Below are 63025 nucleotides of genomic sequence, written 5' to 3' on the forward strand. Positions count from 1 at the left end.
CAATAATGTAAAACAATTCTTCTCAATAAAGGAGGAGAAGTATGAACTTAGGGCAAAAACTAAAGAAGAAGAACCAGTACAATTATATGGTGTTTGCAACGTACAAGGAAGAGGAATAAGGAAGCACAGTGTCTGAGATCATAACCCTGAGCCTTATTGTTAAAGCATAATATGTTATACATATATAATATATGATATGTGTGATATTATATTATATAAATATAATATAGTATGGACTCTACTTGTAAACATCTTCATAATTGTTGTTTTTTTCATCATTACGAAAAGTCTTAAAGTTAACGTTAAATACAACAAGTGCCTAAAAGCATTACTGATTGCTGTGAAACAGAGCAGGAGTAGAATTGAATAAGCTCTGCTTCTTCCTAGTCCTTTTCGGACATGTTGAACTGAATTGAATCCAGTCAAAAGTCTGGACACACTTCTTCATGCTATTGAAAGAGAAGGTGTGTCCAAACGTTTGACTGGTAGTGTATAAATGAAAGTCTTTTTACAAAATAAAAATATATATTTAAAAAATTAAAAGTGGCCCCTCTCATTCTTTCTTTTCCCCGTATGTGACGGTCAGTAGAAAAATTAACCCAAAATTTGTGTCCAAAGTGTGGCCCGGGGGCCATTTTCTGCCCACAGCTCATTTTTTATTGTCACTCTGCATAAAAATGTTGTCATTTGACCATAGATCACGAAAGCACCCATCGTTTATATCTTGCTGTGAGGCAGAGAAGCACATGGGAGAACGTGTATTTTTTTTACATACACACAAAAAAAATGTTTGCTTGTCAAAGTACATTTTCTGTATATCAGGTAAAATGACTTGCTTATTTGAAAGCAAAAGTATCCACATCTAAAATTCTATATTATACATGTTGGTGATATGCTAACATATAAAATCGTGTGAATCACTTCACTAAAGATTAGCCAGAATTTCCAAGCTAGTCCATGTTTTCCAAAATAGTGGCTATGGAGCAAAGTGAGCAAAAGGCTTTTTGTGCCAATGATTTATCTTACCAGCCTACCACCAACCTGGAGCAGCAGCCTACAGCTACAACTGATGCACCCACGGTTTTACCCTTTCTGCTGAGCTACCTTCACCGGGGCCCTACACATGCATGTGCTTCACCAAGTGACACAGATTCCACCCCAACCATGCTGGATCTTTTGTGTGTCCTACTGAGATTTTAGCCTTACCCAAAAGTCAGCAGCCCAAGAAACAAACCAAAAGCGTGTGAAGACAAAAATCCTGACTGATACACCTAAAAAGCAGGCAATCAAATGTGCCCATGAAGAGAGGAAAAATACACACAAAATACACGCAAAACAGAAAGAAACATCAAACAACAGGCAAAGCTGAAAAGGAAAGAAACCCAGATGAAAATGGCAGTGGAAAACAGTTCTGATGAGAATGATTTTGCCATCCCATTTGCCATCCCATTTGATGACACAGCTCCAGCGATGAAAGAAGAGAACTACAAGTAAATGTGTTCGTTAGTGACTTTGTCATTGCAACATTTGCATCCAAATGCAGGAGCCAGTATTACATTGGCTTGGTTGACAGCCTTGCGGGCACTCACGTGAGTGTCAGATTTCTCCGAAGAATCTGAGGGATCACTGGCAGTAAGAAACCCACCTTTGCATTTAAGGAAAAGAATGATGGATCTTTCCCATGAGTGATGTGCTGAAAAAGCTACATCAACCTCAAAAGGCTGGAGGAACTGCAAGGAGGGAGCAACAGTTCATGTTGTGTTGCAACCTTGACAGTTGGAATATTTAATAGCTCCTTTGATTAAATTGTTAAATGGTTTTGAAACTAACTGGTGGTTTGTTTTGAAACTCATCGGTGGTTTGTACTCAGAAGTTCAAAACTCTTTGTTAGCATAATATGCTCAGGTTTACATTTTAAAACTCAGTTTGCCCCGTGATAGCTCAACTTACGCACCACTGACTTGATTCAGCCTACCCCTATCTCGGGGCAAGATGAGCCACAGGATGACTTTTTTTGGAGAAGTCATTATTTTGGGCAGCTTTCTCAGAGATGCATTCTGATAACTTCATTTGATAGGAACACTGAAATAAATATCCTGAAATAAAGGTATATTCTTTCTTTCTACTTCTGTGTCATTTTTCCTTACCTCTAGGACAACATACGTAAGCAATAAGTGGCTCTTCTTACCCCACTCTGTTGTTTTACTCTGATGTTTTACTAATTTGGCTATAGCACAAAGCTAAGATGTGGATGTTTTGTTCAGATAGCTTAGCATATACATTCCTGATCAGAATTTTAAGACTACTTGAAAAATTGCAAGAATTTACATTAGCTGTCAGCCTAATTTACTGAAAAAAAAATCAGTAAATGCTACTATTGTGTTGTTGTTGTGAATATGTCACTTTCTTGGCTTTGGTGTGAGTTCATGGCTGCATTTGTATGAATCTTGTTCCCGGAATGTGTTCTTGTTGCGACATCACGGCCAAGGTGGCATTGGTTCAGACAACTCACTGGGGGCGTGTCAAAATCTCCACTTCATTTCACTCGTATTTCATAGTTGTTTATTTATCTATGACAGCAGTATGACACAAATGTTTTATTAAGTGAGTACTTTCATTTTGTTATTGTTTTTTTCTAACTTTTTTTGGCTTTAAAGGGCTGTTGGCCCTTTAAGATCCAACAGTGCAAAATGTAAATTCTTGCAATTTTTCAACTGGTTTTCCAATTTTGATCAGGAGTGTATTGGATTGGACTACATTGGCTTGGTGTTAACATTTTTAATGTAAAAAATGTGTCAAAGTGGCCCGCGCATCCTTCAGTTTAATGTACGCAGCCCTCACTGGAAAAAGTTTGGACACCCCTGGTCTAATAGATGTGTAATGTAAACTAAAGACGCTTGCAACATGGAAAAATGATTTACAAACTAAAATGTCTTCCTTCACACATTGCCAAGTTTCTTTGTTACCTATGACAACATTGTTGGTCATTATTGCCCGTCATTTATCAAACATACAAAGGAACTTTGAATTGCTCAAGTTCTATCATGAGAAGCATTTTATCAACATGGTTGAGCTTGTTCTCCCATTAGAAGAAATGCACAGTATTGTGGGAATGGCCATAAAACAGCCAGTGATGCACATTTATTAACACATTTTCTTAAGGTTGTAGATAAGGCCGGCTGTGAATTGTGTCATGTTTTGCGAAAACAATTACGAAGCTCTTTGCGGTACGTTGGTAAACAAATAGAGAAGGTAAATGTACAGTATGTTCCTCCCAAAGCTACATCAGCACTGATGAGCTCTGCCCTCCACATGTGTGCATGTCATCATATCCAAACTTGGAGCTGAAGCCTACTGTATGAAAGCCTTTCAAACATCTGCTCCCAACATAAGACTATACAGAAATACAAAAGAGGAGGGCGTACATACAGTACATACATATTTGGTTACATAGCTGGAACTGCAACGGTGTTGCAGAATCCCTGTGATGATGCACACACGTCGTAAACAAATGCTGCAAGACTCAAGCTGAACCAGATGGACAAAAAAATTGAGGCTGCAGAGAGTAGAGATACCAAAAAAAAACAGCCACTCTGTGGCTCTTTCACCTGCCAATATTTCACTCTCTTTCCCGCAGGTTAATGCATACACATTTATGATGAATACACATCTGTTTATTCTTTTTTTAGGTGATACTAAGTATTTTTACTGACAAATTATTCCATCTATCAGTGTTGCCTTGCAACAAGTGTAACCCCACTTATTTTTCTGGTGTGTATGCACTGCATCAATTAATTTGATCTTGCGCCACTGTCTGACACCATAATTAATGACGAAAATTCATATATTTTTCGTAAAAAATGCACATTGGCTTCACTTATCGGGTCCCATAGGCTACGATCACACCATTCAAACATCCTGTGGACTCATTCATGTGATTCAATACATTTAAAAAAAAAGAGATAATATCCACTGAGACATAGAACAACACTGCCCTCTCTTGATTGACTGCAGCAATGTTTAATTTTGGGGTATTAATTTAATTTGTGTACTGTATGTACTGATTAGCCACAATGACAACAAGATGCTATATTTGGAAATAAAATGGTCAAACGTATAGACTTTATTATTGTGCCCGTGTTGAGTGTTGTGGTTTAATGGGAGGAATCATTTTCTGTGACCTATGTCTCGTAAAAGTCTGCCTATATGTGGAAAATGTAACGTAACTAAAATGGATGATGTGATTTAAGCATGATGTAGCTACGCGAAGAGGCGTTTCAATAAAAACATCCGCTTAACTGACAACAACTGAGTACGACTGTAGTTGTAAGACACACCGGCGCCCACTGTTGTCCATCAAGTGATATCTCACCGTGAGGTCCCGCCCGCCCGCACCGCGCCGTTACACAAAACTAGCCTCCCCAGCCCCATAATGCGCCATAGCCTCTTCGTTAGCTTGTCGGCTAGAAGAAAGCTACTTCTCTGCTCACGGGGCGAACGCCTGTGCTCGCAAAGGACGACCTAAGTAACAATTTGACAGATTTTACCGAAAGCAAGGCATTTTGCTCGTAACGGTCGTGGTGAGTATTTTGTTCCCAGATATTTTTCATTTTTCCTTCCTTTTTCCTTTCTTTTTGGATTTTTTTTTCAGCGATGCTTTTTCTATTTTGCGAGTGGGCTGAACGCGAGCGGCAAGCTAGCTGGCCTAGCTAGACGCTCGCCCCCACCCCCTGAAAAAAAGGCTGTTTGTGGTTTTAACAAAACACGACACTTTGGATACATCCTAGCCGCAGTTTCTTCCAGTTTTGCAAGTTTGCATAGGTTGATTTTTGTGGCGGTTGTTCAGAAGACCTACCTTTGACTGGACTGATGTGTTTTTGGCACGCTTTTCAGACGACCCAACCGCTAAGTTAGCTAGCTATTAGCTCGTCTGCTGTAATAGTTTGAGCTTCGTCCTGACCCACTTGACATCACAGATTACCGACCACACAACGCAGACTTTTGCAGGTTTTGCTATTTTTGGAGGATACGGGAAGCTGATCTGTTTGCTTTGCATTTTTAGCTCCGGCTATCATTAGCCACGCTAGCCGCCTGTTAGCCTCCGAGGCTGGCTAGTAGGGCCTATGATTCACTCTGATGCCTGGTGGTGGCGCTGTGCGTGTCCAGTCGGGCGTGTTGTGAGTGGTTTCGGTCATTTTTCTTACCAGGTTTTGCTTTTCTGGCTCAGACTGAACAGTCGGTTATTTTTGGGGAGTTTCCCTGCAGTGTTTTTCCTGCCATGATGATGACGAGGGATTTTTTCAGATTTTGTATGGACTGCCAGTGGCTTCAGTTTTGTTTCAGAACACTTTACACATTTAATGATTAAAAGTCTGTTAAACTGAAAGAGTATGATGGTGGTTTATATTGAAAATACATTAACGTCACCCCTTCTTTACTTTCACCGGACAAATGAACACCACATCAGCTTTTAGTGACCAACTTAAGTGTGAAATCCTGAATGCAAACCTATGTGTGTACTAAAAATAATACTTTAATGTAGAGGCTCTTCACATACATGTCCTATCAAACATGCCTTGCATAGTTCTTTTCGTGCAGCAAGGGTCATCTGCTCTAATTCATTCTATCATCAAAGTTGACAGCAGTAATCAACGTGTCATTGCCTAATTTATGGTTTCCCCTCTATGTCATTTGATAGTGGCTCATTCATTAATATGTGCCTGTTGTCATTCCTTGTACTTCTTCTAAAAGCCAGTGACGCACATGAAGAGACAAGTTAATTAACACAGCCAATATTCTCGCAATACCAGTCAAGCCACCTCTGCTCCATTTCCTTGTTGTGACACCCATGTGATTTTACTGGATGGCGACTAACTTGGGGTTTTATGTCAGTAAATTACTACAGCAAAGGGGCCTTTTACATTAGACTATAACTGATAATGCCGTCGTTACGTTATCAGTTTGTCTGTGTCACCTGCCTTATTGGAGCCATAACAACATATGCGTTCGAAAATGACGTTTAACAATTCTGTCCAAATGCTAAAGACATACATTAGTAAAGATGGATATGTGCACACCTGTTAGATAGTTCGTACTTTAATATTTAAATACTTTGAGTACTTTGCAACTTAAAACAACGACAAAGGTCCACAGCTCTCTTGTTGTCTTTGGAACACTTCTCCATCAAAGTGTACATTTGCTACAACACTAATGTGTCACAGAACTTGCACACAGTGGAACCTTCGCAGGCCAACACAATCTACAAGACATTGGCAGTTCTACGTTGTTCTGACTTCAAAATAAGTTTTCCCATAGGAAATAATGTAAATGGACTTAATCGTTTCCACGGTCATTTGTAGTAAAACCTATGTTAACAGTACAGGTAGTGTTTTAAGTCACATTTTACAATTTGTATGAACATCGTGAACCATGAACCATCGTATTGGGCAAGTAAATAAAACAAATACTTTTTATAATGCATAATGCTTCAAATACTTTTTGTACATCCCAGTTTTAATCAAAGTTTTTTTTTTTTTTTCACAGTATTGCATGTAAAAAAAAAAAAAAAAAGTCTGGTTGACCTGTACTGTATAATTACGTGAAATGGAGTGCCCAAACAAAGCACCCTGCGTATTGCGGACTCTTTGTATTTTTGTATTGCGTGTGACTGCTGAATAACCCACCATGGGGCCAAAGTGCGAAAAAGTGTGATAACCAAGGTGAGGAACACTGTTGAATTCAATCTCTCCAGGATGTACAGGAAGTCTACTTCAACAATAAGTTCAACAATAAGTGCCCCACAATGACCAGACTCTTGATTTTCTTCCCCTAAAATGTGCCTCTGTATCCAATGTACTGTAAATGTTGGGCCCTGATAGATACTAGATAGAGCTAACATACATGTAGACAACTAGAAAACGTGATGCTATAGCCATTTTACTAGAAACACTAGCCACCCCTTCCCTCTAACTAAGACAGCTGGTTCTTGGACATTGTGTTTTTGTGTTACTAGCCACTGACACCCCCCCCCACACCCCCACTGCCCTCCTGCACACACTCCACACAGGTAAGAAGACTTGCTTCGACGTAACCCTGCTTAGCTTGACTGAGGTGTTGTTTTCTGTCGCCTCAGTAAAAATCGCGAAGGTGAAGGTCGAGACACCAGCCCAAACTGAGCCCAGCCCACAGTGTCAGACTGACGACTGCCCTGCACACAGACGCTATGGAGTGAGTCATGACTGTTCCAAACAACCCCCCACCCCCCTTGTTCTTCCTCCTCCTTTCCACCCTTCCCGACGGTTGGTGGAGGGGGGGCGGGGGGCGTGGTCACTCACTGTTGATGTATGCTATGTGGGGCCTCAAAATCTGGAAAGCCAGCAAAGGCCTCGCCTTTTTCTTGTGTGGCGGCTGTGGCGGGACAACACTAATAAGTAATTATACTCGTCCGTCTTGTTTTGATCTCAGGTTAGGATGCCGAGGATAGGTGTGTCCTTGGTTAGAATTGATTGATCACCTTCATTAGGTTGTACGTCACCAATGCGATATCTCGCTAGATCGTCACAATTTGTTTTTAAAAAATGGGATGAATATCCCCCTCCTCCCCAACAATTTCTTAAAATTCAACTTAAATTCTTCTAATACGCTTACCACATTTTCACATATAGTGACTGGGAGGTGTTTTACACAACTGCAGAGTAACTGGCATCTATGAGGGGTGATGTGTTTATTGGAAATGAGGCTTTATTTGTACAGATATTATATAAATACTAAACATGACACGTGGTGTTAGTATTTGAGGTGTGGTGTTTTCCCCAAACCACAGGTGGTGGTTTTTCTTCAGTAGCCTACAAGCAAAAATGTTTGTTTTATTTACCAGCAGCCTGAATTAGCATTGTCATACGACGTTAAGATTTCGCTGCTTAATGGATTGCACCTTTAAATCCTTTCAACCCCCCAAAGAACTGTCTGTATAATTCTTAATTGTTTGAGAATATATGGGTTTTTTTTTTGTTTCTGTTTGTCCAACATTTTGATGTGATCGGTTACATGTTGACTGACTGACTCTTCTTTGCAGGTGCTAAAATGTGATTCTCTGGAGCAGTGTCTGCCACCCACTGGCTCTTCTTCTTATTGCGTGATTCACTCTTTTTTAGCAGCAAGACATGTCTGCTTTAGAAGCGATGACTCGAGGGGAGCCTAATAGTCATTTCTTAATCTAACTCTTACTGACTTAAAATCTTTGCAGCAGTATTGTTTTGTTTTAATGACTACTTTGGTAGTTTTTGCCCAATCTTGCAGCAAACCAATTACAGTGGAACCCACTTATGTGACAGCCACAAATAGATTTGGCGTTATCTGTTCGACCTCGCTCAAACACATTAAAATACTCCTGGTATGGCTGAAAATAAGAAGAGGTAGTATAAAGTTAATCTGTAGTTCTAAACGTGTTTTGCTTTTCATGTTTTTTTACTCACTTTTTGCAAATGTGTCATTGCCAATTATGCAAATTAGATGATGCCATGCACCCCCAATCCCCTCGTGGAGATATGTCTTGTATTGTTAACTTGCACATTATTGCTAAGCAGCGTGAATCAACAAAAGCAGCACAACTACTATCGAGTTACACAGCATTAAAACATACACAGGGTGATTTCCTGTTGAGTGCACATTAAGCTTCAAAGTAAAAGCCGCCGGAAGAAAGATTTGTGCATGTACGAAAGCTTGAAAGTTGTCGTGAAGATGCACAACCAAATTATCGCAGCAGCAGCTGTTAGATAACAGTATCAAATATATGAAAACACAATAATCCAAATAATGTGCACAAATGGAGGAAAACCAGCGTTAGTAGAAAAATCCTTTATCACGCATTCTCCTTATGTCTCTGGCCATTTTCACATGCAATGTGACAAATGCAGCACAGCATAATGATAGTTTGGTTTATGTCAACCGCCTTTGTCGACATTATTCAGTGAGCCTCAGGGGTCTCAACATAAGCGGGTTCTGTTGTAGTGCCAACACACCTTTCTTGGTGGAGGTACATAGGATTAGAAGAAAGGCTAATGGCCCTCTGTGAGTCGTCGTCTTCTTTACAGCTGTTCTTTGCCGACATCCCTACTGATGTCCTCATCCATGCATTTCAGAGCTGGGAGTTGCCAGGAAGCCGAGCCAAGCCGGTGGGGCGGGAGGCGCCGTGTTGCTCCGTGGCTAAATGTACATCTGTTGTGTTGTGTCTCTTCCCGCCAGTCGTTCGCCCACCACCTCCAGCTTCATGGCCAGCAGCAACGTCACCAACAAGACGGACCCGCGCTCGCTCAATTCGCGGGTCTTCATCGGCAACCTCAACACCTTGCTGGTCACCAAGGCCGACGTGGAGGCCATCTTCTCCAAGTACGGCAAAATTGTTGGCTGCTCCGTGCACAAGGGCTACGCCTTCGTGCAGTACGCCAACGAGAGGAATGCCCGCGCCGCCGTTGGCGGGGAGGATGGACGGATGATTGTGGGTCAAGTGCTTGGTAAGATGTCTCGCTTGTCAACACAGGTTGTCTGTTCATACATAGATGGTTCAAATGTTCAGTTTGTCCTTCAGTTGCTCAAATGTCATACCAGGTTTGGGATTTATTTAAATTGCAAAGGAGGTTCATTGTCTGTTTTTGCCTCAGACATCAACCTCGCCGGAGAACCCAAACCACACCGATCCAAAACCACCAAGCGTTCAGCTGGTGACATGTACAGGTTGGTCAATATGCTCTCATTGGACAGTGTTGTTTTACTTTTAACTCATGAGACATTCATGGCAGTTCTCCACATTTTTCTTCCCTCACAGCAGTTCCTCCTTTGACCTGGATTATGACTTTCAGAGAGACTACTATGACAGGTGAGTAGCCCGTCGGGGCCGACAAAGCCTTCGTCATGGCAACAGACGGCTCTCACTGGAGACAGCATGCGCTTTTGTGTTGCGGTCCACTCCAGAATGTACTCGTACCCGTCCCGTGTCCCCGCCCCACCTCCACCCCTGTCCCGGGCCGTCATCCCATCCAAGCGCCCGCGGGTCAGCCTCAGCGGTGGGGGGAGTAGTCGCCGCACCAAAAGCAGCTTCTCCTCATCCTCCAAGAGCAGCCAGAGGGCCTACTCGTCCAGAAGTAGTGAGTCGTCTGCCTGCCAGCCTGGTCTTCAATGTGGTAGATTATCACGCTGTTGATGGACTGTCATGCTGCTTGCTTATGTGGACCTGCTTACCCCTGTGCTTTGCCTCTTTTCCTGCAGTCAAAGTGGACGAGCTGCAGACCATCAAGCGCGAGTTGACTCAAATTAAAAGCAAAGTGGATGACCTCCTGGAGAGTCTCGAGCGCATGGAAAAGGACCACAGCAAGAAGTCTGGTACGAGTGTTAATAATTAGGGACATTCACTTCCTGTTTATACTGTATGCGAGTGTCCAAAGTGCGGCGGCCAATTTCGACCGACAGCTCGTTTGTCATTAGCTCTCGGCATATTCTAAAGTGAATACATTACATTGGTCTGCACAATTTTTGAAACAAAGAAGAAACTCTCCCCCGATGGATAATTTTGGGGTGCTAATTTCAAATCTGATGTCCATTTTTTCATATTAGCCTTTATTTTTGGTAATCTTACGCTCACTCTCCCTAAAAACCTGAAAAATGACACATAGAATACACAAAAAGCAAACCAAACCGATTTCCAATCTTCCTTCTGTAGGCCAGATTTGCAGCTGTGAAAGCCAGATTCTCGCTGAAACTGCTCAATTTACATTTGTTCACTTGTTCATTTCACTAGAAGCACAAGTGGTATTCTATCTTGTTGAGCTTCACTTCTCTTGGCAGTCTTAGTGCAGTCATAAGGTAAAATTTCCCCAATACATAAAAGATGGAATGTCAGTATTATACTGTAGCAGACAACTGCTGGAGTTTGGTACGTGAATTTTTGGATGCTGAACACTCCCATCAATCTAAAAGAAGGAAGCTGTTACCATCAAGTTATGTTCAAAGTAATTTTATTTCCTCCTGTACTTAATTTATGCCATGTCCATCACTTAGTACCTGCTTTTGTATTCACAGCTTCACATGAATTTATGCAGTCAGCATGCAACAGTAAAAAAATAAGATGACATTTCCAAAAGAACGTTACCCGTTACAACAAAGCCAATGACATTTTTTAAATCAGCACCCTCAAATTAGCTATAAAGCATGGGTTTCATTCTTGTTTCTGCAACCTCGTCACATTTTGTAGACCTGTGTTATTAATGAGAGATACATTGGATCCCCGTACCTTCTATACTAAGCATTTGCAACCCCAATAATTGGCATATTTTTGGTATATATACAGTGTTCTCTCGTTTAGCACGGGGGATAGGTTCCCAAAATAGCTCGCAATAAGTGAAATACGCGAAGTAGCCAACTATATTTTTTTACAGTTATGTTTCAAGGCTGTAAAACATCACCTTCCTGTTTTGCCATGAGTTATTTTTTAAAATTCAATAGTTTCTCATGTCAGTAACCCAAAATGGAGCCAGTGAAAGTGGCAAGTACCAGCATTTTGATTGACGTTGAGAAATGCTATTGAAGTCAAGAAATGACACATGACAAAACAGCAAGATGATGTCCGTGTGGTGTCTCGTTGCCACATCGTGATTTTGGAACAATCACAACTTCCGTGAACTTGGCTCATTCAATCCTGTTTCAAAAGTCAACCAGACAATTTTGAATGATCTTTAGAGACACACAGAATATCGTGTTCTGTGGCTATATAGACATGGAACCTACCAAAAGAAAGATTAGACTCCCATCTTTCATCAGAAAAAAGTTTGTTTGTACCTTTTTCCGTTCTTTAGTAGTTAGCAGTAGAACATAGGTAAGTTTCAGGAAAATATCAGTTGCTGACTAGAAAAGAGAGAAGCTTTTTGTGAAAAGATACCTTTCAAGCAACACTTTCACTTTGACACAAATATGTTTTGCTTTTGTGACCGCTCAAATATCTAAACAACTTTACCACAACATACACAGGTTTTACATTTCTACCAATTGGTGGTGCCATTGGAGTCAATATCAAAGTGTAGCCATGATCAAACCCCATCCCTAAATCCTCGTATCGGTTTTGAAGGATATCTGAAGATATGAATTGAAGTTATGACGAGGAGCAGTCTTCGGCGCCAGGCTCCACCTACTGTGTAATGAAACTGAAAATGATGCTTTGTGTCATCAGTCTATTTAATGTGCCTTGAATAAGTGTGATTGATTCAACTAGGTTGAAAGAAATCCGGGTGTCTCAAGCAGTTAACATGCATAATATTTATCCAGTAGGGGGCGCCACCAGTATCGATGTATACACACGGACTGGAGGATGACCTAATCCACCTTAAAAACCTTGGGCCAATTTGACAATCTGGGAATTATGACAGTTATAATTTTCAACCAGGAGGGGGTGACACTGGTGCCAAGGTGGCCATGTGGTCATGTCCTGTTCCCCAACACACCATCAAAAATATCGGGACAATAGAACCATGTAGAAGTTAGTTAGCGCAGTTATACAGTCCTACCAGTTGGTGGCGCCATTGGAGTCCATGAAAATGTAGCCATGATCATACCCCAACCCTTAATCCTCATATCAGTTTTGAAAGAGATCTGATAATATGAAGTGAAGTTATGACTGTCTGATGGTTTATGGCGAGAAACAGTCTTCATCGCCAGACTCCACCCACTACATGTAATGAAACATCATGCTTCATATCATCAATCTGTTTAATGTGCCCTGTCTAAATGTCAAAGTGATTCAATAAATTGAGAGGTGTGGGTTTTTGTATCAAGCATATGTTTAGTTGTCACTTCCTGTCGGCACAAGGAGGCACTGTTACCAATTCAGGAAGTGACATATGGGTCTCTTTAGGGTGTCATCTACGTCATACACACCAATTATTCTAGAAGTCTGACCTCGTGGAGTCGAGTTATTTGAGTATTGTGTTGCTTGGCAAGCCTCAAGGCTCCACCCACATTGTATGTCGTACGTTAAAATGGTTCGCTAAATATAATTGGCTGTATGTCTAGTATCTGATTTTCATGTGGCCTCATTTGCTCAAAGTCCCTAGGAATGGTTCATCGAAATACAACCCCTGGTTTTTGCCCAAAAAGGCTGCTTTAAAACAATATGGCCAACTTCCTGTTTGTTTTTGAACATGGGATCTTGAGACTTTTTTTGTGCGTCCTTTCATGAGTGATTTTGCTGCCATATTTCATGATCTGTGAAACGGGGGGTGGGGGATAATTTTTTGTAAATTTATAGAGGGTATCCATGCACACTGTCACCGGTGCATTCGTGTATGTGATGAAGACGCTTGCATCTTCTTCCGCTGTGGAACACGTAAACGAGATGGCCGCGGCGCTTCGTCGCGGAAGTAGAGTGGCATTACCACGGGCGTGTTATTAATACACACTGTGTATTAACATGACAAGACGTGTGCCATATTGTACACTCACAGAAAAATGTATGCAACCTGAGGCAAAAGTTTGGCATACATTTTCGAAGTTAATCGAAAAACACATTAACTGGGGTGGACGCTAACTGAGGATCCACTGTATAGATTTACTATCTACTGAAAAAGAGTCAACAGTCAGCCACTATTGCCCTGAATAGTTGGCAAAACAAATGAGTAGCAAGATAATTACCTCTTGCCAACAGTCACGGTGGTGGTACTGGGAGGAGCTGCGGTTCAGTGATGGGAACATGTACTGTGACATTGTGAAGCTGGGCGTGATCACAAGTGAAAACTTGTTTGTGTCTGGCAGAGTCCAAGACTTTAAAGCCAGAGCCCGGCGAGGTGACCTCCCCCCCTCACCCGAGCAGCAAGAAAGATGAGGGCATAAAGAGGGAAAGGGAAACCCCAGACCTCAACGACTCTGAGGAGGACGAAGATGACGACGAAGAGGAGGGAGACCTGCTGGAGGAGGATGAAGAAGAGGTACTGATGGACCACTATTACTGCTGACTCATTGAATAGTCGTGTCTAAATTTTTCTCTTTTTGGTGTTTTTTATGAAGGTGAAGAGCCAAGGTAGGGAGGAGGAAGAAGAGGAAGGAGAGCATGTGGACGGAGACGACGATGCCGACAGCATCAACGGTGAAGATGACTCGTAGACCCCTCCCCCATCGCCGCTTGTAGTAGGAACTCGGACTTCAGTTTTGACCCTTATAGTGTAGATACAAGAGAGGAAAAAACACCAAAATATTGCCGACATACACAGCAATGAACATGGCACGTATACACACACACACACACACACACACACACACACACTTATCAAGGCGTTATTTGTTCCCGGTTGCACCGCTGTGACAGGAATAACTTGCTGTAGGCCCTTTTAGCACGTCTCAACTGACAGCCGGACAGACTCCACGTGTGCAGTTTGTTTCTCTTATGTTTTTTTAGCAAGTAGACGCGTCCCGCCCCCATAGCTAGTCCTGTATTGTCCCTCACCCTCTTCCGTCATACATCAATTGCTTTGAACTTGTGTACTGTCTGTTTTTTTTTTTTATACTATTCACTTTCTGTTTTACTGTAAAGGAATAAATTGCAATAAAATGTTAAAATTAAGTGGGTTGCTTTTGGTTTTTGAGCTTCAAATCATCTGTTACGTGGCCACTTTAGGTATGCCCACACAACCTAATGATACACATTTTAACTGTTACAGCAAATGTACAGTTGTGCTCATAAGTATTCATACCCCTGGCATTTTTTTTGTATTTCTTGTATATTTCCTTTCAGATTGCATTTATTCTGCAAAAAATGACAAAAGGGTTGCACCAGGCTTTCACAAATACAGCATGTATGTATTTCTGGGGAATTTCATTCTTATTTGGGCTTTATTTCACAAATTTACAAAAAACGTCATGTTCATAAGTATTCATACCCCCTGCTATAACATGACTAAATAATCAATGGCAAAGCCTTTATTTGCAATTACAGATTTGAGACGTCTCCTGTAGTTAACTACTGGGTTCTGGCATGTTTCCACAGGAATTGTGGCCCACTCCTCCTTCCAAATTCTCTCCAGGTCCTTCAAATTGGTGGGTTTTTTTGCCATGACCTTCACCTTTAGTTCCCTCCAGAGATTTTCGATGGGGTTGAGGTCCGGGCTTTGACTTGGCCACTCCAAAACATTGACTTTGTTTTCCTCAAATCATTTCTTGACTATTTTGGCGGTATTTTTTGGGTCGTTATCTTGTTGGAAGATCCAATGTTGACCGAGACCAAGTTTCGCAGCAGACTGTCTGATGTTCTCCTGGAGTATCTTGATATACTGTTCCTTCTTCATGATGCCGTCAACCTTAACGAGGTTCCCGGTCCCACTCGCTGAGAAGCAGCCCCACAGCATTATGCTTCCGCCTCCATGCTTAACAGTTGGCACTGTGTTCTTTGGTTTGAAAGCTTCACCCTTCTTTCGCCAAACGTAAGCCACGTCTCTGTGTCCGAAGAGCTCCATCGTCATCTCGTCCGACCATAAAACCGACAACCAAAATGCCTCTTCTTCATCCAAGTGACGTTTTGCGAAGTCCAGACGCGATCTTGTTTGGTTGGGGTTTGAGGAGTGGAGTCTTCCGTGGTCGGCATCCATTGAGTCCTGCCCTATTCAATGTCCTCTGGAGTGTCTGCCTTGAGATACTGGCCCCTTTGTCACTGAGGCCCTGTAACATCTCTTTGGTGGTGATACGAGGGTTGATGGTGGCCGCCCATGCCAATTTTCTTGCATGCGTGGCTGAGACTTTGGGCTTCCTTCCAGGTCTCTTCAGGTTCTTCAAGGTGTGGAACACCTTGAACTTCTTAATGATGCTCTGCACTGTGGCTGGATGAACCTGAAAACGCTTGGATATATCTTTATAACCCAAACCATCTTTGTGTGCATCCACAGTGCCCGACCTTAGGTCCTCACTCAGTTCTTTCTGCTTGACCATGGTGGAAATTCTAGCATTGACTATGAACTGACAGTGACTTCACCAATCCCCTCAATTTATAGGCCCCAGGAATTTTCTGGAAACCAACATGGCTTGGATTTGTTGCATAACAATGCAGGAACTAATGCAACACAGCTTGGGTGCACCAAAATTAGTGAACCATGAAAAACACCAGTTCTTGTACTTCAGGAGGACAAGGGTATGAATACTTATGAACATGACATTTTTTGTGAATTTGTGAAATAAAGTCCAAATAAGAATGAAATTCCCCAGAAATACATATGCTGTATTTGTGAAAGCCTGGTGCAACCCTTTCATGTCATTTTTTGTAGAATAAATGCAATCTGAAAAGAATTATACAAGAAATACCAAAAAAATGCCAGGGGAATGAATACTTATGAGCACAACTGTACATTGGTTTCATAAGCAGCATTCTGAGGCACTCAGCCATGGCTGCACCGTTGAAACTTGTGCCTTGTTAGAAAGCCATACAGCGATGTATGATGCGTGTGTGTTAATTACTCTAAAAATGTTAATGTAATTAATGAAATAAATTAGTTAACGCTGTTAACGCGCTATTTTTAACAGCCCCAGGCAGAATATTAGAAATAGGTCTAAATAAGCAAATACAGGAGGTCGTCCGTATATGTACAAGTGTTCCTATGATGGTGATGTAAGTTGAGTTTCAGTAGAAGTGGGAATTTATATCGAAATTAACATCTGAGTCACCCACACTGTACATAGAACACATGAACATATATAATAAGATTAAATACGAAAATTAAATGAAACTAATTATAACACAAAACAGCTTTTTATTTTTATCCCTGTGGTTGTCTTGTACACTGGAAAGGGCGTTGCAAGCTAGGGGGAGAGAGGCTTATTTAGAGCCCTTTGAAATTAGTTATATTTTTTCCTAAATTGTGTTTTATTTTTTTTTTCAAATTACTTTTTTCCATTAAATTTTTTTTATTCTGTTTTTTTTTTTTTTTTTACCTTTCACACTTATTTTACCAGCATAGATTGTGTACTTTTGTGACGGTAAATAAAATGTCTGTCAATTAAATGCAAAAATCCTTACATTTATTTATGCAATACGTCATTGGCCAATTTTGCCCAGTAGTCAAGCAGATGTAGCTTGACTAATTTTTCGAATGGGATGTCAGCCTCTGCACACATGCAGCAATGTGTGCAAATCCTCAACAAACCGTAATGGCCGTGCTTTTGGTTAAGGAAGACGTAGTGACCAATACAATTCCAATTGTGTTATTAACTGCGAACAGAGCTCTTACTTTGATGCCCGGAAGTGTGTTGTGTGTGTTGAGAATGTCAGTTGATGGTTAAGATGAGCTTGGAGCAAGAATAACCCCGCCTCTCGTCCTTATTTCACTCAGAACTTCCACAATGTCAGCGGGTATTGTAAAATGCTCATTTGCATTAACAAGCGGTCTAAACACACACACAGCCGCACTAGCATGCTCTGCTAAACTAAGCTAACCCAGCTAGCTTCCATTCATTCTCAGTAAGAGGTGAGTTTCGAAGTTTTTTTGACAACTTTTGCTTTGCTGGTGTTTCAAGTCACTGTTTCAACATGTTTACAGTAGTGTTGGAAATAATTCCTCACACAACGTTTCTGCGATGACAGCATTTCATTCACAATATGTCAATTTCCGCTAGATTCAGCATTTAACAGTAGATTCCATTTTTATTGGCTAATACTGCGATTTCGTCAAAGCTGAAAGTCTTAATAGTAAGTCCACTAAGCTGCTTAATTATCACTGTCCATTTCATAGGAACAAATCTTCTTTCACATCTTTACCCTTCATGATGGTTGCGACAGTAAAGCAGCTTGCACCAAGCATGCGGCCAATGTTGATCAGCATTTCTCCACTGAGCATTTTATGATGTCTTAATTTCACCTCACTTTCCTTTTCTTTGATGCATTGCCATCAGAAGAGTCTCTGATGTTTGGGAATCATGGGATAAAGGGAAAAGGCTAAGAAGTCTAGCGACGTGCGGTTACGTACTGTATTTCGCCTAGGTTTTCTTTTGCCACGTGCACGTAACTAGTTCTCATTTTCTTTTTGCACAGTATTAATAATTTGTGTGCGTGCGTACGTAACCACGAAACATAACGCGAGGACTGCCTGTCGGTAATAGCCTGCCATTGGATAATATTATTGCATGGGTGATAAGTTATTTCACCCTAACTGATGCAGTGAATTGCTTCTGATTTGTGTGGAAAGAGACACCCTGTGGTTGTGGAAAAGAAGGGTCAAATTATTGGCATGCATCCAGTGTGAGTAAACATCCCAGGAGATTGCTCAAGCTACTGAAATGGGGTAAGAACCATCCAACGCATTATTAAAAAGTTAAAGGACAGTGGGGAAACATTGCACAGTGGTCCGAATTTCCCGTTACCAATACAAGATCTTGGCGAAAAATGAACGCAACTCTGGACAGCAATAAATGTGACATCGCAGTAGTTTGTGGAAACGACACCAGAGCAAATGTCTGTGAATATTCTCATTTAGTGTTACTACTAATAATTATTTTCTTAGTCGATTAACCTGAAGCTTATTTCGATTAATCGAGTAATCAGTTAGGTCTGTCTAAGGCAGGGGTGTGCAAACTATGGCCCTGGGGCCACATCCGGCCCGCCAAGCGTTTGAATATGGCCCGCCTGTTGCTTCCAAAGTATTTCAACTTTTAACATACAAGCTGGCAACATGACTTGGAAGTAGTCACAGTCAGTCAGTCTGAGACAACCTTTGATGGTTTAAGTCCACGGTTTAAGCTTCCACATCGTCCGCAAGGTTCAAAATATCTTTCTCCAACTCCGGAGAAAGTTGGAGTATGTTCGCCGACTTCAGAGCTTCTTCCCACCCAACGCAAGCATTGGACTAGATTTAGATTTAGAGTTAGTCCCGCCCACAGACTTTGATGGGTGGTTGTGACTGATAAAATGAATTCATGAAGTTGCACACTGTGAAATAAGTAAATAATTAAAAACATACATTAAATAATTACATAAATTAATAAATAATTAAATCAATACTGAAATTATTAATTAAATAGTGAAATAACAGTATATGGTTTTACATTAAATAAACTTGTATTTGAATTATTTAATGATACACATAATTATTCAAAGATTTATCTATTGATTTAATTAATTAATGGCACATTTAACTAATTAAATACATATTTATTTATTGGTATAATTAATTAATGACTCATTTAATTATTAAATGATGTATTGATTATTTCATTAATTAATGACACATTTCATTAATTATTTAAAGATTTATTTATTTATTTCGTTTTGTCCCATTTGGTCCTCCCTATCAGTCAGTTTATGCTCAACGACCAGATAAAACAGTTCTAATCTGAGGAGAAGGCGTATTTAGTCTCTAAGGTAGAGTCATGCCCCAACCAAGGATAGTTTCACTCTTTTTTATTGGTGCCAAACGACAGTCGTAAGAAGTACCTTGATTTTACATATTTAATCTTGCTTAGATTTCAATTACATTATTTAGTTTTTGTTATTATAAATTTAAATATTAATTACAATTTATTTAAATCCATGTTTTCATGATTGAAAATATAAGCAAAATCTGAGCTACATGCCTGAAAGAAGAATATCAGCATTTGAGTACATATTACTTGTGAGATCTCACATAGAAAGTGGTAAGAAAAAAAATATAGCCCTTCGACAATATTTACTTTTCATTTGCATTTACTTTGCATGTAAAATATAAATAAAGCAAATAATATATTATCATGAGCCCGTAGGCGTAAGAAAAATATACTTTACCTGTATGAACTACATTTTTATATTTAAGTTTCAGATGCCTCCATGTGTTTTTCACCTGTGGGATTGTACCTAAATTAAAATCAGATTTTATTCCACACCAGTTGTTCACCTGTGGGTTAATAAGAAAATGGGATCAAATGTTAAATCAAGGTCAAAACAATGCCTATTTGGAATCCGCTCCATATTGTACACCCATCTCCTGCATAAGTATAAATTTTGTCACCAAGATTCAATGAAAAATTCAATCGAGTGTGATAGAAAACACGGTGAACAATTCTCTAGCTGTTTCCCAAGTTTTGTTCGTGCCCCACCCCTAAATACTTGTGGTAATTGCCCAAGTAGCAGTGATGAGAACAATGAAAGGCCGATTAATAACTCTTGACAATCAACATTCTGGTATGTTCCTGTGTGAGGCGGAATGACTTAACCATAGCTTGATTATTCATCTAGACGCTACCATTCTTCTATGTGTAAGAAAGACAGCAGAGGGGTAGACTTCCATAGAAAGCTTTTGTTGCATGTCGTAAGTCAGCTAATGACCTGAATTTATCTGAATTATTTTTTTGTCATTTTGGATAACATTTGAGGTGTGCTTCACCAGTGTGATGCAATGTCTTGCACAAAGACTGCCTTTTTTTGGTGACTGGCTTTTTTTTTTGCGCTGCCTAGTTTTTTTAGTCAGGTTTTAGTGTTCAGTTTTTAGTCTTTTTGTATTATTTTATGTCAACTAGCTCCAGTACTGGGCGAGAGGCAAACGGTACCTCGATTCTTCTGTACGTTTTGCGTCTACGGAAAAATTGACAGTAAAGAATCTTTGAACGTCGCCATGAAGAACAAAATGACAGTATCAACTTTATTCATGATTTTAGATCATGTAAAATCCATAAATACTTTACACTGTTGCGACACAAAATGAACACAAAAGAAATTGGAACATGGGTTTGGTTCTTCTCAAACAGTTCAAACTCGTCAGACCTAAAGTTCTAATGAGCTGCTCCTATAATGACGATGCCCATTAGCAGAGCCCTGCTGCTCTATCTAAAGACAAATAACTTCACACGTCTGAGTAAGTAGACATTGAAGACGGTAAAAACATTAATAGAATACACGTCGTGATGTGTTTTCATTGGAACCGATGACCTTCTTCCCTTCTCCCTCACATCTGGACTCGTTAACCTCAGAGCAGGGCCAAGACTGTGAGAACGCTCAGCAGGATAACCATGGCTGCATGGGAAAGAGCAGACACGAAAAAGAAGGTAATGTGGTTGTGTGTAAAGCAGTGTGACCTTTCCAGTCCCTACCTTGGTGCAGTTTGTCTGGCCAGGTGTCAACACAATTAACTACTGTAAACCCTGCGCTTTATCTCAATTCATGCACTTTCTTACTTACACTTTTTGGGGGAGAAGTGCATTCACACTGAGAAGTGTGACTCAAACTGAGCCATTTTATAGACAGCTCTATTTGCTGGTGTGCTGTATGTCATGATTCAAGGTATCAACAATTTTGCTGCATGTTGCCTTTTTTGGGGTCCATATACCAAACGTCTTTCTGTTTGCTTTCTTGTGATCAGTAAGAGAAGTGAGCGGTGTCATGTGGTTTTAGATGGGATGCATTTTGGTTGGTTGGGATTTTACCACGTGGACAGGAACCGACTGCACCGAGTTTAGAAACACAACAAATTTCACTTCGGGTAGTTCATTGTTTACCGTCACTGCGCTTCGTGGTCCCAGCGTTTGGGGCAATAACGATCACCCCGTTAGGATCAGTGAGGTTAACAAGCATCTCCAGCAAGACGTCAAAGGGTCCGAGATTACCTGAAGAAGGAAAGCAGCGGAATGTTAGACATTCTTCCAAAATTCACTCCTTTGTTTGAATACCAGTCCTGTAAGGTCAGTGATGTTAACATTCAAATAGATAGATGGAGAATGGTCTATGACACAATCAAAAAGAATACCGGACAAGTGTCTTTTAACTTACCGTCAGTCACATTTCCAATGCCCAGCAAGACTGTGGAAACTGTTTGGTTCACAATCTGTCTCGGTTCCAAATTGATGAAGTTGAACTCGCAATCGATAGATGTGCCGTTCACCACACCAACATTAGTCACTACCTGTGGTGGATAAGGATTTTAAACACTGTACATACTTTTACCAACCTAGCATGTGTCCATATGGTAGCAGTGAGGAGTTAAAGAAGGAGATACACCATAGTTGTCTCGTATGGAAGACTCACCCTGTCGTCTGCAATGAAAGTGCCGTCAGTGTTGTTTCTGGTCACCACGCTGAAGAAAAACGTCCCGTTTTCGGTCATGTTTTGTGCACAGGCAAAAAGCAAGGTGGTGCCCTGAGGACAAAGGTCATCAATGGCATCCAGATTTCATGGCGACCGATCTAGCTCATCGGTCCATGTTTAGCTAAAACCGCCTCCGATCCAAGTGTGTGCCTCACCTCAGTTGCGTTGTCGGTAAGTCCGAATCCTACGTATCCCGACGAGTTTCCACTGAGCCTGATGGTCGCCGTGAGGGGCTCAGTGGCGGTGGCATTTATAGAAGTGAAGAGACAGTCCTCGTCGGATTCAGGGTTGCAGTCATTTGGTGTCTCCAAGCACAGGACGCTTGTCCCGCAACCGTCTCGGTTGATGATCAACATCATCGCGGGGGTGATGGTACCATTTGGGTTGGTGAAATTCAGGAGACCAGTGGTCACAGTTGGGTCAAAGGTAGTGACCTCGCCTGAAGAATGAAAGCACAGGTTAGGCCACTTATCCCTCCATCTGTTTTCTATAGTGCTTGTCCTCATTAGGGTGATGGGTGAGCTGGAGTCTATCCCAGCTGACTTTGGGGGTGGGAGGCAGGTACACCTTGGACTGGTCGCCAATCAATCACAGGACACATACATATAAACAAGAATTCACACTCCCATCACACTTCCAGACAATTAGTTTCCAGTTAGCTTAACATGCATGTTTTTGAGATGTGGGAGGAAGCCGGAGTACTTGGAGAAAACTTATGCACAGGAAGAACGTGGAAACTCCACACAGATGTTCAATGTATATTCCAATCGGATCCTTATCATATTTGGATCTCCAGACCGCTAAATTTAACGTAAAGTGTGTGTGTGCTGTCAGAGAGCGTTGACCTATTTGGTCTCACCGTTGTCCAGGGTTCCATTTCCCAGGAGGACATTGCCGACAGACCCGTCTGAAGTCTCTCTGGTGGTAACAGAGTTTGCGTTTGGAATGGTGAAAGTACATTCGATGGATGTTCCATCCACCGCATAGCGGAGATCGTTCACTTCCTGGGAGGGGCGGATAATTGACGTTTCGGTCATTTAATCAGACATCGGTGTTATGGCGTGTAATGCTGTGTTGTCAAGACATGATTGATCAAGAATTGGTGTCCACGATTGAGACATGACTTGTCGTCACCTGATCACTTTGAGTAAGATTCCCATTAGAGTTGTTTCTGTCCAGTGTGAGGAAGAAGAAATCATTGTGATTGCTGCTGTTTATTCCGCACACATAAAGGGTAGTTATGCCCTGAGGAGAAAAGAAGCCAGAGTTCATTTAGGTCATCAGCGTCTTTCCTTTTCTGCTTTGATTCCTTTTGACCGATCGCTTTCAAAATTGCAAGGATGGCTGCTCTTGCACCGAGAACAGGAGCACTTGCAAGATTGACGGAGATCTGTCAGGCAAGATTTTGAAAGGTCCGAAGTGTGTTTCACCTCAGCTGCATCCTGGGTGAGTCCCATGGCAATGAATCCCGAGGAGTTTCCGCTGAGCTCTACAGACAGGTTGAAGCCGGATCCCATGCCGGTGGTGGTGTTCAAAGACGTAAACAGACAAGGTTCGTCACCTTGAGGATCGCAGTCATCCGGTGACTCCACGCACAGTTTGGTTTCTCCACAGCCATCTCGGTTGATGTCCAGAGTCATGATATTGATGTCACCATCCGCGTCGGTGAGGTTCACTCGAACACCCATCAGAATGGGCATAAACATTTCTGGAATAGCTGAAGAATTTAAGGAAAACCCATGTGAAGTTAGACGCAGTGAGTGGAACCATGCCTTCCTTGCACACAGCCTGAGGGTTAGGGAACACTTACTTCCATTGACAGTTCCATTTCCCAGCATGACGATGGCGGTGGTTCCGTCCAAAGTCTCTCCTTCGTTGGTGGTGTTGACGTTTGGAATGATGAAGTTACATTGGATCAGTGAGCCGTTCACGGTGCCACGGATGTCTGTCGTATTCTGGGGGAGGTAGAAGATAATGATGTTCACCTTCCAACCAATCATATTGTAGCAGTGACACTTCAAAGCAACAATGATACACAAACATTGAGTCAGAAGCATCATGTCTTTTATTTGTGGTCATTTCAAATGTTGAAGTACTTCTGGTGCTCTTCATAGGCCCTTTTTGGGCATATACGACTTTTGATTTGCTAAGGAAGCTATTGCTACTGTCTCTGTTTTATGCTTCTGCATTTCACTACGCCACCCCTTCCAACATCTGTGTCTGTGCTGTGCATTTCTCCACAGAAATGCTGTGGGCAGTATTGACTCAACTCATGAGCAACTTTGGCACTCTTCAACTACTTAGAATGGAAATTAAACAGTGTTAATGAAATGGAACTAATGATGACATAGTATATGCAATAACGTGTTGGCTCCGATCATTGCCGCAAAGAACAACATTACCATTAAATGTAGCAGTTAAAAGGAAGTTCTGCTGTCTGCACAATTAAAAAAATCTTGTTCTCTTTAGTTTGCACAGGAAACAGGTTTGAAAGGTAATAATGACTCATCATGCTAATTAGTCACATGCTTAGCCCCAATGAACAATGTGTGCATGTCACATCAATAAGTGCGTTCATTTTAATAATAAACTGTGTTGTATCAGCAGCCATTGAGGCATATAAAGTATCGAGACAACATGCTGCGATAGCGGCAGTTTTCTTCTATGTTGGAATCAAGTTGAAGCCTCACCCTCTCATTTGCAGTAAGAGATCCATTATTGTTGTCTTTGTCCAGCGTGGTGAAGAAGAAGGTGTTATTGGTGCTGTTTATACCACACACAAAAAGCATGGACATGCCCTGTGGAGAGATTAAGTGAGAGGTCATCAGGCCCTAATGTGACACTTCGGTCGGTTTCTTCCTCATAAAAAATATTTTGCCCCTTGGTCCATCATGTCCATAGAGCTGGCTACATGCTTGAGGGAGGTCAAAGTGTGTTGGAGGGTGCCTCACCACATTTTCTTTTTGGGTGAGTGCCAAGGCGATATATCCCATGGACATTCCGCTGAGGCTGACGTACAGGTCGAAGCTGTTGGGCTCCATGGAGGCGGTAGCATTGAAAGATGCAAACAGACAAGTGGCATTTCCATCAGGTTCGCAGTCATCAGGGATCTCCAGGCAGAGTATGGTCTCTCCGCAGCCGTTACGGGTGACAGTCACCTGGGGGAAGACCGGGTAAGGATGGGCGGCTGAGTTGGCTTCACGAAGTCCAATGTAAGGGATCTTCAAACCATATTTGTAGCCTTGCCGAACGACTTTGATACAGGCTTTAGTCACATTTGGCTGATCTAACTTTTGCCTTGAAAAGACACTAAAAAGTATGGTTCCTCTCCCAATGATGAAGCTTGAAGCTATAATACAAAACTGTTTATTTGCTAGACTACTTGGACACATCGTTCTCAGTGAGCAAGGAGAAAACCTAACCAACCTCTGTGTCATTACTGAATGACAGGTGAGCTGTTCCCTGTGCTGTGGGAAGGGCCAAGGCCACGCAAGCGGCCACCAGGAGTATGAGTCCACTCTTCATTGTCGTTCAAATTCAACTGCCAAAAAAGACCAGAATATTAAGCTCACACCAACTGGAAAACAATTCTCAAATATACTGTATGTTCCTGTTTTGGAGCTACTTTTAGTTCCAGGGTGTCCAAAGCCATGCTGCTCGTATTGTAAAAATAAAATGAGAAACATGGACCGCATCAGACCTCTGCCAAGGATGATTAATATCCTATTGCTTATATCTTACCCTGTTCAATTGTTTAATAAGCAAATGGTAAACAAATATCACATTCAGAAAAGTTTTCCTGTTTTAGTTGAAGACAAAATGAATGAAATATATTTTTTTAAGTAAAAAAATACATATATAGTATTTATAAATAATACTATTCCATCATTTACTCACAGGATATTAAAATAATCAGTGTTTGTCTAGTATAGGTTGCATTTTTTTTTAACTTGTAGAGGTTTACCTGAGCTTTAAGGATGTTCTCTGGATGCCAATGAGTGCTGGAAGTGTGCGCAGGCCTTAAATACGCAGACATTAGCGATGATGCTCTGCTAAGGTGTGGCCGTGGAAGAAAGAACACACCTGCCTGCAAGGTGCGTTGACGCTTCCGTATTCTGTGAAAACCACATTGCCAGACAAACTTGCTCTTGAGCAATTAAAGAAAGTTGACGCTCACTTTAGCAACATGTGTGACCCCCCCCCCCAACTTAAATGAATGTGTAGATTCGATTTGAAGAAAAAAATACATAAACATACATTAATGGTGTTATGAAGAGGGGAAATAATAATAACAATAATAATTTTTCCAATTGCTGCTCCCAAAATAAAGTCATGTTAAAAGCCATTTTAACTCCGTCTTCAACCCTTCAACCCAGCATGAGACATTTTGTTTTTCATTTCATTTATCATTTGATTTATTCATCTCTACTTCCAAACTATCTATTAAAGTAGCTTGTTTTTATGTTTAAGTAAAATCAAATAAAAAAAACAATTATACAAGTAATGTATAAATTATAAATATATATATATATATATATATATATATATATATATATATATATATAGGTATACAGTAGGGAAGGATTCCATTTGTTACTTTTTACTTGGATACTTTTCAAGATCAGGGGAAATATTTTTTTGTTTATCTGTGAACAATTGAATAATATTTAATACAACAATATATAGATAACAATAGCAAAAAAATAATAAATTCTCTTTTATTACATACAATTGTTTGAGCAAAATGAAGTCATTATTAGTGCGAAAAAATAAACAAAGGCAAAAACTGCTATAGGCTCTCCCTCAAATCTTTTGCCATTATTTCCTCTAATATCAATATTTGGATGGATGCGCCTACCTCTAATTTAAATACGATCCCATGCACAGGATTTAGAATAGCCAGTTTCATGACGTACCGTTCATTATTATTATCGTCATTATTTCTCCTCTGACAACGTCCCCTTACTTTGGTTAATGACGTCTCAGAGCCCCAGTGAGACAGATCATGCTCAAGCATGATAGCAAACAGATACCGCCAACTCAGAGGCTACACAGTGTCCTAAGGAGGGTGTGGCGGTACCAAACAATGGCACAAGTATTTGTCAAAGTGACTTGCCAAGGAACGATGCCATCTCACATTCCTTTTACAGTGGCCTTTCAGGAAGTGGAAGAGCGTGTTGAGTGCGTCAGGCGCAATTAAAGGTCATTTGTTTCCAAAGCCCTCATTAAAAAGACGCTCATGTTTTCGCATTGGTTGCATGATTGAGATGAGGTAATAGTTGCTGATGGTGTAGTGGTTCATCTAGCAGTCCAGGGTTTGGGCTCCATGTCGTCTGACGTCAGCTGGGAGAGTCTCAAGGTGCGAGTCTTCACTAATTTATTATTTATAATTGACGCATGAATCCAACAGCAGACGACACAATAACTAAAATCAGCTTACGGCCGCCCATGAGTGACTTCACCTGTCGATCACAGCACTGACATAAACGTCAATCATGCTTTGATAAAAACATCAAAAGAATGTAACCCCGTTTTTCAAAACATCAAAAATAATTTGATGTGCAAAAGTCTTTAACAAAAGAAACAGGCTGTTTTTATTAAGATTATTTAACAAAACTCACGTTTGCTTTTTCAGAGACAAATTTTTCACATCAAAGACAAATTTCATTATTCAATGATGACCCATACGTGTTTTATTAAGATAAAAAACAATTAGTCTTCAATGTACCTAATGTAAGTTTTTTAACGTTCCAATGTACTTTTTTCTAAGCATCAAACACAGTTCAAAGTCTTCAGTGAACGAGACCTGCATGTTTTGTTGTCAAAGACAGTCTAGTCTTCAATGAACCAACCTCCAAAACAATTTTGAGTCTTCACCTGCATGTTATTGGTAACATCAATGACAGTTTAGTCTTCAACAAACCTAATGTACATGTTTTTGTAAACACTGAACGTAATTCAGAGTCGTCAACAAAAGAAACGCACTATTTCATAGATGAAAGACAATTTAAAGTTTTCGACAAACGTAATGCACATTTTGCCAAAGCATTTTCAATAAACTTATGTGTTTTTGTAAATATCCAAGACATTTTGGTAGCTTGAGCATACAAAATGTACATCTTTACGGACTGTTGGAGGAAATTGGAGTACCCAAAGAGACCTTGCATAAACGCTGAGATATGCAGCACAAGATGATGTGCTGGCAGTGTATTGACGCATGGAGTGAACACTGTGTTTCAGAGGGAGATGCTGTATGTCTCCTTTGTGTGCAAGTACAGGAAGTGACAGAATTGTTTTTTATTTATACAGAACTGATGAACAAGAGAAATATTTCCTGCTCTTAACAAAACAGAGGCTCTGTACGTGTACGTTTGTCCACGTCACAAACATTGGGTGTGATAACATCTGTCGTTCATCCACATTTTTCAGAGGGAATTTTGGCTACTGGACTTTTCAGAAGCTGAGTCATTTCCTGCTTGGTACAGAATAAATGATTTGTTTATTTTATTTAGAGTTCATGTTGGATTTTATTTCATGAGATGCATACATTTGCGGGGCAGTGCACGATTACGCAGGAATGATGGAAATTAAGGCTCTTTCGGTTCCCAAATGGCTCCTAAGATTTTTTGTTGTTGTCTTAAAGGATTACCGAATTATGTGTATTGTGTAAAATGAATTACTCATGTAAAAAATGCATATCAAATGTTTAATATTTAAATGGCTTTGTACTTAAACCACAATGAGGCATTGTAAAAATATATTATACTGTTATAATAAAATACAAAGACCCATCTCAATAGACAAATTTAGTCAAAATAGTTCAAATCTCTTCATGCAATTTCTCACGAACAAATTGGCTCTAAAAGCACCACAGTGTGTGTTTAACCCCACCCCTCCTCCTGCTCAGTGTGGACACAGAGATGCCACCACACATCTTGACCAATGACATTCGCCTTTAACAGAAAAAAAGACAAGGAAAAAAACAATCGGCTCCCATTGGCTTCCACGACGCGAGCCGGCTCCTGTCGTTCATTTCAAAGAGCCGGCTCTTACAGCTGGTTCGTTCTCAACCTCCACATCACTATTGTGCAGGCGTGCCGCTTAGAGGGAACACTGATAATTGGTAAAAATCCATCCAACCAGAACGGACAGAAGGAAGCAAGTGCTTCAGATTAAATTGTTATTCACATCACTTTTCTTGTCAGAGAACACATTACTGAAAAACTATTTTTTTTCTAAACTATGCATTTTGTAACCTTATTTTTGCATTTGAAAAAATAAGAAAAACAACTACAAATATAAAAAACTGTTTGTTTTCCACACCTTCCCCTCTTCTACATTCCACTGGGGTAACTCTGTGCCAACAAGTTTGTTTTGCTCCCGTCTTCCGGGATCAATCTGCACATGCGCAGTAACATGGAATAGTACATTGCCTGAGAAGGGAGGGGCAGCGGTCAAAATGCTTATGAAAGATGATGCATTTTGGTGTAGTTTTAAGCACATGCATTAAGACTAAAACAGTATACGTACTTTAAATTGAAGAACAAAAATCAATGATCAGTTTTCATGAGACGTTTGGGGGCCCCTGGAAATCTCAGGGCCCCAGACAATTGCCTGTTTGCCTAATGGTAAGTCCACCCCTGGTCTTACCTCTTGTCTTAGCCCTTCCCCTTAAAACCTAGGGCCAAGGGGAAGAAGCCACTAAGAAAATGGACACCACTTGATTCTCATTACATCACCCTTCATCGCTTGCTGGCTGTGACATAGGTAGATGAGACAATTAAATTGTTCATCATAAATGTGCATACATTTCTACATTATTTCAATGTCATATAGCCTTCCTCAGAAAAACTTTTTTTTAATAAAAGGCACACATTTTTACAAACTGTGACATTTATTGCAAAACAACAAACAATTCTAATAAATTGCGCTTCCAACCATCACTGTAACAACATTTATAAAAAATAGAAAATGTATCAAATATGCATCCATTCATTTTCTATGCCGCTTATCCTCATTAGGGTCGCAGGGGTATGCTGGAGGTACACCCTGGACTGGTCACCAGCACCATTCACACTCACATTCATACCTATGGACAATTTAGAGTGTCCAATTAACCTAACATGCATGTTTTTGGAAAGTGGGAGGAAACCGGAGAAAACCCACGCACACAAGGGGAGCACATGCAAACTCCACACAGAGGTGCCCAACGGAGATTTAAACCTATCAACCATCTCCTGACTGTGTTGCCACCGTGCGCATCCATTGTATCGTGCTCATGAAATTGAGTCCCCTTATTTCAGCGGTCGCCCAAAGTCAGCTGGGATAGGCTCCAGCATGCCCCCGGATGGATGGATGGATTTCAGTGGTGGACTGGGACAAAAATTTGGCCCTGGACTTTTTGGTTAATGCTGCAGAGAATGTGCCTCCTTGCCCCCAATGGAGTGTGGGCACAGCACGTATTCTGCATTTAGGGAGGAGGGCCCTGACTGTGCCACATTGCCCCCTCTGTTGTGTGGTGTCTGCAGCGGCATGTTCCCAGGCCGGCCCGAGAGAGTTAGTTACTGTAGTTACCAAGGCAAGGCACAGTGAAAATTAAAAAATTTAAAAATAAACAGCCGTCAATCAGCCCATTATTGATCGACCCAATGGGAAAACTCCCAGTACTTCTGATGGTCACTTTCTGTTAGCCATTTCTCTGTTATGGGCTATTTATTTGCTGCTAGCATGATCTTAAGCAGGCATTAGTCTCCTGCTAAATAGCCCAGGTAAAAAGGCACACATGAGTTACGTAGGAGCTCAAAATCTTCACAATAATTTTACATACATTTTTCCCAAAAGAAATCACTTTTGGACAAAGCCAGAAAACACTTGAGTAGTGTACACTGACTGCACCACCTGGTACCAACATGGCTGTGCTACATTAAGGTTTTTGATTTTGGGTGTGATAAAGAATCTATTTATGTTCGTCCAACAATGGACGAACATAATTGCCAGACGTGTGGCAATCTTGTTTTTGCATTCTTATCATACATAAACGGTCGGTCATTGTGATATTTATCTTTAGTTCCCTTTATCCATCCATCCATTTTCTATACCGCTTCTTCCTCATTAGGGTCGCGGGGGCATGCTGGAGCCTATCCCAGCTGACTTCGGGCGACAGGCGGGGTACACCCTGGACTGGTCGCCAGCCAATCGCAGGGCACATATAGACAAACAACCATTCACACTCACAGTCATACCTATGGACAATTTAGAGTCGCCAATTAACCTAACATGCATGTTTTTGGAATGTGGGAGGAAGCCGGAGTACCTGGAGAAAACCCACGCGCACACGGGGAGAACATGCAAACTCCACACAGAAATGCCCAAGGGAGAATCGAACCCAGGTCTTCCCGATCTCCAGGCTGTATCATGTTTGTTTAACATGCATTTTATTCCCCTTTCCTTCAATTAAAGGGGTCCTATCCTACTCATTTAAGAAGCTTTTAAAATGATATTGGATCTCAGTGCAGCACTATTGAAAGTTTATTTTCATAAAATAATCGAGAAATATCAACGTTGTGTACAGGATAAATCTGCATTCTTCTACTCTTGGCCAAACATCTTGGATTCAGCAACCTCCTCCCTGACGAAGCCTACGCTGTTGCGATCGGTCAGTGGTCAAGGGTGGGTTAATCGGAGGAGTATGGCTTGTAGGGGTAACAAAAAACACACAAAGACCAAAAAACAAATGCCATGCCAGACCTGATGGATGCCCCTCTTTTAAAACATAAGTGGGATGCCCCAAAGAACAAAATAAGATAACGTACATTTTTATTTTGTCTTTGTTAAGCACTTGACTGTAATATTTTACAATATTATAGCACAACCGATTTACCTACCTACTGTTAGCGTAGCGTATGTCTATATATCTCCCCCGGGTAGCCTGTTTTGTTCTGTGAACTTGCATCATTTCTCTCACACAATTGTTTTGGGCTTTGTGTGTGTTTTTCTTTTGCATTTGTTTTTGATCTGGCAGCATTTTTGCCATTTGCAACATTTTTCCGTTGCATTTAGTTTATGATGTCTGTGTTTGGAACTTTGGATGCAAGTCAAAAACAAACTACCCATTAAAACACAAATGAGCAACAATGTAAAGTGACTTAACAGTGTATGTACTGTATGTATGTATTGTACTTTATTAATCCCACAGCAGGGAAATTCACTTGTTACAGCAGCAAGCAAGATACGCAAGTAAAGAATGCATAGTGACATAGTGACTACAACATGGTTCAGGTGGTGCAGGTGTTGTAGAGCCTGACAGCGGTCGGTATGAAGGACCTGCGGAACCTCTCCTTCTTACACCGTGGTTGTAACAGTCTGCTGCTGAAGAAGCTGCTAAGGGAACCCACAGTGTCATGTAGGGGGTGAGAGGTGTTGTCCATGATGGATGTCAGCTTAGCCAACATCCTTCTATCCCCCACTTCCTCCACGGAGTCCAGAGGACCGTCCAGGACAGAGCTCGCTCTCCTGATCAGTCTATTGATCCTGCTCCTGTCCCTGTCCGTACTGCCCCCTCTCCAGCAGCCCACAGCATAGAAGATGGCTGAGGCCACCACAGAGTCATGAAAGGTCCGTAAGAGAGTCCTGCACACACCAAAGGACCTCAGTCTCCTCAGCAGGCGGAGGCGACTCTGGCCCTTCTTGTAGAGGGCGTGGGTGTTGACAGACCAGTTCAGTTTGCTGTTAAGGTGAAAGACCAGTAAAGTGTTTTTTGTGTACTATACAGTTTGTGTACTATACTTAGGCGTTCTGAAGTAAATCACTGCAATTTCTGACTTCCTCATATCGTGAAGAAGTTATTAACGAAGTCGAAATGAGGTGCCAAAACATGTCACTGAGTGACGTGAAAACACTCATCTTTGCGACTTTTCTATGTGCTTTACGGTACTGGTAGTGGTTACACGACTTCCGCCCGAAGATGCGCTTTGTTTACACGGATGCTAGTTACCTTAAAGCAGCACTCATAATGGCCATGCTAACCCAGCGGTTGGTCACCCCGCTGCGTTGAAGACCACAGGGTGCCATCGTGGAGCCATAGTGGCGGGCTTTCTCCTGTTATTGAGTATTGTTGTTGGCCGACCCACACAGTCATGTCGAGCGGCGTCGCTCTCCACACCCAAATAGGGTCCATCATCACCGCCTTGTGCAACGCCGCCGCGGCTCAGATCGCCAAAGTGGTGGAGGACGGCATGGTAGTGCTTCGCCTGGAGGTGTCCCAGCGAGAACACGAGATCAGGAGGCTTAGGAGCAGCGTGGAGGTGCTGCACGGCGAGCTGAGAGCCGCCCGACACACGGCCGACCTCCGAGCGCAGACCCGCGGCTTGGACGGTGAGGTCCCAGCTATTGATGCACACCTCACATGGAGCTATTTTATTAAAGTGGCTTGTTTTGGATTTGCATGAGCAAATAAACCTCAGTCAGGGTGACAATCATCACCAATTATGAGACATCGAAGCACACATAACATTCATTCATTTGGTTTCAAATTGCTTGCTTTTACATGTTTTTAGCCAATAGTTATGGTTTCAACACCCCCATTTTCCTTTGGCACGGCTGCGCATGCGTGGTGTGGAAACATTCTATTCAACTAAATTGTTTTAGGAGCACATTTTCACAGAGCCTTCACTATCCGTATTTTGTGTGTAAAGTTTATGCAAGTTTCTGCTATAGCTAAACATTTTTACTTCAACAAACTTTAGTCATGAATAAAGTAACTGGAGTTTGCTACTATTTTTAACCTACAAGTTACACTCAGTACGTTTACACGCACAAAAACAAATTGCATTCTAGCCCTTCTCATGTGGCTCATGTGGCGCTCACACTTCCACCACTCTGCCTCCTCCACATGCTCAAGGCCAAAGGGCAATAAGTTCCCCCTTTTTATAGCTGTCTCAGTTTAGCTGTTTATTATTTTTAAATGTTTGAATATAAATGGTCAATAACCATACTTCATATATGTAAGATATTGGGAGGTTATTTGAGTGACTCTTGAATGACTCTTGTTAAAAAAGTTTGTAAAAACTTGTGCATTGCATGTAGCGCAGACGTAAACGTCAAATCCTGTTACATATAGCATACATAAATAAATATAATAAAACACATAAAATGCAGTGATATTTCAGTGTAAGCAACCATAAGCAGAGTGCAATGATGGACTAATGTAGTGGATTAAGCGAGAGGGTTTTTTTTTTTTCAAAACGAAGAAATACCATCCAACCAAACATATCTTCCTAGCAAATACTTTTGTGTGTATTTTTTCTGCACATCGTTGAACTGATTGCGTTCCGTGTACGTATTGTGTAGTGACAGCCACATTGCGCGCTGAGCCGTACATCATTTGGGAATGTATTAACAAGAGGCCTTAACTTTAATTTCTTTGTAGAAAGGCAGTTTATGAAAGTTAGTACATGTAAGTGTATTCATTTACAGCGCAGCCCTGATACATCCAATATGGCGGTGATGCTGATGTATCGTAGACTAACTAACCCACCTGATGCGGTGTCTATGTATGTCTATGGTTCGTTGTATGCACAGTGGTTGTAGTTCAAGCTAATATATGTCCATGTTCGGTAGATGTAACTTTAGCTACGATCTAAATTGTTGCTGGGTGGCCCATGAATGTGGAGAACAGTGTCGCCAACTCCTCAGTAAGAAAAATAGCTACTGGCTTTCCTAGAAGTAGCTAGAAGCTAGATGATGCAATTGTCTAATTTGTATGTTACTATTTGCATATGTTGCAGCAGATGTTGTTGGAAAAAAGGAAAAAATCTCGTAGGACAGACAAGTCAGTAAAAACACCTTAATTACGTTTAGAACTACAAATAAAATTTCTTGGTTTGTTGATTTAAAATTGGCCATCACTTCATCTAAATAAAATAACAAATATTTGATCTCGGTCAGTGCCTGTTAAAGTCTCAACAGCGTAATAATTACAACCACAGTCGGCGGCATCGCGCCCATCGCATGCGTGTGTCATTTCCACTTTGCATGCATAAGGGCGTAGAGCTCTGCTATTGTGACCGATTGTGACATCTTTGCGGCGGGTTGGAGACTCGGCAGCACCTGCTGCTGTCTCTAACACCCCCAGGAAAAAGTAGCAAGATTTGTCGCTAGTCGCTTTTGAGAAAATAAGTTGCCAAGAGGGTTTGGAACGTCGCCAGACTTGGCGAGAAAGACGCCAAGTTGACAACAGCGGTGAAGAAAAACAGGCAGGTGTGTCATGAGATCTCGCAAGATTAAAACATGACAAGTTTTCCCGTTTGGAGAAAAGCAGTCTTGTGAGAACAGTGCAGCCAGAAGCCAATCAGACTGTGAACTATGGCATCGCTACATGAATGATGGAAGTGGTCGTGCAACCCAATCCAAACCAACCCCTGACCAGTGGCAAGAGCCAAGAAGGCAGAACTTGGACACACTCTCTCGTATGGCAAGACCTCGCCTTCCTGTCAAGATATGCATGAGTATCCATAGTGTGGCTCATAGCAGAAATAAAATAAACATAAACCCAGCAGCTGTGGAAAAATAAAGCCAAAAGGCATAATTTAACCATAAAGCGCTAAAATGTTGATACTAATAACTAAGAAAAATACAAAGATTTGTCTTTAAATTTATGTATAACCTTTTTTTATTATTATTTAATTATTTCATTTCAAGAAATGCTGCAAGTGTTTGTTGGAATTATCTGTGAAAAAAATACATGGTACAAACACAAATTCCACAACTTTACAGAGTGACAGATGAAATTTTAAAAGAAATACTGCATTATTATGATATACTGTATTATTATTGTTATTATTATTATTATTATTATTATTATATATTGCCATGACAATGGCCTATTTGGTCCCATAACATTTTGACAATAATATCGTTTAGCGTCAGTCTGTGGGACAATAAACATTTAAAAACTCTCCTGCATTGTTTTGTGACTCGGTTAAATAAAAAAAGTTTGTTTGTCCTGTCATTTTTTTTCATTGTACTCTTCTTAAAATTAATGTTAAAACGTCATCTCGTCTTGTTCTCCATTGTCTATGCCGCTTATCCTCACTAGGGTCGCGGGTATGCTGGAGCCTATCCCAGCTGACTTTGTGCGAGAAGTGGGGTACACCCTGGACTGGTCACCAGCCAATCGCAATCACATTCATACCTGTGGACAATTTAGAGTCGCCAATTAACCTAACATGCATGTTTTTGGAATGTGGGAGGAAACCGGAGTATCCGGAGAAAGCTCACGCGTTCACGGGGAGAACTTGCAAAGTCCACACAGAGATGCCCAAGCGGAGATTCAAACCCAGGTCTTCCCGATATCCTGACTGTGTGGCCAACATGCTAACAACTAGGCCATTCCTGTAAATAAAGATGCAATATTCCTGGTCCTGCTCATGTTCCTGGTATTCAAACTTTCAGGGATTACGACCCTTATGGATTTTCAAGGATATTTTGAGCTAGCAGGTAGTCGGTTACATAGTAAATCATAATGGCAGCCATGTGAATGACAATTTGTCTCCTTTTCTGTCCACAGAGAGTCTGAGCGCCAATGAGGCTGAGAGGACGGGGCCTGAAAAGGTCCCAAGTGACTTTCCGAATCTTGAGGTGCCGGTGAAGCGCGAACCCCTTGAAGAGGAGAGTATAGCAATCGGATGCAGTCGACCCGGACAGCCAGTAGAAGAGCTGAACCCGTACGAGCAAAATGGCGCTCAGTGGAGACGGCGGCAAAACCAGTCCATCAGTTCCCATGTGGCAGCTTCTGAGTCTCTTGTGGATACCCGGCTGAGCGGTGCATCGTGCAGCAGCCCATTTGGCCGTGGGCCGCACCGCAACCTGTACAACACCATGCGCAGGAGGATGGTCAATCGCTTGATGTTCAAGAGAGGCTTTGCGTGTCCGTTCTGCGGCAAATGTTTTGAGCACTCTGGAAACCTGGAGAGGCACAAAAGGATTCACACAGGAGAGAAACCGTATCGCTGCGAGATTTGCGGGAGACGCTTCAATCAGAAGTGCAGCCTCAAGGAGCACATGAAGATTCATCAGAGATGTACGATTGGAAGCTTGAGTCTCAACAATTCAATGAATAAGGTAACAAAAGACATGTCCTTTTGTCCTCACAGGTTTGCAGTCCGCACCAGCTGACATCCACACGGCCGCAGAGACACAAAACCCAGCGCAGAATCACAGCGCCGACAACCAGCGGCCAGCAGAGGGAAACATCACAGCCACGGCCGAGCTTGTTTCAGCGACTACGTCAGAATCTTCCCAGACATCAGCTCACGTCAAGTCTGAGCCGGTGGAGGAGAGTGTAACACTGCCAAAAAAGGAAGAAGCCGAGAGTGTCAGCTTCTCGTTGGACAGCGACGGCCAGCATAGGTCGCCCAGATCACATGGACCAACCAACGGTACTGAACAAGCTGAGAGACCAGCACAGGATGTCATTTCCTTTCCAGGCACTGCTCAGTTGGTCCCGCCACACTTGGAGGCCTCCTGCAGCGCCTTCTCCTTCACGGGGAAACCTTTCGGAGAACTCAACAACCACATGGTGTCGCAGCCACCTTACGCGACGCCGAAAGCCCGCCTTGTGACCGGTGACGCTGGTGGTGAGCCGTTGAACCAGCCACACAACGGCACAAGCTCGTTTTACCAGGTGTCCAGACCAAAGAAGTGCTTCATCTGCTCGTACTGCGGGAAGATGTTTGTGCGCGCCGGACACCTGGAGCGCCATTTACGCATCCACACGGGCGAGAAGCCGTACGGCTGCCACATCTGTGGGCGCTGCTTCAACCAGAAGTCCAGCCTCAAGTGTCACATGAAGACCCACAGAAACGGTATGCGAGCAGCGCCATTTTACAATTAACACACAGTAGGGGCGTGATGGTGTCCCATCATCACAGTTTGGAACGTACCTCAGTTTTAAGGTCACGCTTAGGTTCTTTCTGGGTACAGTAAGGGAGCAAATACAAAAGATAAAACTGCTTAGATTTCGCTATCCAAGACTCAAGGAAGCCAAAGGCTGGGCGTGCATTGTATTTGTTAACTGAGTAAAGATATGACTATAAGTTACACTTCCTGTCCCTCGCTTTTAATGCAAAAGAGCACACAGTAAAAGAGTGGAGCTTCTTGAGAACCAATGCAAGGTAACGTATTAGAAATTATAAAAAGACGATTGTGAAGCCAAATGTCACAGCTCTCCTGTCGGAATATTAATATGAGCAAGTGATGATTTAGAGCCTTTGTCCCGGTAGTCAACACTCACTGAGACGTTTGGTCGACAAAATAAATACAAACGGAACAGTGCAAAATTGTATGCGTCCACAGAAAGTAGTTGAAAAAAAATGCTACAGTGAAAAAGCCAGCTTTTCCAGAAATGCTGCCAACATTTGACAGATGAATTGGCTGTGAGAAAATACACGTCACCAACAGCAATTCCACAACTTTACAACAGTGAAAGATGACATATTACAGGAAATATTGCGGTATTATGGTATATTATTATTATTATTATTTATTATATCTTACTAGGGGTATTCCAATTCGATCTTCGGGATCAGGATCGGCTGCCGATCTGTTGTATTTGTGAAGATCTGATAATATCGGCTTCCGCCACGAGATCGGGCCGATCCGGTTGCCATATCACGTTCGTAACTCTGAGGCCACACTCCAATATAGTAGGTGTACTAATGCGGCTCAAAGCTGTTTGCTATTTGACTCGCACCACCCCCAAGAAGAAGAAAACATAACACCCAACATGTAGACGTGTCTGCGGTGTACAATGGCGAACTTAGTTTCACGTTGGACATTGGATGTTCAGCTCTGCGACAGAGCTATAGCGACAGGTCCCCCTCACTATGCCCCGACTGCTACGTCATGGTGAAAGGGAGCTCGCACTGGAAGAGCCGTTCTAATCGCTGGATGATAATAGGGACCTTACAAACACTACTAAACATGTCGAAACGGCGGCGCAAAACCTTGGAAACGTCTGTTACGGAGCGTGAATAGAAGCTAGCAGGGTTCGCTTAGCTTACCTAGTGCAGCTGTGTGTGTGTGTGTGTGTGTGTGTGTGTGTGTGTGTGTAACTCAGGCTGGATGAGTATATTTTCACTGTGTTGTGTTTTACTGCTTTAATTTAAGGACCATTTTACATTGCCTACTGACGATGTGCAGGTTATGAGTGAAAAAAGACGAGAGGCACGTTTATCTTGGACCCAGCGCGTATCAACCGTCAAGTACCATTCTCAACACACACACACAACACATTCCGGCCTTCAAAATAAGAGCGCTATTTGTCACATTTGTCTAATTGTGTAAACAAAATAAAGGTGTCATTAAAATATTTTACATTAATAACACGATTGGAATTACATCTGTGACATCTGTGTCACTAACCCAAATAGCACAAACTCTATGCTGGTAAAATAAGTGGAAAAGGTAAAAAAACAGAATTCTAAAAAAATAAAACGGAGAAAACAGAATAAACAGAAAACAGAGAGTTTGTTAAAAAAAAGTCTTATTATAAATCACACCAGAAATTGATCTATATTATCAATATTATTGCTCGTGCTGTGTAGTCCCACAAATTCATGTTTGTAACAAAAGCTTATTATTATTAAAAAAAAATAAGATTGGATCGGCAAGTATAGAAAAAATCGGATCGGAAGCCAAAAAATGTGGATCGGGACATCCCTATCTATAACTATAACATTAGTGCACATGTGTCAACTCGTGCCATGGAGGGCCGAGACGCTGCAGGTTTTCTCTCCAACCAGTTCTTCAGCAGGTGATTTAATTGATGAGATCCTTCCCTCAAACTAAAGGTGTTGATCATTAAAATCACCTGCTTTAGTGACCGGCTGGAAAGAAAACCTGCAGTGTCTCGGCCCTCCATGGCACGAGTTTGACACCCCTGATTTAGCATCATCATTTAGTTTGTAGGACAAACATTTCAAAACGGCATTGTTTTGTGACTCAGTTAGATAAAAGTTTGTTTGTCCAATCATATTTTTTCCTTGTACTTTTCTTTAAATTAATTTTAAAATCCCGTGCATTATCTTGTCTCATGAGTTGGGGGTTCTGTGGCTCCCCTACATCAGTATTTATACGTCCGTTTTTCAACCCAAAATGATTCTCTCCACACCAAACACAAGAACAAGCTGTAAAATGCATGCCAAAGCAGCAGGTGGCACTGTAGCTCCTACCTGTAAGGCCGTTTTAGCCATTCAAAAGCCTGAAGAAAGTCATATCTAGAAAAAACGCAGAAACAACAATATTGACGGGAAGAAAAAGGAAATCATTTGTGTGGATTTATTGGGAAGTAGACTTACTCTTGAATATTGCATTTGATTATAATGTTAACAAAACAATAAACACAATTAATTGTGTTTACGTACGCCGACACTAACATGCAAATTCTAGCAGTTCTTTTGAAAAGAGCTGAAGAATCTTTTTGATAATAATGCTCAGGTTGTGCTATTATTTTGCTTTAAACTATTGCTACAGCATCTTATTTAGAGCCTGCAGGCTCTGTTTAATTGTATATGAATGATTAAATGGTCTAAATGCACATTTAATAGTGTTTGGATGTGTGTGTGTTTAAAGACAAGAGCACAGAACAGCAGGGTGCAAATCCCGTAATGATGCCCGACAGTCGACTGCAGGAGAAGGTGCCAGAAGCCAAGACAGGACCAGTGGCTTTGGGTGACCAGCTAACAGGATACAGTGAGACAGGGAGGAGTGATGCTTTTAATTTAAACCACCGCAACTACCCGCTGGGTCCCGTTGCCGGAACTGCAAGCGAGTGGCGGTCCATTAAAGAGCTGCCTTTCCTGGACGGTAAAGTGAAAATGGATATGCTGCCTATGGATCCCCTCTCACAGATAGGGATACAAGCTCAACGCTCTGATTTGATCCTCAGTCCCGATTGCGACTTTGACCACGAGACGAGCTCGGAGAGAAATGCAACTTTATTGGAGTTCAGTCTGCCGTCCTTTGATGACCAGGAGGAGAATGGCAGCGGTGCCGCCAGTGCTCAGAACTGCTACATTTGCTCTGCATGTGGGCAAAGTTTTGACACTTTCACTTTGTTTGAAAGGCACCAGTGCAAGCCCACTTGAGAGGAAATGTTGAGCTGCGACGTATGCGGACAGATCTTCAACCACTCCAACAAACTAAAAGTGCACATGAAAGTTCACGAGTAGCTTCACTGCCATCAGCCACGAGGGCTTCCATCTCCAGCTCATTCCTCCACCTCTCTCTGTGTTCTTCCACCTGCAGATCACGATGTCATCTGTGAGCATCATTGTCCATGGAGCCTCCTCTCTGACAGTGGAGGTGTGCCAAAAAGTGGCAAGCTAGAGACTTGAGACAATGCAAAGACGTAGCGGTGTACCAAATTGTATTGCTTTGTATCAGCCCAGCTACCGCAATCATTTTGGATCAGTGTTCTTTTAAAAACAAACAGGGTTCCTGTGCTTATGTATTATTCAGCATTGAAGACTAAAACACTTCAGCACTGCAATAAAACGAAAAAATGATTGACACGATTGAAATGCCAGCTTACTCGTAAAAGTAATTGGCTCCCAATTAACCCCACCCATCTTTTCATGCTGGCTTTTTTTTTTATACCTCAAATGTGCCATTTAATGGCTGGAGTGTTGCATCCCTGCAACTTCATTTTTTTCACAAGATTGTGTCTAATCAACCCAACAACACTTTTTTCATTTTTTGTTGTCATTAATATTATTATTATTGTATGCTTACAGAACAAGAGAAGTTTGTCCAAGCTTACTCTTGACAAGGAATGTTCTGGAGGGGCCAAGAAGTTGTATGTTGTGTATAATGACGTTAATTGTGCTCATCAGGAAGGTTGATTGTCATGTGGTGTTTCAGGTTTGGTACCTAATGAGCGAATGTATTAATAAAATGTGTCCCAGTACCTTTTCTATCTTGAAGCAAACAAAGTAATTCAATGTTTGTTTTAGGAGATAGGGATTGTACTTTTATGGATACAGTATTCAATAATGTTGTGGAAAGTTCCTAATCTTGGTTTAAAGACACAGTGAATTGTTAATTTGTCTTTTATTATGAAAGGTCCACATCAAATCTTAAGATTTAAGTTTTTTGTTGTGTATTTTCACATTATTTCAAGAACGAGCCTGCTTTGTGTACTGGAGACCCGATCCAGTGCTGTTTCACTTGGATTTAACTTTGAAATTGGTTGCTTTTGTTACAAGTGCAGCTACTTTAAATTGTTGTTACTGTAACAGACTGTCCTATTTGTGCTTCCATACAAAATGACTGCCGTTTCACACCAGAGCCAGAACATGGAGCACTGGTTGATTTTTATCAAATCTACATATTGTTTATTATTGCTTGCATTGTCATTGGTCAGTCTTCTCAAAGGCTCATTGTTTGTTCTTTTTAGTGTGGGCAGATGAGAAGTTCTTTGTCTTGGGTGATGATTAAAAGTTGATTGCATTTGATAAGTCGCTCACTTGGTTTGGTTTAATGTTGTACAGTTAAACACAAGAAGATTCAACTTTTGCATGCATAAGTCATTGGTCTAACACACGAGTCGCAAACCTTTTTGGCCAAGAGAGCTATGAAAGCCACGTGTTTTGCACGGTACTCCTCATCTTTCCTTACGCCATCTCCTTTGTCAAAAGGGTCGGCTCTGCAGAAACCTCGACTGTGTTATTAAAGGAGGTAAGTTTACTCCTTGACCTCTCAATGACTCGGTTAGGCTACCACATTGTCCAACAATACCGGTTTTGGTGTCTAACCCGGAAAATATAGGAAGGACAGCTGGCATTTAACTTCAATAATTTCAACTTTTCACACCAGCTGTATCTAACCACAGAGATGACGGCCGCCTCTTATAACAGCTGCTGAAGTGCTTTTGTGAAAGGTAGGAAGCTTTCGCACTTACAGTACACTAAAACAAGATATTACATTATCTCAAATCTGGTAAGTCACATCATTTGTTGACTTTTGCACATTTACGTCAAGAAAATGATTTATAATGCATATCCAAAACCGTAAAGCATTGATAAAAGTACATTAAAAATGCTGTGCGGCTTTAGTCTGTCATTTACGGTAAGCCCCTCCCCCATACGGAAGTGACGCTGCCGCTAGCAAGAAACCTCCAAGAGATGGATGATTTAATTTTTTTGCGCATCATCGCTGCTTCTAAAAAATATTAACTATTAATCACATTTTGTTTTTGAATCATAGTTTGGCTTAACATGGCGTGCATTTCTTTCCAAAGCCAGCTTTCGTCCATCTTGGAGGTTCTGGTCAAAGCAGCAGTGTCAGAAATAAGCAAACTCGTCGATGACAATAGTGCCTTCTTGCACCTGGAAATCTCCCAAAAGCAGAGCGAAAATGAGGCACTGAAGAGGAAAGTGATCATGATGGAGAATAAAAATGCTCAGCTGCAGCGAGCCTTCGGTAAGAAGCCTCGTTTGTACCCTCAATACTGTTAGCATGTATTATTGTTTGAGAGACAAAAGAAAATTCAATACAGTAATGATGTTGTGATGCAGACTCAACTACTACCGGACGTCTTTATTCGCGATGATTTACTTTTAATGGTAATTGACAACAAGGTTTAACCATTTGCTTTTCTGCTGTCAGCAAACATGATGCACAGAGGAAGCAACGTTGGAAATGATCCACATTCCACAGGACAGATCAAGGTGAGCTTATGGCAACATATAAACAATCACCTTTTTGAAAAACATACGGCGTAGAAATATCTTTAAAAGACCACCCCTCACCACATGAAAACATGTTTAAGTGCACTCCGAAGCACAAAGTGGCGCCCTAACCATTCACTGTAAGGTCATAGTAGCCAATCGAGAGCCTGAAGAAGAGATTTCCAGGAAATACACAATAACAATGATGCCTGAAGTAAAAAGAGGAACCATACTAATGGGATAGTGAAGTGGCGCTACTTGTACATAAACAAAAAATATTATAAATATTTATGATAATCATGTAAAATAAATACTATCTCCATAACCATCTGTGCATGTACTGAGAGCTACATACCAGTGACTAATAAGCTGCTGCCCCCTACTGCTGTGGAGTGGAAACATTACCACAAAAAACGTGTACCTTAAAATGAAATTTTCTTATGTATTGTGGTGTTTATCCACACATACTGTTTTACGCAAATTGCTTTCCAGGTGAAAATAGGCCACAATTCTATTTCCATCATTCATATACAATAAGTAAAGCTGCCACGTGTTGCCGTAACATCAACGTTAATTAAGAATAAAGTTCCCCCCAAAAGTGACTTTTAAATGCTGTTCTGACAGTAATATGTGTCTTTAGAGCCTGTTTATGAGCACCAAACAAAAAATCTCTCTCACTTATTTGCTCCACTTTTGACAACTGATAATTTCATGATGTCATGAAAGAAAAACCTCCTACCTCTTTGACATGGTACTGCCTCTGCCCACCCCCTAGATAGATGAGCTCGCCGGGTGTATACACCCAGCACTTGACAGAGGACATCTAGCACATCTTTAATATATATATATGGATATATATATTTATATATACAGTATATATATTTTGTTTTTTTTAAACGAAAACTTTACTTACAATCAACATGGCAATACAAGAAAGATCACAAGAAAGATCACAAATGCAATCACTGTATAGGAACATAGGAGCAACCATTAAAAATATACAAAGCCTGGATATAGCATATATTTATATTGGGGGAAACTTCAACTTAACATGAATGGCCACTTATATTGCCAGTTTTATCACATTTCTGCTCTTGTCTAGTGTCCAGTAATGGAAGATGCCACCATCTCCTTCACAATCAAGGAAGAGAGTCCGGATGAGGTGCTGTGGATCAGCGACCGCTCTGGCACGGGTCAGTATAGAACACTTTGTGATGTGCGTCAATCTCAGCCAAATGCTAACCTGGTTGCCTTTAACTAGCAGGTGCAGCACAGCAGTACCAGAATGCTGCAGAGAGTCAGAGGTTTGAGGAGGCCTCCGGGAAGACGACCTCGGACTTTGGAGACTCCTTCATCTCAAGTGAGCAGGTAGGCGAGGTGGGCGGGCTTCAGTTGCTGGTCAAGACGGAGAAGGCGGACGGCGAATGTCATCTGGGTGCGGGCAAGCAGGACCAACTTCCTGACTTGGCTTTGGACGAGAGGGAAAGTCAGCTGTGGTCGTCCATCATCGAAGGTAGCGACATTGACTCCAGTTTCCCAGACTTTTCCAGCGTGGTGGACGAATATTCCAACTCTTTCCCTGAGCAGTCGAACGTTCGCGTTGTTTCTGGCAAGTCAGCCGCTGTCCAGCAGCATTCCTCACAGAGGTCTTGTAACGGCGTTTATAACAGCGACTACCACAAGGACCCGCAGTTGTCCGGTTGTCAGGCCAGACCTTCATCTGCGGTCTCGCAGACAGACACGCACAAGGATCCGGTTTACCTGCCGAGGAACAACTCACATGGGCTTCTGAGGCGCGGCCAAGACGGGGAACACACCGCCGTAGATGCACTGACAGCAACACCGTCGCACAACACCTTCACAGCACCAGCCGGCCACCATCTTGACCCCACCCACCGGCCGTTCACAGGTGGGGGGCGGAGCTTTGTGTGCTCGCAGTGTGGCAAGGCGTTCGCCCGCCTCCACCAGTTCAAGCTGCACCAGCAGAGCCACAAGAGGAAACGGGCCTTCTGGTGCACGGTGTGCGGCAAGGGCTTCCAGTGCTCGTCGCACCTCAGCATCCACCACCGGACGCACACAGGCGAGAAGCCGTACTGCTGCCTGCAGTGCGGCAAGAGGTTCACGCAGCAGAGCAGCCTGAGGGTCCACCAGCGCACGCACAGTGGCGAGCGGCCGTACAACTGCGCCGAGTGTGGCAAGACTTTCATCCTCATGCACCACCTGAAGCGCCACTGCGTCATTCACACGTACAGCTGAGGCGGGCCACAGGGGGCGCTCAAGCCAGCCTCACTTCTGCTGATGTTGTCGTTACAGCGCTTGAGCTTTTTTCTGACTATGCAAAAACCTTCATGTTGGATTTTTAAAGTGGTTTGCTGCTTTTTAAAGATGTAGGATTTTGCCACGTTTTCACCAAGCAATGCTGTCCAGGGGCCTCACCTATAAAAATGTGCGTGGAAATCTGACTAAAAGTCTGCGTACGCCAGAAACCCAAAATGTGCGTACGGACAAAAATATTTAGACCTAAAAAAAAGTGGCGTACTCATACTTTCACGCAATTTGTGGTTCACAGATTCCACCTTGAGGAGAACTGTGCGTACGCAACTCCACGCTCAAGGTACGGTCAAGTTCATTGCAAAGTGACTCATGAATGTGGCGTCCACATTTAAAGAGCCTTGAGCGGGCCGAGTGGTTAGCATGTTGGCCACACAGTCAGTAGATCGAGAAGATCTGGGTTCGAATCTCCGTTGGGCATCTTTGTGTGGAGTTTCCCCGTGCGTGTGTTGGTTTTCTCCGGGTACTCCGGTTTCTTCCCACATGTTAGGTTAATTGGCGACTCTAAATTGTCCATAGGTATGAATGTGAGCGTCAATGTTTGTCTATATGTGCCCTGCGATTGGCTGGCGACCAGTCCAGACCAGTACCCCGAAGTCAGCATACCGGATAAGCGGCATAGAAAACAGATGTATGGATGGATGATTGCATTGGAATCACAGCTGGTGGGAAGACGACGACGATGAAGAAGCGGGCTTTCATGGAAATGGAGGTGGTAATACTGGAAAAAGTGTCATATTTGGAAGACACAGCTGTGGCATAACAAAACAAAGCTTGAACAAAGCACGTCCGCTGCTATCAGTGTGAATGGAGCTGGGCCAACTGAGGCAAAAAAAAAAGCAGTCCAATATCAAGGCACACATTTCCATTTTTGGGCATTGATAGCATTCCCTCATTGATACGTTTTAGATTAATACAACCTTAGCAAAATCTGTTAAATTCAAAGGTGGACGCAAAGACTCAAAACGGTTAAGATTAAGTTATATTGACAATTAATTGCTGTCATTCTATTTTTAAAATTATTTAATTAAACTGATGTAACTTAATGATGACATTAACACCATCAAACTATTAGGTATATTCTAATTATTTTATGAGGAACTAATGAACAGTCATGGAAAAAATGATTAGACCGCCCTTGTTTCTTCAGTTTCTTGTTCATTTCAATGCCTGATACAACTAAAGGTACCTTTGTTTGGACAAATATAACAATGACAACAAAAATAGCCTGTAAGAGTTAAATTGTTTGGCAGTACAATGTTATAGCTATTCATGTAAGAACTTAATTTTGGTTATTATCAAGGAAACCATGGAAGTTGGTAGACATCAGCTCTTAAATTAAACTCTTACGAGCTATATTTGTTATCATCATTATATTTGTCCAAACAAATGTACCTTTAGTTGTACCAGGCATTAAAATGGATCAATAAACTGAAGAAACAAGGGTGGTCTAATCATTTTTTCCATGCCTGTATGTTCTTTCAAAGCACAACAAAAGAAAAACCCATCATTTGTGGAAAAGGAAAGAGTAAGTTTACGCACACGGCCCTGACACTGTCCATACAAATAAAGGCCTTGCATGGTAACTAAATGTTGCTATTTATGACATACTTGACATATGCAATGTATTTTTTGATAAACTGCCCAAACAAAAGCGAGAAATTGAGCACTGAGGACATGTTAGCGCTGTGTCTTGTAAACTTGAACCCTAGAATTATTTAATTGACAACATGATGTTTGTTATAATTAATATTAATTGGACACATAATATTATCATGATTGTAAAATAAAATGAAGTATTCAAGTGCTGCGTTGTTTTTCATGTATGTTTTAGTTTGGATACTATACGCTTGTGCGCAATGGTGTTTAAATGACAAACGATATACATCAGTGTCATGTAAATTAACAACACTTTCCACAAATGTTTTAAGTCAATAATGGCGTGATGTTTTCATGCAGTAATGGATCAATCTTTATTGGCTTCCATTTCATGTTTATTTATAACATATGATTTCACTTAAAATGTGCATCGCCTCTTTGCCTTGTCTCTAAAAAGTGCGTACACCAGCTGTAAAGGGTGGGTACCAGTGCGCACATTCTCACGTCAGTTTGTGTTTTTATAGGTAACATATTTAGCGTGGAAAACGGTGGAAGCAACTTTTTGGCCCTGTTTTGTGCGTACGCAAGCTTTCTAGGTGAGACCCCAGTTCAGTACGTTTTTATTGTCGAAAGTAGTGAAGACTCCCAAAATAAGTGATCCATACCACGTTTTTGCACCCCTAGTGGGCGGAGCTAGACAGTTTGTTGATTGGTGAGCAAAGATTGATCACTTCAGGAATGGAAAGAAGAGAAAACACTAAGATGTCCGCCATTGTTGTTGACTGCTGTGATGTCACTGTGTTATTCACATAGCTGATCAGGATTTACGCTTCAAACCATTCAATGCGACTCAACCTCTTGATGGAAACGTGGATTTCAAGATGGTTGTAACATCCCACAATGGGAAGTTACAAGGAATCCCTGCAGACCTTCTGTCGTAACAGAAGACATCACATTGTCCAGCCCAGCAGCTCCTCTGGACAGAAACCTGCATGACTCAGACTTGACTTTTTCTATGAACTTTACTCTGTGTGTTCTCCATTTATTATTAAATTATTGTTCAAACCAGAAGGTGGATGTGTGGTGATGTTAAACAGATGTCACATTAAACCTTTGGTTTAGGTTTCTAGCATAATATCTAATGTTAATAATCTTTTATTTGTAAAAATACTAGTTAGCTGTTAAACGTTTTTAAATGACTTCCTACAACTTTTGCAGAAATCAGTGTTGTCTCGCATCAAAACCAGGATGTTGCACACAACAATACAATAAAGAAACAATATTCTAAAATATGTTTTAAAAGTAGTTTAAGATACAATAAAATCATGTTTATTTGTATGGCACTTTTATTTGTATGCAGCTAAAAGTGCTTCACAACGGTATGAAATTAAAAAATAGCATTACAGTTAAGTAAAAGAGACAATGTAGTATAAAAAAAATACACAGGAAAATTATTATTATTAAGAAGGTAAGTAGCGTGTCAAAAAAGTGTTTACTTGACAGTATTTCCTTTACGTTTGAGCTGATGGTGCTTTCCCGGTAGTTGTATGACGTCACCTTTAATAACTGCGCCTATGAACTGTAAAAGGAAATAGAGGATGAAAAAAACCTGCATCTGTCTGTATTATTAGTTGTCCACGTGTCGGAATATACCGGAAATATGCTATTTTGGACGTCGCTGCAGTATAGAAGCTGCCACCAGAGGACAGTCTAATAGCTCTGCTGCACGTGAATAACATCATTGTGCTTTTTACTGTAGAAAATAGTACTGTTGGCTTGCGACGTTTTGTACCACTACACTAATACAAATATTCATACTGTAAGGTATCATGCAAAGAAAATGCTTTGTCTTAATGTTTATGGACAGTACTTTGATAACAAACAGCACAGTTTTAAAGGGCAGTACAGTATCAACATAGGCTTGTAACAGTTGCTGTGATACCTTCACTGGCAGTTAATCCCATTTGGCATCTTTATTCCAGTTAAGCTGCAGTCGGCTGTGAAAAACTTACAGCAATTCCTCTTGCTCACAAGGCCTGTCCGTCTGTTTCACACATACATATATGTGTGTGTGTGTGTGTGTGTGTAAAACAAAAACAAAAAAATCAAGTATTTGCAAGTCAGTGTTTCAATGAATTGTAGTGAAACAGGTTCAACAGGTTGATGTCAGCATGAGTGCATGAGACACTGCAAAGTACAATAATACAGTACACAGATTGTTACATTCATATCTTTTTTTATACACTTGTACTGGGTCTCATTGGAGGGGGTGGGGTACCTAATGAAAGTGGGATAACGTTGCGGCACTCTGAGAGAAGCCCTTGACTGTATGTGAATGTGCACATGCTGTTCAAACACCTGCACGTGTGCTTTTGCTGCAGGCAAACATGGGTGCTCATAAACTCACTGCCTTTTATGGACATAAACCGTGACGAGTGACATCATGGAAACGGTTCTCCCATCCAGTTGGATGTGTAGGAGAAGTAAGGCGGCGTGTGGCCAAGGCCGTATTTGGGTTAAGAAAGAGGAAACATGGCCAATGGGAGAGAGGCTGAAGGACAATCCCACTGGGAGAAATGTCAAGCATCCCGTTGATGCTGTTTCTCAGCACGGCTGCTGTCAGGAGCATATGGTTGGTCATTGCACTTATAAAGTGTTTTGTGTCCATTGTTCCATTTGATTTGACTAATATTAGTCATAATGATGCACTAACATACATTCAGTGGTGTGAAAAAGTGTTTGCCCCTTCCTGATTTCTTATTTTTTTGCAAGTTTGTCACAGTTAAATGTTTCAGATCATCAAACAAATTTAAATATGAGTCAATGACAACACAACTGAACACAAAATGTAGTTTTTAAATGAAACTTTTTATTGAGAGAAAAAAAAATCCAAACCTACATGACCCTGTGTGGAAAAAGTGATTGCCCCCCTGTTACAACATAACTGTGGTTTATCACACCTGAGTTCAATTTGTCTAGCCACACCCAGGACTGATTACTGCCACACATGTTCCCAATCAAGAAATCACTTAAATGGGAAAAGCCTGACAAAGTGAAGTAGACCAAAAGATCCTCAAAACCTAGACATCATGTTGCGATCTAAGTTTAGGAACAAATGAGAAAGAAAGTAATTATGATCTATCAGTCTGGAAAAGGTTATGAAGCCATTTCTAAAGCTTTGGGACTCCAGCGCACCACAGTGAGAGCCATTATCCACAAATGGAGAAAACGTGGAACAGTGGTGAACCTTCCTAGGAGTGGCTGGCCAACCAAAATGACCCCAAGAGCGCAGCGACGACTCATCCAAGAGAAAGACCCCACAACAACATCCATAGAATTGCAGGCCTCACTTGCCTCAGTTAAGGTCAGTGTTCATGACTCCACCCTATGGAGGACACTGGACAAAAAGGGCCTGCATGGCAGAGTTCCAAGATGAAAACCACTGCCGAACAAAAAGATTTTGCCAGAAGACATCTTGATGATCCCCAAGACCTTTGGGAAAATACTCTGTGGCCTGATGAGACAAAAGTTGAACTTTCTGGAAGAGGTGTGTCCCATTACATCTGGCGTAAAAGTAACGATGCATTTCAGAGAAAGAACTTCATACGAACAGTAAAATATGGTGGTTAGGGATGTCCCGATCAGGATCGGGATCGGCTGCCGATCTGCTGTATTTTGAAAATTGGATAATATCGGCTTCCTCCACAAGTTCGGGTCGATCCAGTTGCTGTATAACGTTCGTAACTCTGGGCCACACTCCAACATGGTAGGTGCAAACACTTTTTCACACCACTGTATGTATTTCTGCTATGATAAACATTAATATCACACAGACTTGCTATGATTATCTGCTCAAGGCCAGAGGCCTCTTGTCTCCAGAACATGTCCTTCACATGCTCAGATTGCACCGCCATGGATGTCTGGGCATTTTAAGGTCGCTTCCTCTTGACTGCTGCACTATAAGTTCACTACTGTTGCTACTACAGTGATTGTCATAGCGAGGGATGATAAGTTAGCATGGCAATTAGTTGACTAAGCTAAAATGAATTAGCCGTGAACCACAAATGAGCCCCAGGCCGCATTTGGATAACCCTGCTTCAACAGTTTTGGGTAGCACCTTAGAAAACCACTCAATAAAACCCCCAAAAATGACACGTAAAATCTTTTATGAACGGTCATTTTATTGAAAGTAGACCAACTGAGTTTGTAGTTCAGTGATTCGACTTTTAAGGCCAGTCTGATCCATTTCTTCTTTTTCACATTACATATTATTAGAGCTCTATTTAAATATATTTTCTATAAATATTCTGTAACATGTTTTACACTGCATAAAATCACTCAATCTGAAAAGATGTCTGGTCCTCAACATGAAAGCGTACAAAAAAAAATCCCTTTTCATTTTGGTTCCGAATCAGTTAACGGCCTGATGCATAAACAGTACAGTACTTTAAGTTAGTTAAGTTACAAACTGAAAACAGTGAAACATTACACACACATTCTTGAATGTTTCATCCATACAGCGGAAGAGAAGTGTGTGTGTCAACTGGATGCTACGAGAAACACTGTAAAGTCAAAATAACTAATAGTAGTTTGCCGCCGAGCTGAGAGGTGGTCCTCACAGCGCGTTGTTGTTGTGGTTCCCCTCCATTCGTCCTACCAGGGTGCTCACCAGACGCTCCAGCTGCACGGCCCGCAGCCGGCCGGTCTCCAGCACCTCCTCGTGGTTGGCCTTCTCCTGGCTGTCGTAGTCCATGACCGCCCGGTTGGTGATGAGCGACATGGCAAAGCAACGCATGCCGGCGTGCCGGGCCGTGATCACCTCGTGCACCGTGCTCATTCCTGCAACAGGAGGTCAAAGGTTAATAAAATCACCTCAAATTCATCTGGTAAAGGTTCTAAACGGAATTAAATGCTTTTGGAGTTTAATATTTGCAGTAAGTGGTATACACTGACAAACCAAACAACATGATGGCTGTACGTGATATGCTCTGACAAACCTGACATGATCGGTTGACAGTAAACATTAGAAAACATTGGAGGCCATTTCATTCCATTTTCAGCTAGTGTGGGAGAAAGACTATTACTACTGCTATTATCCACTTGGATAGATACATATTATAGAAAAATAGCTGATTATTTAATGATATTTGAAACAATGACCGCTATTGTGTGACAAAATGTATGCTTTCAAACTGCCCCTGAAAGCAAAACCAGTCATGCGCTTTCAATTGCGCTAGCTAGCTATAGCAACAATAACAATTTAGCGATATATTTGCGACTACATTAGGATAAATAATTCGCGATTGTAGATAAAGTGTTTAATTTAATATTAAGATGAAAAATAATGTGTATTTCGGCATTATACAAAAAGGTCTGTTTCAGGGACCACAAAATTGGTCAACAATTTAAAGATGTTCTGCAAAAATGGAGGTTGATGAAGCCTTGGCAGTTGGTGCAACTAATTCCTACAGGTGTTCCAAGTTCTGGAGGGACTACTCACTACCTCCCCTGTCTGCATAAAAACAGTGTTCGGAGCACACTGTGGTACTATACCCTCGTGCACATCAGTTGAACAGCATTGTACTGGAGAAAGTAATTAGTTGCTGCAAAAACGGCAAGAAAAAAGGGAATTAACAACGGAAGAGAGAGAGACCATCTTAAGACTTAAAAATGTAGGTTTTTCCTCCAGAGAAATTGAGGTGTTCGAAAACCTTGGCCTGTACTGTACTGTACTGTATATATGTGTGAGTATAGTTATTAAATGTTTGATTCCAGTCACTTTCTTTGTGAATGCGGTTTGACCAAACTCACCCACAGCGTCGGCCCCTAGCTTGTGCAGCATGCGACACTCAGCGATGGTTTCGAAGGAGGGCCCCCCCAGGACACAATAGACACCCTCTTGCACAAAGTCACTGAAATCCAGCTCTGCTGCCACAGCGTGTGCCAGCTTGCACAGCTCCCGGTCGTAGGCATCGGACATGCAGGGGAAGCGAACACCGAACCTAAACAGCCAACAATAGTACATTTCCAGAAAAAAGAACAAAGTCTTCCATGATGTATGTTTTTTGAAAAGATCAACATGAAACCATCATAGGCAGTGTACACAGTGTGACGTACAGTACATAGTGTGACACATTTTAGTCGGCATTAGCTGGTAGGGTTTTGGAACTGACTAGTCCTGTTTTGCTAGCTGATATTAGGCTCCTGCTCTGAAGTGACTCCGCGGATGAAAAGAGCTGTGAGTTACAGTGAGGTAGGTCTCTAGCTCCCCAGAAAACAAAAAAGATATTCCCATTGCTGCTTTACTCCGGTTTAGATACACAATTCTTACATACAAAAAAAGCACATTCCGGCTGCCATTTTCATGAAAAAGCAACAAACGTTACTGAGCACCGGTCGCCGACTACCGACAGACACCCAGCAAGCTGTCATACATGGACTTCCTAAAGTTGGGACTTGAGAAATTCAAAAGATCTCATGAAATCTTGTGAAGTTCTCGTACCCTACTGTTCAGAGATTTAGGGGAGGCATAAAAATGAAAGCAGGAATAGCTTAACACACCAGCCTCATGATATGGCACTTGCACATGTGTAACAAGAGTACATTTAAGTTGCAATTGTAGGATACGGCCCCTTTAAGGACTCCTGATTTTGTCCCACCTGTCGTTGTTGGGTCCGACCAGCGGGTTGACTCCTGCAAATCCCGGCATGTTGATGTGGTCCTTGATGATCATGACGTCGCCCACCTTATAGTTCTGGTTGAGGCCTCCAGCTGCGTTGGTCAGGATGACCGTCTCCACGCCCATCAGCTTGAAGACTCGCATGGGCAGCGTGACCTGGAAAGGGCGAGACAATGGCGGCGTCAGGCACTCCCAGTTCCATTGGATCGCGGTTACACTGAGCAAAAAAGCATTTGATGGAAGACGTTGACTTGAATTTCCAAATATCATTTCCATCCAGCAGTGTGGTTTACTTCAGTTTGGTAGGGTATACAGGTTACGACATTTCCATTGCTAAGCCACCAAAATATCTGGACCATATGTCCCATGCGTCAGTGCACTTTCATTGTGGTTTTATTTGTGGAAACGTAAGCCAGTTTAGGATTTACTAATTATAATCCTTCCATGGTGAACTGTACTGCTTGGTGGGTATTCGTCATAGTAGTGCTTGTGCAGGGTGGAGCTAAACACTCTGCTGTGCAATGACTGGTCGACAGAATGGGCACTTCGATGTAGCAATGTTGTTTTGACTTGTGTTGGGGCTCAGATGCGACCTTAAGAGCGCTACCCTTCCCTGACCGTCCAGCGGATGCAGGCTGGTGCAGCTGAGCGAGAGTACAATGGTAAACCTCACTGCCTGACGCCGTAAGAGTTGCTCTGAACATCGAATTGATGGGCTTTCAGCTCTATGGTTAGCTCTCTCAACTCTCATTCTGTGGAACCTAGTTAGAGCCCGGGTGGAACGCAGGCTGGCTGGACCGGGTGGGCTACAGCCGCAGTACTGTTGGAAGAAGTGGACCTGGGCCTGGCATCACTGCTCATGAACTAGCACCAAACCGGGATGTGTAGCACAATCTCGTCGCTCCTCCCGCGAGTTATTAATGACAACCTGCTACCTTGCAAAATAGAAATGCAAACAGAAAGACACAAAGTCATATCCCAATGTCAAAGTAACCGCCACCCTTCATCAGAGAAATAACTACAACGTCTCAAAATGACACACAAAGTCACTGAAGTAATGCAGTGTTGTACTGTGATGTGAGTACACATGCAAACATGCTCAAGTGCAAGTGCGGGCCGACAAAGGATTAACTGACAAATTACACGCTACCTGATGAATGTTTATTTACTTAAGTGACACAGCTAATGACACCCACCCAACAACTACACGAGCCAGATAAAGGTTTTCCAAACATTCTGCAGGTTGGCCCATCTACTCACCTTCTGGACGGGGTAACCCTCGTACAGGTGGAACCTGCCCTTCATGCAAACACACGCCTTCCCCGTTAGTGTTCCAAAAACCAGCTGACCAGCGTGACCATGCACTGGAACACACACACTCGTTATTAGTTAGCCAGCTGTTATTAGTTGGCCCAACATGCGCATAGATGCTACTAAAACACGTTAGCTGGGCGGCTCATACCCGTGCTTTGAGGGAAGTTGGGAATGTCTGAGTACTTGAAGACCTGACGGTCCTTGAGCATCTCCGCCAGACCCCCCAAACCGGAACCGCACACGATGCCAACAGTTGGCCGCATGTGCGTTTTAGACATCAGCCAGTCGGCAGCTATCTGACACTCATCTTGGCCCTCGCTAAAAAAAGCAACAAAAAAATACATCAGTCAAAATCCTAATATGCATAATGTTAGTTGTTTTGACAAAGGGAGACCTTGAAAAGGCGACAGAATCTTCCAGACCGCACAATGTAACAGAGGCGGTTTGAGTTCTGTGAGGAATGGCGGCAAGCAGCATATCATGCACGGTCCAGAGTAAAGAACTTTATTCCCATTAGGGATGTCCTGATCCACATTTTTCAGCTTCCGTTCCGACCTGTTTTTTTTTTATAGTCTTGCTGATCCGGTACTCCTTTTTTTTTGTTGTTCTGTTTGTTTTTTTTAAATAATAATAATCTTTTGTTACAAACATGCATTTGTGGGATTACACAGCATCCATCCATCCATTTTCTATACCGCTTCTCCTCTTTAGGGTCATTAACAACAATATTGTTTGACTTTTGTAACAAACCAGAGTCAGGTCCCTAATCCAATAAAAGATCAGATTGGACAAAATGGGCATGCAAAATACTTTTAGGGTAGGACTAATTATTTGACTTGGTTATAGATACATTTTTGGTGTGAGTTAGAATCAGATTTTTTTTAACAAACTCTCTTAGGGCCCTATGAAATCCATTTTATTTACTCCCAAATTCCGTTTTCTCCATTTTAATTTTTTTAGAATTCAGTTTTTTACCTTTTCAACTTATTTTACCAGCATAGAGTGTGTGCTATTTGGGTTTTAGTGACACAGATGTCACAGATGTAATTCCAATCCCGTTATTAATATAAGATAGTTTAATGACACCTTTATTTTATTTTCACAATTGCACATCGTCAGTGAGCAATGTAAAATGGTCCTTAAATTAAAGCAGTAAAACACAACACAGTGAAAATATACTCATCCAGCCTGAGTTGCACACACAACTGGTCTAGCTAAACTAAGCGAACCCCGCAAGCTTCCATTTGCGCGCCGTAACAGAGGAGTTTCTAAGGTTTTTCGCCGCCGTTTCGACATGCTTAGTAGTGTTTGTGAAGTCCATATTATCAACCAGCGGTTAGAGCAGGGGTGTCAAACTCATGCCATGGAGGGCCGAGACACTGCAGGTTTTCTTTCCAGCCGGTCACTAAAGCAGGTGATTTTAATGATCAACACCTTCTGTTTGAGGGAAGGAGCTCATCACTTAAATCACCTGCTGAAGAACTGGTTGGAGAGAAAACCTGCAGCGTCTGGGCCCTCCAGGGCACGAGTTTGACACGTGGGTTAGAGCGTCACTTCCAGTGCAAGCTCCCTACACCGTGACGCAGCAGTCCGGGCACAGTGAGAGGGAACTACTGCTGTAGCTAAAGAGCCTAACATCCAACACCCAAGACCGCAGACATGTCTGCATGGTGGTGTTGCATTTTCTTCTTGCGGGTGGCATGAGTTAAGTGGCAACCGGCTTTGAGGCGCATTACTGCACCTACCATGTTTGTGGCTCAGAGTTACGAACGTGATACCGTCAACCGGATTGGCCCAATCTCGTGGCAGCAGCCGATATTATCCGATCTTCACAAATACAGCGGATCGGCAGCTGATCCCAATCCTGAAGATCGGATCGGACATCCCTAATTTCCTTGACAGCAACGTCATGAAAGCACGAGCATTCGAGCCTGAGTCTGATATCATGTTTTCATACTCTTCCTATTTTGATCATGTGCTGTTGACACATTATCGCTATTTGTCCTCAGATTTTGCCACATTTTGGGGTGCAATTAATCTCGATTTAGAAAACCGCCATTACCGGCACTGATCTTTTAAGCAACACCCCAGGACACTTTACACTAATTATGTAAGAGAATTATAACACATCAAAGCAATCCCTCTCTATCAAGCAACGACGCACCCTAGTGGCTGTGTGCAATCTAACTGGCTGATTGAGCGCTTTGAACGTCTTTGACCTCAGCTTTGATCTTCTTTTGGAAAAATATGAACATAATAGAAATGTTTAGTATTTTATTTGAATTAGTTCAGTAATAGCGCATATAAGCGCCACATTTTGTTGTTTGAGTTCTGATTTTTACGACTGACATTCAGTGTACTAAACTAACAAAACAAGAAACAACAACATTCAGACGACAAAATGTGAAAACAATACGTTTAGCTACACAGCAGAAAGGGTACAACAATGTGAAACGCTTCAAGTCTCACCCTGATGCTTTGAAGCAAGCCTTCATAGTTGTGAAATGTATCAGCGTGTTAGGTGATGTCTACTAATCTTCCTTTTCCACGGATTTCCAGACGTGACGTCACGGAAGACGCGTGGGCCCCCTCCCTCCCACCACCAAATCCGTTACATACTATCACACTTCACCGCCTTGTTGGCATATCAAAGATTCGATGCCTATTAATTTGGGTTAAATTCGAATCAACCTTTAGGTGGCGTCAGTCAAACGTGTCATAGAATGTTAATAATGGAATCCGAACGGACGAGTCCACATGTGACGCGATGATGATGCTGCGCGGGTAGAGAAGGTTTCACTTCCGTGGAGTGGACTAGTGAGTCTAGTGGCGGTTACTCACAGCATGATGCAATGACACAGGTGATGGTGGTCGTAAGGAAGCGGGCCGAGCGGGTCTGCCGTATGTCCGTGTCCTTGATGCAATAGTTTTCTCTTTACGTTGACATCCCCCAGCCAACCAGTCTAACCCCCTTCCACCGGACAGCCACAGCCCCCAACACGTCACCGTCGTGATGACGCTAGCGCCGGTGCAGTGTGATGCGTTTGGGTACACCTCGTTTTTTCTTAAATCAACAGGAAACGTCTGACGGAGCAATAGCCGGATAATGCATAAATATAAATGTTTTTGTGTTTTACGGACATTTAAAAAAAAATCACAAAGTTTTTGTATGAGGAAAATGTTATGTTAACACTGCCCTCAACAATCACTCAGCACTTAAGAAGACCTGATTTCACACTGTACCTGAATGCAACACAGACTCGTGTATGGTAAATTTAACATCTATGGTTGGATTTACGTAACCGGTCTATCAAGATTCAAGAGAGTTTTATTGTCATGTGCATGGTAAAACAGCAGTTATATCTTGAGGGTATTGTATGCAGTATGGACTTGGTATGGATCATTCTGAACATGATTTTCTTACCAGCAACATTCGCATTCTTGCCAAATTCCCTATACTGCACACAAATGCAAATATTTTACATTTTTCGGGGGAAAAAACAATGCAACAAAACAATTGACTGTAAAATATGACTTACCAGAAAAGCTCTGGCATGGTTTATTTTTCTTTATGTTCTTGTCTGATATGTTGTGATACATACCTGTGTTGTTTTATATAAGAACGTGGTCTGACTATTTGTTTCAATGGTCAATAAAAAAAGTGTCCTTGAACTGTCCTTGAAGGTAACAGTATACTGTAGAAAGAAAGCTATACAACTTTGATGTATTTTGTTACATTTACAACCAACTTTCTTGATGATATTAGATTAAGTTGGTGGTGTTAGGCTAAAAGCCTCACTTAGGTTTTATATGTACATGCTTAGTGTGTGTGTGTGTGTCTGTGTGTAATGTGCACCCCACTCCACAAAGCACTGTTGTGGTTTCCAAATGTTACATAACTGCTGTTTGCATTCACAAAAGCTTTTGTCCAAATGCCAGCCAGATCCTGCTGGTGGCCCTCTGCAACACAATGAGGCTGACCATTCAATGTGTGCGTGTGCGTGTGTGCAAAACATGTACCGTAAGTTATTCAAAAGCTTAGTTAAGTTAAAATGTTCCAACAGGGCAAAGTTTATGTCACTTTACAAAATAAGACATGTGACTGTTCAAGCGGTCAGATGAGTTAAAAAAAAACAAACAACAAGCGTGTTTACCATACCATACCAACTTTATTTATAAAGCCCTTTAACCACAACTACAGTTAAAACAAGGGGCAAAAAATGCAGGAAAAACATAAAAACAAACGATAAAATGTACAGTAGTACATAGTAGAAAAAAAACGCTGAATCAAAATGAGTTCAATGGGTTCAAGTCTCATGATGGATTAAAAGCTAAAGAATACAACTGGTTTTAAGATGGGCCTTAAAAAAACAACAAAAAACTTAAAAGTTGATAATGAAGGTTTGAAACCTGAAGTAGCAAAATTAGTATTGAGCGCTTTTTAATAGGGGAAATGAAAGCAGATTTGACTGTTCATGCACATAAAATGTTCCGAATGCAAATGTTCTTTTTAGTAAGCATGCAAAGATTTTATTTTTTTGCCCACAAAACCAGGAAAGCAGGTGCGATGACAGAGAGTAAAATAAAGACTGAAACTCTCGCCACACACACGCACGCACACAGATAATTTGTAATAGATTATTGCTGCCATCTGCTGGTCAACTTTGTCACTTCCATGGATTGCCTTTTATGTGTCATAATATTCGTAATGTGCTAACTACTTTTAATGAGTTTATGAATAAAATAAACATAAAAAATGAAATCAAATATTTTTAGTTTAGTTTTTTTTGCGTATGCCTACAGCTAGAAATAACAATGCGACATCATGTTAAATTGTACAATTCCGATTCCAACCAGAATTTCCATGTCATACGTTTTGCATATACCGTTTATATACATGATGGGTCCACTCCAAGATTGCGCTTTGCGTTTTCTTTGGCTTCTTTAAACGTATTTTTAGAGTGCTGAGTTGCCACAGAAAGTTACCAGACATGCAAAGAGGGGAAATGTGGTGGTGAGCATGGAACAGGGACTTTAACTTCGTCTGATGTAGGAACATGGTATACACACATTATGTGTAATGTGGCCACAATAACGGAATCCATAAGGAAAGAAGAAGAATGGAACAAACCCTGCAAAGCCGTGTTTCGTCCTCAGGAGAAGAGACTCGCCTTTCAGGCATACAGAGTAATGTCCCTGCATCCATTATTAATCATGGCGACTCACAAAAGCTACAATACAATTTCCTGTTTTACGATAAAAGGGTTAAGTTATTTTTACACTTGTATTGCAGTTTAGATTGAAGCGGACTCCCCTTCAGCAAGTCAAGGCATCACAGGGTGAATAGTTTCATTTTTGTTTTACTTAGTTTGACTTGAAGTTTTTACACTTGTATGGCAGTAAACAATGCCGACTGTACAGTTGATGGTAACTGTATAACCCCGGAACAGAAGAAGAATTCCATTTCCATGAGTTCATTTTCCTATGGGGAAATGGCCTTGGCTGCATTCCAATAGGTTTAAGTTGCCTTTGCTGACTTGCGGGCAGCAATTGATATTACGTAATTGCTGACATCACGCGTAAGCCACTTGCAGAGCCGAACGAAAGTGGATGTGGGAGGAGAGGAAGAGGTAAATGGAACGCACCCCTTGTTCACTTTCAGCCCAAGCAATCGTGATTTGACTGCTAGTTGTACGCGTAGTCTTATACTGCTTTTTACAAATAATGTGAATTTGATTGTATTTTCGTACCATATATTACCATTTTTTACTTTTTAAAAACGTTCTGTTTCGTTTTAGATAGTTAGTTTAGTTAGTTTCTCTGACATGTTGCCACTGCAAAAGGAGTCAACATGAATAATTAACTTGCTCATTTTATGCAAGTTCTTCTTCCTAGGTGGTAAACAACTGGTGTGTGATGTTCATTACTGACACCCCATGGATGTATTTTTCTTGCACCACTGCAATGCATCATGGGTAATGTACAATTCTCAAGTGACCATAAATGGTCACTCGCTTCCTCGGCCCTCCAGTTTTTCGGAGAATGGAACAACACTTGCGATGGCGGCAGCACAAGTGTGAAGGGGAAGTCGACAAGGGCGACATAAACCGCTATTGGAATGCAACTCTTGTCAGTGTATGAACTCTGTGTGACCCCATCAGTGCTCAGTGTTTGCAGAAGAAGAAGAAGAAGAAGAAGAAGAAGAAGAAGAAGAAGATGATGTAGTAGTACCACAAAGTTCAGCAAGTAAATCCAGCAGCCAACAAAACCGCAAATTCATATTCAAGAGGCAGTAGGGACTGACCAGCAGTGGTTGACCCCAACACACACACACACACACACACACACACACATAGCTGAAAATGGAACCTATTATCTGTCAAGTCAAAACAAATATAATTCTTACATTTGTGAGAGGTTAGCGAGGTGACAAGAAGCTCATTCGTGCCACAGTGTGCCAAAATCCATTCGTGTTTTTGCTTTGCAATGCTCCGTTCACAGACTGGGCCAATTTGTGTCAGATATTGAAAATCAATAGAGTTCTTAATTTACATTGTAGCAACAATCCCTGTGAGTTTGAAGAAAGTTTGCTATCGGTTAAGCCCCCTCCTAAGCCCCATCAGCCAATTTATGACACATTCAAAATCCATAGAGTTCTTGCTTTGGACTAGCACGGTAAGGACGCTCAAATGAGACTTGAGGTCATTCTCAAAAGGCGACAAGGAACGCGTACTAACACGGACCACTTAGACCAATTTGTGGTACATGTCCAAAATACATAGGGCTCTTGCGTTGGCTAAAATTGAAATTGAGGTAAGTTCAACAAAGATTTGTGACCATTTTCAAGAGGTGACAGGGACGTACAGACTTGACCTTTTTCCTCCTCATCCCCCTCAGCCATTTTGCGCCAAATACTGATCCAAAAGCAATGGAGTACTTGCTGCGGCACAGAGCCGTTTATTGACAGATTGTGATTGGTTAGAGAAGCTGATGTTTTGCCAAAGACTTTAGACCATTTTCGAGAGGTGACACGGATGTCCTGACTAGCAGAGGTGCAGACTCGAGTCACACGACTTGGACTCGAGTCACTCGGTCTCGAGTCACAATTACGATGACTGTGGACTTGCCTTGACAATACCATCAAAGACTTGCACCTCGACTTGGACTTTGACATCAATGACTCGGGACTTGATTCGGACATTAGTGACTTGAAAATAATCGAGATTCTCCGTGAGTGTGCTGAGAAAATGTGTTCCCATTCTAGTTATTCAGCTAGCGTGATCGTAGTTATGTCATTTCCAGCAGGAC

The 63025-nt window shown here is 41.7% G+C and overlaps 5 protein-coding genes across 12 annotated transcripts; 3 read left to right on the plus strand and 2 right to left on the minus strand.

Moving 5' to 3' along the window:
* The first annotated feature begins 4433 nt into the window (after positions 1-4433).
* LOC129177503 (heterogeneous nuclear ribonucleoprotein C-like) lies at positions 4434-14599 on the plus strand. 5 transcript variants are annotated; one of them, XM_054768715.1, is made up of 9 exons: positions 4434-4580; positions 7133-7227; positions 9244-9512; positions 9660-9732; positions 9824-9874; positions 9970-10178; positions 10264-10377; positions 13795-13967; positions 14047-14599. In XM_054768715.1, exons 2-9 carry the CDS (start codon positions 7223-7225, stop codon positions 14140-14142), a joined length of 990 nt encoding a protein of 329 aa, XP_054624690.1. In that variant the 5' UTR covers positions 4434-4580; positions 7133-7222; the 3' UTR covers positions 14143-14599. The 5 variants fall into 5 exon arrangements, with proteins under 5 accessions (XP_054624690.1, XP_054624693.1, XP_054624691.1 ...); XM_054768718.1 differs by having other exon boundaries at positions 9970-10142; XM_054768716.1 differs by having other exon boundaries at positions 9827-9874.
* Positions 14600-20601: 6002 nt separating this feature from the next.
* Positions 20602-26081, minus strand: LOC129176927 (uncharacterized). The gene is made up of 13 exons (XM_054767454.1): positions 26031-26081; positions 25493-25607; positions 25018-25224; positions 24757-24864; positions 23877-24021; positions 23497-23783; positions 23201-23311; positions 22926-23070; positions 22222-22505; positions 22007-22117; positions 21752-21884; positions 21481-21588; positions 20602-20998 (listed from the first exon to the last, which is right to left on the minus strand). The coding sequence occupies exons 2-13, from the start codon at positions 25589-25591 to the stop codon at positions 20952-20954; spliced, it is 1785 nt and encodes a 594-aa protein (XP_054623429.1). The 5' UTR covers positions 25592-25607; positions 26031-26081; the 3' UTR covers positions 20602-20951.
* Positions 26082-33009: 6928 nt separating this feature from the next.
* On the plus strand, positions 33010-42582 carry LOC129177864 (oocyte zinc finger protein XlCOF8.4-like). Its single transcript, XM_054769433.1, has 4 exons — positions 33010-33439; positions 36633-37145; positions 37219-37929; positions 40697-42582. Exons 1-4 carry the CDS (start codon positions 33202-33204, stop codon positions 41209-41211), a joined length of 1977 nt encoding a protein of 658 aa, XP_054625408.1. The 5' UTR covers positions 33010-33201; the 3' UTR covers positions 41212-42582.
* Positions 42583-43217: 635 nt separating this feature from the next.
* LOC129176763 (zinc finger protein 8-like) lies at positions 43218-48899 on the plus strand. Of its 3 annotated transcripts, XR_008569497.1 has the most exons (5): positions 43218-43546; positions 43733-43794; positions 44897-44987; positions 45056-46288; positions 46364-48899. XR_008569497.1 is itself a non-coding variant. In XM_054767134.1 (4 exons), exons 1-4 carry the CDS (start codon positions 43342-43344, stop codon positions 46048-46050), a joined length of 1353 nt encoding a protein of 450 aa, XP_054623109.1. In that variant the 5' UTR covers positions 43218-43341; the 3' UTR covers positions 46051-48898. The 3 variants fall into 3 exon arrangements, 2 of the variants coding, with proteins under 2 accessions (XP_054623109.1, XP_054623110.1); XM_054767134.1 differs by having other exon boundaries at positions 45056-48898; XM_054767135.1 differs by having other exon boundaries at positions 45059-48898.
* A 2986-nt stretch (positions 48900-51885) lies between these two features.
* LOC129173562 (purine nucleoside phosphorylase-like) lies at positions 51886-58724 on the minus strand. 2 transcript variants are annotated; one of them, XM_054764595.1, is made up of 6 exons: positions 58559-58724; positions 55866-56035; positions 55664-55767; positions 54384-54559; positions 53536-53726; positions 51886-52563 (listed from the first exon to the last, which is right to left on the minus strand). In XM_054764595.1, exons 1-6 carry the CDS (start codon positions 58561-58563, stop codon positions 52340-52342), a joined length of 870 nt encoding a protein of 289 aa, XP_054620570.1. In that variant the 5' UTR covers positions 58564-58724; the 3' UTR covers positions 51886-52339. The 2 variants fall into 2 exon arrangements, with proteins under 2 accessions (XP_054620570.1, XP_054620560.1); XM_054764585.1 differs by lacking the exon at positions 58559-58724 and adding an exon at positions 58187-58531.
* Positions 58725-63025: the final 4301 nt, after the last annotated feature.

This window comes from Dunckerocampus dactyliophorus, chromosome 2 (assembly GCF_027744805.1).
Source record: "Dunckerocampus dactyliophorus isolate RoL2022-P2 chromosome 2, RoL_Ddac_1.1, whole genome shotgun sequence".
NCBI classification, from domain to species: Eukaryota; Metazoa; Chordata; class Actinopteri; order Syngnathiformes; family Syngnathidae; genus Dunckerocampus; species Dunckerocampus dactyliophorus.

Coding starts and splice junctions, on each gene's coding strand:
- LOC129176763 (XM_054767134.1), top strand. CDS start 43,342: ATGGCGTGCATTTCTTTCCAAAGCCAGCTTTCGTCCATCTTGGAGGTT. Junction 43,547..43,732: donor TCAGCTGCAGCGAGCCTTCG/GTAAGAAGCCTC, acceptor TTCTGCTGTCAG/CAAACATGATGCACAGAGGA. Junction 43,795..44,896: donor ATTCCACAGGACAGATCAAG/GTGAGCTTATGG, acceptor GCTCTTGTCTAG/TGTCCAGTAATGGAAGATGC.
- LOC129173562 (XM_054764585.1), bottom strand. CDS start 58,212: ATGAAGGCTTGCTTCAAAGCATCAGG. Junction 54,560..55,663: donor AGGGTTACCCCGTCCAGAAG/GTGAGTAGATGG, acceptor CGCCCTTTCCAG/GTCACGCTGCCCATGCGAGT. Junction 53,727..54,383: donor GTCGGACCCAACAACGACAG/GTGGGACAAAAT, acceptor TTGGCTGTTTAG/GTTCGGTGTTCGCTTCCCCT.
- LOC129177503 (XM_054768715.1), top strand. Junction 9,875..9,969: donor CAGAGAGACTACTATGACAG/GTGAGTAGCCCG, acceptor GGTCCACTCCAG/AATGTACTCGTACCCGTCCC. Junction 10,378..13,794: donor GGACCACAGCAAGAAGTCTG/GTACGAGTGTTA, acceptor TGTGTCTGGCAG/AGTCCAAGACTTTAAAGCCA.
- LOC129176927 (XM_054767454.1), bottom strand. CDS start 25,591: ATGAAGAGTGGACTCATACTCCTGGTGGCCGCTTGCGTGGCCTTGGCC. Junction 23,071..23,200: donor ATCTTACTCAAAGTGATCAG/GTGACGACAAGT, acceptor CGCCCCTCCCAG/GAAGTGAACGATCTCCGCTA. Junction 20,999..21,480: donor GACCACGAAGCGCAGTGACG/GTAAACAATGAA, acceptor TTTCCCATGCAG/CCATGGTTATCCTGCTGAGC.
- LOC129177864 (XM_054769433.1), top strand. CDS start 33,202: ATGTCGAGCGGCGTCGCTCTCCACACCCAAATAGGGTCCATCATCACC. Junction 33,440..36,632: donor GCAGACCCGCGGCTTGGACG/GTGAGGTCCCAG, acceptor TTCTGTCCACAG/AGAGTCTGAGCGCCAATGAG. Junction 37,930..40,696: donor CATGAAGACCCACAGAAACG/GTATGCGAGCAG, acceptor GTGTGTTTAAAG/ACAAGAGCACAGAACAGCAG.